This window comes from Pararge aegeria, chromosome 17, assembly GCF_905163445.1.
Source record: "Pararge aegeria chromosome 17, ilParAegt1.1, whole genome shotgun sequence".
NCBI classification, from domain to species: Eukaryota; Metazoa; Arthropoda; class Insecta; order Lepidoptera; family Nymphalidae; genus Pararge; species Pararge aegeria.
Window position 1 is genome coordinate 6,925,514 of NC_053196.1, and position 72,089 is coordinate 6,997,602.

The window sequence follows — 72,089 nt, forward strand, 5'->3', positions numbered from 1 at the left end:
TGTGTAGACAGCCACTCCACAATCCTTTTCTTATAAGGCGTGAAAAGCCTATCCGGCGACCATGTCTCCTGTCCGCGAATAAATAACTTCAATGCCCTCAAGGCATCTTTAAGAAAAGCACTTTATTGCTGCATCAAGAATATTTTTTAACAATAGTAATAAAAACATTGTCAAAAAAAATAACCGACGTCGGTAATGAGTGCAGGTAATAAAAAGAAAGAAATAAATATTTTCTACAACAATTTTAAGTCGGTGACAAGTTAAATGTAATAATAACTAGGATTTTTTTTGCTAGATACTATTTAAAAGCTAACGGTAGGTAAACAACGTAGGTACATACTTTTTGCATTTTTTTACATATTTGAAGAGTTCCCTCAATGAAATCTGATGAAAATGGGCCTATGTGGGAACTATACTGTCTCAAACAAACAAAAATGTTTCCAAATCGGTTACTAAATGACAACGTTCTGTAACAAACGGTGAAAAACAATACAACCGAATTGAGAACCTCCTGTTTTGAAGTCGGTTAAAACGATTGTTTTTAAGCCTTGAGTAGAATTCTTAGATCCAAAAAACTAAGTCGTACTATATTAAGTAAATACAATAGAAACTTGTACATACCTACGCCATGATTCATGAGAGATGTAGTATATAATTAATGTAGAAAAAATATAACAATAGCGAGTAAAGTCAATACAAATGTGAGTAAGTACTCAATACGTAATTCTTGGTACTGTGTTTTTCCAACGATTCATTATTTTTAATTTTCATCATCGCATTCGCAAATTTATTACCACCATCGCATTGCAGCAGCGAGCGATTTTATTTCATACAAAGTTTGCCAGTAAGCAATAAGGCCACCTTTACATCCCTAAATGTTTATTTAGTATGTATATTTTCGTGTTATCTGTATTCTTTTATGTTCTGGCGCAATTAAGTGGTTATTCTTTATTTGCTCCCGTACGAAGAGTAGTACGAATGAAGAAGAAAACTGAATGAGATGGAAAGCTCTACAAAAACCTACGTTAGCAGTCCAGACAGGTTAATCCAACAATTTTGACTCAAACATTCGTCTTCAAAATGTTTGTTGTCTGACTGTCTAAAAAGCGGTAATATTCTTCGATATAGCTTAGGCTTCAGGTTTTCGTGGGATCGAGCTCGATTTTCGGAGTTATGTGCGTTTTTTTAATTCAAGCAATTTAATAGCGCTTGCTTTGACGTTAAAGAAAAACATTGTGATGAGGCCAGCATGCCTAAAGTTCTCCATAATGTTCTCAAGGGCGTGTAAAGTCTTGGCCGGCGTGCCCTTCAACCTTGCATAGATAACAAAGAAAATAACAATTAAACAGACACAATTTGTACGGATGAACGTCTTGAAACTGTCGAAAAATAGACTAAGTTGAATAAATAATCTTCTCCTTAACTTTGATCTACGTCCAGCAAGTCGATGCCACGATAAACACACAAGATGTCTACGTGACTTTGTTATATTCAAGGTCAACGGAAGGTATACAATTCCTAGTGATGTCATTTGTCCTTAATTTTTTGTATACGTACGCATTTTTTGTATAACTACGACCTATATCAATGGAACGTATACCTACTTTGAATTTTCTCATTACTTTTTACGGTTTGTGTCAGATATATATAACCTTTTCTCATTTAAACCTTTTCATAACCAGACTTATGAAAAGTCAAAGTACACCATAAAGATAAGTGACGTAATGCAACCTACTACCGTCTGACTCGAAAAAGCAACGAGGTTCTATGTTCGCTTATACGTTACGTTTATGATGTCCACTCATTACTGGCCCACTACAGGGCGCGGGTCTCCTCCCACGATGAGAAGAGGTTAAGGCCGTAGTCCACCACGCTGGCCCAGTGCGGATCGCTGGACGGTCAATGATTGCCCGATTTTTAAATTATTTATGACTAGTTGTCCGAGTCCTTTAACCGCGTTAGTAATATTTTACCAATCCCATGGGAATTGTTTGTTTTCCTAGCATAAAAGCCTATGTTGCCCAGGTCTTTTCAATTAACTCTATGTCAAAAATCAAATCGATTGGTTGCTTAGTTAGGGCGCAAGGTAGGGACAAACAAACAAACACTTTCGCATTTATAATATTAGTATGAATTTCTGAGGTTTTCCAATTTTTATTAAGTAACCAACTGATAACGGGCCCCAATAGGATGTTTCTTAAATTCCTCAAATAAAATGAAATCGATTAATCATTCATTCTAGGGTCATCACTTCAAGCTGCTGAGCAAGTTTGGCACCAACTGGTTTTCGAGTTCACATAAACAGATTTAGGGGAAGGTGGTCTAAAATTTTGGACCTACCAATGCATAAGTTTAAAGAATATGTTAAAACACATTTATTACAGCGAGGCTACAATACAATTGATGAATTTCTTAATGACAAGGTTGCTTGGAAGCATCCGGCTCCGCTTTCATCTCTCACAAGATTTTGAATGAATGAAAAATGAATGTCAAAATGTAAATAGTTGATGTTGGAAAATAGCAACTGCTGAGTTTCTTGCCGACTTCTTCTCGGTAGAATCTGTTTTCCGAACTCGAGGTAGAGTCACTACAAATAGACAGACTTGACGTTTTAAAAGTGTTTACATCAGGCCTACTTTCTTTTTCGACGGCCGATTGGCGCAGTGGGCAGCGACCCTGCTTTCTAAGTCCAAGGCCGTGGGTTTGATTCCCACAACTGGAAAATGTTTGTGTGATGAACATGAATGTTTTTCACTGTCTGGGTGTTTATATGTATATAATAAGTATTTATGTATACTATTCATAAAAATATTCATCAGTTATCTTAGTACCCATAACACAAGCTACGCTTTCTTGGGACTAGATGGCGGTGTGTGTATTGTCGTAGTATATTTATTATTATTATTTATTATTTATTACTTGAAATAAATACACTTTTTTGAATTTTGAAATACAATCCCTCCAAGGGAAAACAATTGTAAAGCTACTTGTCATTTAGAATTCCGTAATATAAGTTTAATAAGTTTAAAAGGATCGCCTGTACACCCGGGTGTCTAATCCTCATTATATTCAGGCAAATATTTAGGATAAAAGTAATAATTAGGATTTGATTTTCAAGAAAATAATTATTTATTTATTTATACACCACAAATAGGAAAAAGAAGTACTCAAAAATAATAAACTTAAAAAGTAGGATACAAAAGGCGGCCTTATCGCTTAGTAGCGATCTCTTCCAGGCAACCTTAGGATTAGGAAAACCAAGGGAAACCGATTGGGGGTGTAGTATTATTATATACATTCTTACGAACAATTACACACTAATACTTATCAAGATTACACACACAAAATACTAATAATAATAAATATAAAAAATAATAAACTAATATATACTAAAACATATTTAAATATGAGTAAGAGTTAAACACTTATTATGTATTTTTATTGCATTGTTACTAAGTACGAGTACATGTCATTTTCTGGTCTTTCCTTAATCACTGAAGATCGTGGTCTTCGCGAGATATCAACTTCGAGTTGTTAAACTCCATCGGCTTCTGTTGGAGGCCATTTCGGCGATTTGAAAGAAATGGCACGAATTTGATTTATTTAACTGTCTGCCCATCTCGTTGGGGACCGGCCTCTAGGTCTTTTGCCTTCAGTGTTGCCCGTAACTATAACTATAAAAAATTATAACTATGTTATAACTCCCCCGCCGCATTATGTGCCCGAAATAAGAGAGCAAACGTTAGTAACATATAGAGGTAAGTCGAACTAGCTGCGCCAGGATAGACACATTTGTGCGCTTGTCTGTCCAGGTTATTCTGATCATGCGCCTCCAGTATCACACCTCGAACGCGTCTTTCATGGGCCTTTCTCTTGTCTTGATGGTCCAAGTCACCTCCTTACACGAATATAGGGAAAATAAAGGCACGAACCAAGCGACTCGTGGTGTTGAATGGTATACTACTAAGAACGCAATTTAATAAAAATAATGGCCTATCTATCGTTTGACCACGATAATTTAAAACTTTAGCCGATGTATTATTTAAAACAACTTATCCAACGCAGAAAACTGCTGATAATTATTGAAAATATACAAAATGTTATAATAGTACGTATGTAGGAGTATAGAAGATATTCCCATCTATTTAAATTTTATAAACATTTATAGACTACAAACACATTTTATTTTCGCCTTGAATTAATTCAACTGCCACATTTATGTTGGTAATGATGTTATTTTGTTTTCCAAACAATAACTGAACCAAATTGTGTTGAAAATGTACGACAAATATTCGGGTTAGGCTACATATTCAAAAACTTTTCTACGTTGTGGTATTTATTATCGCCAGTGAAGACAAAAAAGTGTTACCACGAGTTAAGAAGGATTCGGAATGACCTAGTTTTGGAAAAAGCTAATCTAGTATCTTCTTATGATAAATAGTTGGCCATCATCTTGTGGTAATATGAAGTCCCATCATTTACAAAAAAAAAATGTCCAATGATCATAACCATACAAAACATTCGCATTCGCACGTTGCTAGAATATACCGATTTGACGGCCGATTGGCGCAGTTTGCAGCGACCTTGCTTTCTGAGCCTAAGGCCGTGGGTTCGATTCCCATAACTGGAAAATGTTTTTGTGATGAGCATGAATGTTTGCCAGTGTCTGGGTGTTTATATGTTTATTCTAATTATTTATGTATATTATTCATAAAGATATTCATCAGTCATCTTAATACCCATAACACAAGCTACGCTTACTTTGGGGCTAGGTGGCGATGTGTGTATTGTCGTAGTATATTTATATTTATACTTTTTTTAATATCGCGATCGTTAAAATGTGCGGTCAAAAGACCCGATCTTTATTCTTACAAACATTGCTAATCACAAAAAACTTTTAATTACCATTAAAAAATGACTGCAAACATTGTGTGGCTTAACTCAGCGCCTAATATTAGTCGATAGTGCTGGGTAAGTAACGTTGACCCTCGTCAGCAAATGGATGGGTGCCGACTGTGGAAGTTTAAAAGAGCAGTTAGTATTCATTTGTCTCACCTCCTATCACTATCAAAGAAATCACTCTATCACTATCAATCGTTAAAGGAATAATTAAAATCTCATTGTTAGTTCGTACTTATGCGTTAACCACGATTTTTTTTTTTACATTTTTATTCAATCCAGTCCTCATAAATGTGGCAACACTTGTTACTTTCAGTATCGTTAAGCCATGAAGTAAGGGATTTGCTGCTGTCCACTGAGGAGTTCTTTCATCTCTCTACAAACGTATTAATAGGCAGAAAGAATTAATCTGAAACTACATCTTATCCATTACAAAAAGAATTATTAAAATCGGTTAATACAACTGAATTTTGGTATAAAAAGTACCCTCTATTCTACCTAGTAGTATGAAGTGAAATGATGCCAAGTTCCATTTGAAATCATTCAGTTGTTTCTGCGTGATGCGCGGCCAAGATAGAAACACAAACAAAAGAAAAATACAATTTTGATTGCACTATCGTTTATAGAACCCCAAAAAAGTTTATCAAAATATCTTCAATGTACAAAATTTTTCATACTTGTTACAGTTTTGTTATAATTATAATAATAATATAAAAACCAATTGTATACTAATATAAATATTGACAAAAAGGCAATTGCTCTTTTCCATCATCAACATTTTACAATAAGGTTTCTACCTTGCGACAGTGCACTGCATAGCACCGCTCTGGTGCTATGCTTCTATCTAGCTATCTATAATAAACACCATCCTAAATGGTCATTGGCAAGGTACCCACAACCCAAGACGCTGGCGCTTTTTCAGCTTACGAATATTTTAGTGGCCAGCCCTTGAATGACTAGACGAAAATGAAATGAAAATTTGTGCTGAAATAAAAAGCAGGATTATCCGGACTTTTCACATAGCTGATTCACCCCACGTTCCGTGTAAATGCGTCCGTCGTCGGCGACGCTGGGTCGGCGAGAGGGTCGGCGTCTCAGTCTCTATTATACACCGTGAGAGTTCGCTCGCATACTTAAGAATCCTGCCGATAGTTGACATGGCCCGAAGTGGAGTGACTGCGTTGAGCTTTGCCGTTCTTCTGGCTCTATTGGAAATAGGTAATATTTCAACTGCATACTCAAAAATTTTTAGTTTTAAAAACTACTACGTCTAAAGTTTCTTCAAAGAAGTATAGACTCTACGCGTTGTAGTTAGAATGTAGCTATTTTAATGTAACTTAAGAATTCTGCCGATAGTTTAGCTCGGCACGTAGTGAGTGACTGTTAATTAAAAATAAGTTAGTAAAAATTTAGATTTAAGAACAACTATATAAATTTCTATGAAGAAGATGTATACTCTACGCAATGTCATTGAGTTTTAGTTCGAATTTAGTTCGGTGTTGAGAACACTGACTATAGTTTACCATGGCCGAAAATAGACTGTTTTGAGCTATGTATTTTTTTAGGTAATGTTTAAAGAACAAAGTTTTAGTTGTAAGAAATGAACGACTTCGACCAGAGTTTCTTCAAAGACCCTGAGGCTTAGTCATCCGCTCCACTGCTGCATACAGGTCTTGTATGTCATAGGAGAGAAGGTTTTTAAGCATAGACCCACCAAGCTGCTCCAATGCGAGTTGGGGGCCGTGTTAACTTACTTCGAGTTAGTTTGAGTTTATGACTTGAGAATGCCGATATAATTTACCGTGACCCATAATGGAGCGACTGCATTGAGCTTTAGCATTCTTCTGATCTATTGGAAAAAGCTATTATTACAATTGTACAAAAAAGTTGTTTGTAAATGATTGGAAGCTCAGTCACAATGCAAAGCGGAATATAGTTTTCTAGCGATGACAATGACTTTGTTCAATTATAGTTTTTTTTAATATTTGCGGTTGCAAGCGACATTTCTGCTTTACCTTATTTTTTTCCGTACTCCCTGTCTCAACTATTTACAAAATACAAAGCTTGTTTTGTAATATATATAATATAAAGCTTAAAGAGATCCTATGTTTTTGTAAAACTATTCATTTCTCGTAGCTTTTCATAGGTCTTTCCAATACAGTTTTGAATTATCAATTTGAAATAATAACTGCCAATTTTATAAATCTTAATTCAAATACCGACATATACGAGTAACTTCTATTTCCAAGATTTTATATGTTACTATGTATCTTCTTTTCATTCCTTCAGATTTAAATAAACCCCTTCCTTAGTGGACAAATCCGTATTCGTCTATACGCACATAATCATATAACTTTGAAAAGAGCCACTTATTTTACAAATCGTGAACAGAAACTATAATTTTAATAATGTATTTGTATAACAAAAAATAATAATCAGAGTTGTGGAGAGATTGAAGCGAAGATCTTACCTTGCCTTGAGGCAAGTCTGTACTGTCCAGGCTTGGGACAGCATGTATCAAGAAAGTTGATAGCAGTAGATATGCTTGGGCTTTCATACAAATCAGTATAATGGGAATGACAAATGTAGTTGGAATCTGCGATATCACATTCTGTGAGGGAGGATTTAGGAGTTTGGAGGGATAGGGATAGGTAGGAATAATTAAAAAGTGACACATTTTTATTTTGCAATAATACTTATTTTTTGTGACTGCGCATTACTAAAGTAAATTTTTTCTCACCTGGCTTATAATGTTGATAAAGATAACATTTGTATAATAACATTCATATACTTTGAGTATAAAGTAGTAGTGCTTAAAGATAAACAAGTTTTTATAGTGTACGTACGTAACTAATTATCGTTTTGTCTTTTTTAAACATATTATGTTCAACCGAAGCGTTATAAAAATATTAATATAGTTAACGAATGCAGTTATCATCATCACCAAAAATTAGTGTTAACATGTTAAATTTACCAACGCTTCATAAGTGCCTGTTATAAGGTCTACATGAACAAATCTTTTTTTTTTTTTTAATTTTTATTGTTTACATTAAAAGACAGGTAACAAACCTACCAATACCTACAAATGTATCAAACGCACGAAGAGCATTGATATTAAAATCATACATCTGTCTAGAAAAATAATAATGTTACGGTCATACCGTCACTTCCATATTTTTTCGTCGAATTATTTATTAGTAGGGTGAACGTGGGTTAAAGACTTGTAGTAGGGGCTATTGAATTGAAGAGCGCTTTAGAATTCAAGGCACCCTAATAGCCTGTGATGGCGCCACCGATGGAACTGTATGGTTTTAGATCGCGCTAGCGTTATGTTCACTCCAAATGGATATAGGCGCGGTAACTTTCTTTGCTATTTACAATATAATGTTTCGATTTGAGTAATAATAATAGCTTAATTTTTTGAAAAAGAGTACCCATTTTTTTCTAGTATTTAATCCGTGCTCTTTTATAAATATACTAAAAGGTTTCAGATCTGTTTGGTTTGGAGAAAAGGATTGAAGAAATTATAAATTACACCATACAGATTCTCCTGCTTTTCGCGGAGTGTAGCAAATTAAGCTTAATTTTTTCTATGGAATTATTATATGGAACTCCGCAAAGTAACAACTGCTTCTTTCCAATATTTAAAAGGTTTCAGTGACTATAATAATGCCCATCGGTTGGTTTTATAAACCATTGAAAGTGAATGCGATTTAACAATTACTGATAACTAAATTTTCCTTTTTCTGAAATTGTTTTGATTGCTTTAAAAAATAATGCTGGGCAATTACGTGTAAAACTATTTATAATTATAAATCGCACATCCCTGAAGTAACGAACTTTATAAATAAACTAGTTTTTTCACAAGCAAAATATTTTATCACCTTAAAAACAGTTATGTCATGGCTAAAAACTTATTCTTTTAGACATTTTTACAATCAACGGCGTAGTATCTGGTTAATGTTTAAATATTACTCGAAGCACTTATTTATAAGAATGCGTGATCGAAAAAGTAGGGGCTATTCATAAAAGAACCCTTTATTATCCAAGCCACCCTAACTACAGTTTTCGTGTTGGCGCGACAGATGGAGCTGTATGGTTTTAGATCGCGCTAGCGTTATGTTCACTCCAAATGGATATAGGCCTGGTGACTGCGTTTGCTCTTTACAATATAATGTTTCGATTTGAGCTATAATAATAGCTTAATTTTTTGAAAAAGAGTACCCATTTTTCTCTAGTATTTAATCCGTGCTCTTTTATAAATAAACTAAAAGGTTTCACGACCGAAAAAAGTGTAGATTTTAAATTCATCGACTAAGAAAATGTTAACTCAATAGTTACTTGCTTATTTAAAACTTTTTAACTTTGTAACTTTTTGTATATTTAATATTAATATCTTATTAACGTTTTTTTTTATTTTGTTTAGTTTTTAATTATTTCGTTATATAATTTTGTAGATCGGTTACCAAATAAAAATAAATAAAATAAATTATGTGAAAATTTTATACAATAAGATTTAATTAAACTAAGCAAAGTCTGGGTTTAAACAAGATACTCGTACTTTATGTGTGTATCATAAGAAACGTATTCATGGTTTAAATTGAGGTTATGACAAACTTATCTTCCAAATTAGGCTTACAATAGAAGATTGAGTATCGGGATGTAGTATGTAAATGTATGTTTATTTTATGCAATTTGACAAATTGAATAAAAGCTGACGTGCCGAGATGGTTTCCAGCTATTATCTATGGTTTTATAAACCTAAGTTCGATACGAGATTGTACCCGTATATCCTATTTTAGATGCATAGCGTTATATCCACGGGAACGCAACAGCTAACTAAATAAAGTCCAAGATACAGAAATTACCCGGGTTCGATTCCCAGCATGGACAATTCGGGAATTTATATTTTCTGAATTTTCTCTGGTCTGGTGAAAGGCTTCGGCTGTGGCTAGTTACAATTCCACCGATACCGACGATATGCTCAGCGTTCCGAAGTCGCATAGAAACCGATTAGAGGTAAATACGGGTTCATTATAACTGCCAAACTCTCTAACGGGTTAGCCCGCTGCTTTCTTAGATTGAATGATTGCCACCAGGTGAGATTGCAGTCAAAAGTTAACTTATAGCCACAAATTACACTATTACAACCCGGGTTCAAAAAATATAAATCAAAATACACTTTATTGTACACCATTCACAAAGCAATAAAAAACACAATTGAAACAGGGTAAAAGCACAATAGGCGGCCTTATCGTTTAAAAGCAATCTCTACCAGGCCAACCACCAAAGGACATAAAGGTAAGGTTCTGGTGTACACAAATCCACAATCCAGGGGTTGTAGGGAAGAGAAGGGTTGAACCCCGAGGCAAAAATGGTTGTTATATGTTTGATTGGTATGTGTGTGTGTGTGTGTGTGTGTGTGTGTTGAACCGATTTTGCTATTTTTTTTGTTTGAAAGGAAGGGGGGGGGGGGGGTTTAGCTAGCTATGTTTGATAAAAAAATCATAACTCCCTCAAAATGGCTATCAAATTAAAGAGCTTGAATAATGTACGCTTTGAATTTTTTTATCTTTTTATGTTGACACATTTTAATGTTTTATACCTATATCAATTTATTGTATTAATTTGATAGGACAATAATTTAGATTAAAGCGCTGATAGCGCATTGGGCTCGACTTCCCTTTCGGGTGGGCCGAGTCCGAACCCTAGCACGCACCTCTAACTTTTCTAAGTTATGTGCGTTTTAAGTAATTATAATATCACTTGCTTCAACGGTGAAGGAAAACATCGTTAGGAAACCTGCACGCCTGAGCGTTCTACATAATGTTTTCAAAGGTGTGTGGAGTTCACTAGGCCAGCGTGGTGGACAACGGCGTGACCCCTTCTCATTGTGGGGGGAGACCCGTGCTCTGTATTGGGCCGGTTATGGGTTGATATGATGATGATGATGATAATTTAGATTTAATTACTAATAAAAATAACTTTGATAACTCAATTGCAATGCCCCGCCGCACCGCGTAGTCATGTAATCTTTTATATATATATATATATATATATGTATCTGCATAAAAGCAACTGATTAATAAATCAAAATCAAAATCTGATTAGGATGATTGAACTGCGTTGCTTAACGTAACTAAGTTAAGTTAACGAACGCAGTTATCACCATCACTAACATTAGTGTAACATGTTAAATGTATGAACGCTTCGTAAGTGCCTGTGATAAGGTCTACATGAATAAAACATTTTTTTAATTTTGAATTTGATGAAGCCGATACAAAATGAGATTGGAAAAACGGAAAAGTGCAAATTAACGTTAAATATAGGAAGTGCACGCATAACTACTAACTCTATTTCGGTTTTTGGCTGCAGTCCAAAGCCCCACTAACCGAACGACTGCATACAAAACGTACGCAGTTTTAGGATTCCGTATCAAGATAGTATTTATTTATTTATACTCTTTATTTGCACACAAATAAAAATACAGAAGAAGAATAAAAGAAAACACAGACAGAAGAAGTATACAAAGGCGGCCTTATCGCTTTGTAGCGATCTCTTCCAGGCATCCTTAGGATAAGGAAAACAAAAGGATAACATACTGCAGGTTGTGCATATTAAAACAAAATAAAAAATACATGCTAATAACTACATGCTAATACTAAACTAGATTACACAAATAAAATAATACATAATATATTAAATATTAAAAAATATATATATTAATAAACTAATATATACTATAACATATCATAAATACATTAACAACAGTGAATACTATTACAAGTCGTCTTCAATGTAAACTATAGTGGTTTTTGACAGCTTTCTTGAAAATACAAAGTGACTTAGACTGCCTTATGTCGATTGGGAGCGCATTCCACAGCGCTATGGCTTGCACTGTAAACGAGTGCAAATAGAACTTAGTTCTATGAAAAGGCCTGGTATGATGAGTAGTAGTAAAGCTTTCTGTGACAGAGCTCGGAAGCAATCCGGGGAAGCAATACCGCCTCTTATTTTCGCCGCTAATGCTCATTAGCTGCAGAAATTATTGTTGTATCCCGGTCTTAAGGGCGTGCGTTTGCGTTGTTGTTTGTGCGTTTTATATACGAGTATATATGGAGGAGGAAAATTCCCATGGATACCAGTAACTGGCATGCCCGACTTCACCTATAATAATGAAGTGACCTGCGGACTAAAAACCTCCTCCATCCTCCACCGTACTTTCCGGTATTACACCAAGTATTCCATCAGGAAGGCAGCTGTTTAATTCAGGTTTTAAGGGCTTAACCTCTACGCCTCAAGTTGATGTGTGCATAGAGCGGCACTTTGCAGGATGTGTTCCTGGGTTTCCCTGCAATTGTTGCTGTTTATTAGTTTAAACCCACGACGCATATATGTTATAAGTTTGACGTGTCTGTGTGTGTCAGCGGATGTATGTGTGTGTGCGGATGTGTGTGTAATTTTTCTTAGCTATGTTTGATGAAAATCAGTCTAAGATATCAAATAAAAGAGCTTGATTAGTAGAACTAAGTGCCCGAGATTGCACTATTTTTTAAATATTTATACATTACTAGCGGACCCCAGCGCCATCTATCGGGCTGATTTGTGAATCTAAAACATCCAGGGTGCCGCCCAAACGCATACCAAAAAATTCATTCAAATCAGTCCAGCCGTTTAGGAGGAGTTCAGTGACATACACACGCACACAAGAAATATATATATATGACGTTAAGAATATGTACAGAAATGGACAGTTACCGTATTACAAGTATATATACTACGTAGTTAATATACAGATAGGAATCACACCACCATGCCAATTGTTTTCATTTGAAACACGTTAATTAGTTACACACCATACCAGTAAATACGTCCAGTGAGTCCTTGAAATGTAACGTTTCTCAATTAGTTTCTATTTTGGACAGCTCTCTGTCAATTTGTTTTCTATTATTAAGTTATGAAAATATAACGGTATATTATATTTTCGGCCGTTATATTTATATATGCACACAAAGGTTTATAATTTCTGTATCTTCTATAGTGGTAGCCTTCGTTCGTGGTAGTTACCACCCTACCAAGACGAACCTCCAAGTGAGTAATTTCTCCTCCATTTGTGTAAAATGTTACATTTGTGTCGTAAGTTTGTTAAAGTATAAAATAAATGGGTGACAAATGAGCTGGCTCAGTATAGCTGACTACTAAAAAGCGCAGCACTGGTTTTCAGCCAGCCCCATTATCTTCGTCGTCACTGAATCCTCGCGACTAAACAATAACAAAATAATCATAAAAAAGGACAATAACATAAAATATAATATACAAACAAACGAATGATATTTTTTACATTAACATAAACTTATGAAGGCTATCATGAAATGAAAATAAAAAAAATTAAAGTAAAAATGAAAGGTAAACAATAAACAAAATCAAAATTATGAAACTAATAAACATGAAAAACTAAAATCTGAAATCAAATGTAAAATCTAATGTGAGTGTCTTTTAAAATTATGTACTCAAAGGTGTGAAAAGTAATCATTTGTATTTTTTTATTTTCTATAACTGCGATGTTTCCAGCAGGTTAGCCCGCTACCATCTTAGACTTCATAACTTACCATAAGGTGTGATCGCGGTCACGAGTTTACCTAATTGCAGTGGATTAAAAAAACTTAGTGATTGTAATTCAATATAAAATACAAATGTTAAAATGTAGGTAAATGAAAAGAGCGACTGCTGAGTTTCTTGCCGGCTTCTTCGGTTAAATCTGCCTTCTGAACCGGTGGTATACTCACAACAAATAGACAGACTGACATTTCAATATGCATATAGAGTAAGCCTACTTGAAATAAATAAATTTTGAATTTTTATATTATTGTACTGTTCTGTTTCGTTCTTGAGCTTCAAGACTCGTTCCTCTTTTTTTTCACTACAAGTTAGCCCTTGACTGCAATGTCACCTGGTGGTAACCGATGACGCTGTCTAAGATGGTAGCGGGCTAACCTGTTAAGGAATATGTTAGTTGTTAAACCTAAAACCCTAGTTGGCTTTACACTAACTCAATTACAAGCGCTAAATCATATGAAGGTACATCTTGGTAGGATGGATGGCATGGTTCCCAACTTGCCTTTGCCGTGCATCGAACCATAGATCTCCAACTCACAAAACACAGTGCTCACGACTTTGCCAGATAGGTTTCCAAAACACAAACATGTTGTCTTCCTACCAACCAGTGGCGTGCATATAGCTTTTCACCAGGGTATGCAAAATGCAGGAAGATGGCATAAAATGGAAAAAAACCTAATACTATACAAGTTATATCAAAAAATTTGGGTAGGCAATGCTTTTCCGCATGTATGAAGAGCACGCCACTGCTGACCACTCATCAAACTTGAATTTAATGATAAATTACGTTATGATTTAATAATGAGTACCTTGTAACACAAGTAACTCTTATATTGAAAAACTAATTTACTCTACCTACCTCACAGAGTTACGCATAGCGTCATACGTTTTATGAGTTGGGTGATTAAATAAAAATTAACAAGGCCCAATTTAGATTTCTTCAATGAGGTGACTATGTGTCAAGAGTCAACAAATAGAACAAAGAAGCTCAATTGTTACTAAGAGGACATTAGCTCTAAGCAATGCTTATTGTCCAATTAGAAAATTGGTGCGAACATACGAGAAGGTAGAGGTCGCGTCATGTAAAAAAAATGGTTGTCTGTAAAGTAGGCTTACTGACGATAGTTGAACGTGACAATGTCGTAAGAAAATACTGATGGAATGGTTGCATTTTTCAAAAGAAAATTTTAATTTTATTTGTTTGATAGATATTATCGTTGCCATAAACAATTGACACCACATTCACTTTTCACTGCATTTCATCCTTGCCAGAAACATGTAAATGTATTATTGTATAGAAGCTGTCCACGCGGACGCATCGCTCACTCAAGTGACTTAAGACAAATGTCGAACGCGGAGGCCGACTGTGCCTCTTTGTCGCTCGTTCCGCGCTTTCGCTTGCACTTCAAGCCTTGGGTGGAACGCCTCAGAGCGAGGTAACGCCGCATACGTCATGTTTTTTCGTGCGTGCAGCCGGCTCCATCGAATTATAAGACGTTGTCACGTCAAAATCCACTGAGGATCAGACTGCGTAGTGGCAAATGCGATTACTTTAGTTAATGAAACCATACTTAATATAATACGAAAATGTGTTTGTTATCTATGACCAGCTCAACCACTGCATAAAGCTCGATTAAAATTGGCATATAATTTATTATGGCTTATGCATAAAAAAAAATTATCAAGGATTAGCAGTAGGTTAGCGTTTCAGGGGGATTTAAAATTCAATAGCTTTTGTTGTCAATTCAAGGCTTTATTCCTAAACAGATCTTGGGCGAAGCAGACAAGGGAATACGTAGAAAGTATTACCAGAAAAACAAATAGTTATAGCGGGATTTAAAAAAAAAAACGAAAACAAACGCGACGTTCATCAGTCAGTTTTATATAAAAACTAGCTGTTGCCCGCGACTTCGTCTGCGTTTGATTTTGTTTTTAAAGCATTCAGTATCGCTTAGCCTTAAATTAGTATAGTAGTATTATATATATATAACATGTGACTGTCAATTAATTATAGAAAAATAATTTGCAATAAAATAAAATTGCGACTATAATTAAAAATCTAAACTATCCTATCTCTTAAGTTGGAACAGACTGCTCACGGTGTGCCATTATAATTTAAAATCGGTTAAGTAGTTTAGGAGTCCATCGCGGACAAACATCGTAACAAGAGATTTATATATATTAGATAACGGATTAACTCACATTAACATCCATACTAACTAAACTAAATTAGTTGCACAAACTGTCGTAGTTTAAACTCTAAAATAAATATAAACATTAAACTTCCGTTGAAATATATTTAATTATTCCTGTTCACAAGAATAATAGGAAAAGCACATTGGTAATTCGTATGTAATTTTAATAAATCAATATAAAGGGTGACTCTTTTTACGTGACACGACCTATACGTCGTTCGTTCGTTTTTAACAACAATTGAGTAACGTCGTCCATGCCTATTGCAAAATTAGTGACCTATTTCTGGTATATTTTCGGCTTAAACATGAAATCGTTTCGATTGAGACACTTTTTTCGAATAAATAGTTAGATAAAAATGGATACCAAAATATTAGAACTATTGTTAAGATTTCTTTTATCGAGGACGACTTCTGGAGCTTATTGGATACGAAGAAAAAAGCAAAAACAACTTTCCTCTTTGTAATATTAGTATGGAAGTAAAAATTAATACTAAAAGCGACATTATATAAAAAACGCAAATAAATTACGCAGAAAAATAAAACTTGTATTACGGGACATTAGAGCAATGATGTTAATGTGCTAAATTTGGGGAGCCGCCAAATAGTGAAGAAAAAAACGTACAAAAGCAGTCTGTTGCCTCATAAGTTAAGCTTAATGTTGCCTTGGGATGAAATGTGGTTGTTATTTAAAGTGTATGCTATTATAATACGAATATAGAGGGGAGAGGTGATATAACAATAATTATAATACAACCAATAATTAATTAATGCTTTAGAACTAAATTTTATTAAACATCCCTATCGCTACTAATATTATAAATGTCAATGTAAGTTTGTTTGTTATGCTTTCACGCAAAAACTACTAAACCGATCCTCATGAAACTTTGTACACATTTTCTTGGACGAGTTAGAAGTAATATAGGATACTTTTTATCCCGACATTAAGCTCGGTTCCTTAAGGATGGAGGATGAAAGTTTTTGACGATTTGAAACCTCCATATATATAATCTATATAACCTCCAATAACTCGGACAAATTATAACCGATTTAAATAATTATTTTTGTACTATAGAGGTTATAACATGTGTTTAATTTTGCCCAAACTTAGTGTAGATCTGAATGTGGTTGGAGATAGAGGACATAATTCCTCAACGGACGGCAGCAAACCCCTCAATTACACACTGAATACTTTAATTTTTTTTAGAACTACAACTAAATTGAACGCCACATCAAAAAACAAAATCAAACGCAGAAGAAGTCGCGGGCAACAGCTAGTCTATTATATATTTTAAGGCTGTAACATAAGCTTTACTTTATTTTAATTATTGATCATTGTAGTTTTTTTTTTTACATTAATGTTTATAAAACAAAAAATTATGACGTTCATAAGTGCTGTAACTATAGCCTAAATTGAATGAAGATTTGATTGATTGATTGATTGATGATGTTGATGGTGGTCCCTAGTTGCTAATTACAAGACAGTATCATCATCATCTTCATCATCATCATAATCATCAGCCCATTACCGGCCCACTACAGGGCACGGTAGGGTGATTACGTATCTCGCGACAAGCGTATATCTTGTAATCACTGCTGTCAAACGTCACTTTTCCATACAATAAATAAACTAAAGTGACGTTTGACAGCAGTGATTGCAAGATTTACGCCTGTCGCTAGCCTGTTGCGAGATACGTAATCACCCTGCGGGTCTCCTCTTAGAACGAGAACGGTTTAGGCCGTAGTCTAGCACGCTGGCCAAGTCGGTAGACTTCACACACCGTTACAACATTCTTTAGAATTCTCATTCATGCAGGTTTCCTAACCATGTTTTCCGTCAGCGTTAAAGCAAGTGATATTTAAATTGCTCTAATTAAAAACGCACATATCTCCGAAAAGTCAGTCCGTGCTGGGGATCGAACCCGGTCTTCACAAAAGGAAAGCATACCGCTTTATAGACAAGACATTAATTATTTCTTCCCCGACGGCCTCAGTACAAAATTTGCTCGCTTAATTCTGATTTTTGTTTTTTTTTGTTTGAAAGATGAATTAGACGGTAGTGTCCTTAGCCATGTTTGAAGAAAATTGGTACCTACAAGATGGCTGCTGCCACAAAATGGCGTAGATATTACATGTTTTTCCACTGGGTATACAATTTGTTGAAGAAAGAGCTGGACAAGTAGAATAATGTTTATATTGAACGAAGGGTGTGGCGTTTGTTTATTTCAAATTGTTTGTTTTATATGTGGTATACAATATAGTCTATTTTTGATTTGATTTGATTTGGAATTCTTTGTAAAACAGGATAGGAGTTCTGTTTTTACTTACAGGGAATGTAGATGACCCTATAAACAGATACAGATTTGATCCTTAACGCAAAAAAAAGTAGTTTGAAACTATTCCATCGGTAATAGCTACAAGTATGTAGCCATGTTTACAAACTTGTCCAAGGTGAGGCGGTTGATCATGAACTAAATATATAAAAGGTCCGCTGATGTCATCGGTGACAGAGCACACCTAACCTCTGCTGTTGGTATGTGTGGCAATAGAAGTTATAAGTAATAGGTGTCACGTAAAAAGTCCGCTCAAGGTCGATCTACGCAGTGACCAATTAGAAAATTAGTGCCTTAGCTGCAATAAAACTGCACAAAAGCTGGGAAATTGCAGTTTTTGCGTGGTTGTTCACTACTGACTACTATCGTTTCTAAAAACTGCTTTACATGCTGGTACTGGTTGGCGAAAATTCTTATTGTTCATGCCTCCAGAAGTTTACGTGTGTTCGCTGTCAGTTAGTCAGGGTTAGAGAAAAGATGATTGATTATCTAACTGATAAATAACAATAAAAAGAAATATACATATATCTTTCAAAACATTTATTGTGTATGACTAATTATAAAACCTTTTCGAATAACACCGAGCCTTTTACTGATTTCTTAAAAAGCTATGCTCGTAAAAATAATTTAGATATTTTCTCTAATGTTTACATAAATATACTATTAAAACAATATTTCTTTCGAGTTGTGTTGTCGGTACCCATGTGATAAATGTTTTTAGTTGTATGTAAAAAAATCTCTATTAGGACTATATCAAATTTAAATAGGCCCAATAGGTATTGGCTTTACCTAGGTTCACAACAAATTTTCAATTATCTATTCTCTCATAATTTTTACTATTATATACTAATCTTTTATAATTGTAACCTTAAGATGTTTATTCGTATTTACAAAAACAGAATCTCCTTGCAGCAACATCAGCGCTCTTTTTGAGTGAAATGACTTACATATTTAAAAGATATAGGACATTCATGAAGGCATATGTAGGGCAAAAGCCTCGCCCTCTGGCAGCGCAATTAGGAATATTTAGCTTAAACTCACCAGAATGCCGGTAGGCGGGCAGTTTCTTTGTACCTATGTATTTTATTTCAAACGTTCGACAATAAAAATCTGTTTAAGGTTAAAACAGACGGACTGGATAGTATTTAAATACATAATAGTTCTTTTAGATATGTAGGTCTGCAAAATAACAAGTATGACATCGTATTTGCAGGTATTTTATACTAGTGTATTTTTTCCTTATTATTATTTATAGTACATAGAATTAAGAGCATACAGAAACCTTTCAACATTATTGCATGCAGTGCATTGTGTCCAAACACAGTGAGAACGCACTACGCTACAGGTTTCCTCAAGTTCTTGACAATCTATTTCTAAAACATATTTTTCCATTAAGATAACCACAAAGTCACTGTTTTTTTAAAACTATAATTTGCCTAAAAGGCCCTTGACTATAATCTCACCGTGGTCGTAAGTAATGATACAGTCTAAGATGGTAGCCGGCTTATCTTTTAAAATAGACCCACAAAATTAAGAAAAAAATACAGAAAATTTAGGCCATTATTTCATGCGGGTGCATTGCGTCCAAAAAAAATTGAAAACACCCTACGCGCGTCTCACTTCCCACCCGCGGAATGTTGTTAGCTCGCAAACGTATCCAAATTCCCATTTCATAATAAAGGTTTAGAACATTACAGGTAAAATAATTACTGTCGACTGCTAAATGGTATGGAGTGACTTACCATCTGTTCGAGAAACACTACTAAAGTGGAGTGGTTTTGATGCTTCAACATTAGTCGTGTGCACGGTTTCTGTATGTTCTTAATTCTGTGTTATAGTACCTGTGGACTTAGGCCTTAACCCCTTCTCATTATGGGAGGGAGACCCATGCCCTGTAGTAGACCAGTAGTAGGCTGATGATGATGATACCTACATATAAAAACAATTTTATGTATGCGATAGCAATGCAATTTCGGGTGATTTACTGTCATCTTATGTAAAGTTCCATTGTTTCTCCGAAACTCGAGATTAAATCTATTTCTATGAAATTTATATGGGACCAATTCGGAATCTACCCCTTTACAACGAAAAAAATTATGTATCTAAATCCATCTATAAATTACGCACGAACATACATCCGAATTGATAACCGCCTCCTATTTGGAGTCGGTTAAAAAGTAACTCATTGATATAAAAGCATTCAGCGCGCCAGAAAGTTCCAGTTACTGTTTAACTTTTACTGCATTAAAATTGGTTTTCCGTTCGCTTACTGAGAGCAATAAAAATTTATTCTATTCCATTAGGTATATTCTATGAAAATCGTTAGGTTAGGTTATACTTGTTTTGAAGACCCAATTCCAAACGGCGATTTATGACACAGAGATTGCGAACTCCCTTTCCCTTTCCTGAACTCATATTTCTACTGAAGCACTTTGTTTGTGTCCCACATATAAATTATGGGATGTGGAAAGGAAAGAGTCTTAAAATAGATGGGCGTTGGCGAGGTCACACAACGCGAAATAATGAATTTCTATATATTTCTATAGAATAATAGCGTTTCATAGAGCACGCGTCGTCCTGTCCTGAAAAGCAGCGCTAAATATGATATTTTAATCAAATTTGGTGATGACGCTACTGTCGGTATTTCTACCGACAGTAGCGTCATCTACCTACCTAATTGTATTTACAAACCACCCTGAAAACCATGGAAATAAACGCAAGAAATTTCATCCAAATCCATAAAGCCTTTTACCACCTTTTACAGCAAAGACATACAGCGAAGTGATTCCGGTACGATGCCGAGTAGAAACCGATAATGTGTGGTTTATTCACTTAATTGAGAATATACAGAAATCGTCTACACGATTAATATTAAAGCATCAAATTTCTCTCCACTTTAGTAGTATATCTCGGACAGGCGGTTAGTCACTCATACCATTTAGCAGTTGACAGTTATTATTTCACCTCTAATGTTCTTAACGTTTAACAAAAAATTGAAAAAAAAATTTTGAGCTAACAACATTTCGCGGGATAGAAGTGAGAAGCGCGTAGGGTGTTTTCACTTTTTTTGGACACAATGCACTGCATGAAATAATGGCCGGAATGAGGGCTTCTTTCTTCTGTATTTTTCTTAATTTTGTGGGTCTATTATAATAGATAAGCTGGCTACTATCTTAGACTGCAACATTAGTAAAAAAAAAGTTTTAGAAATAAATAAATAAATAAATATACTACGACAATACACACATCGCCATCTAGCCCCAAAGTAAGCGTAGCTTGTGTTATGGGTACTAAGATAGCTGATGAATATTTTTTTATGAATATAATACACATAAATACTTATAATATACAGATAAACACCCAGACACTGAAAACAATTCATGTTCATCACACAAACATTTTCCAGTTGTGGGAATCGAACCCACGACTTTGGACTCAGAAAGCAGGGTTGCTGCCCACTGCGCCACTCGGCCGTCAAATAGATCGTCAAGAACTTGAGGAAACCTGTAGCTCTCCGTTATGTTCTCAAAGGCGCGTGGACCAAACTGCATTTGTCTAGCGTGGTAGACTACGGTAGTGGGCCGTTATTGGGTTGATATGGTGATGATGATGACGACACTTAAAATCTTAAGTCTTAAGTAGTAACACAAATACGAAAAATTCGGTCTCTGTGCAAACATATTCTTGCAACGACATTATTTGTAGGGAGCCAGTAACTGACAGACATATGTTATACTAGCTGACCCGTGCAACTTCGTCTGTAGCAAATCGTTTTAATATATTAAAAAAAAACCTAGAAACTTAATTGCAGCGCTACCTACAAAGTCTAGTTTTATTTCCAAACTATATATATTCACGACCCTTCGTTGCCGCGAAACTTCTATGCGATAGGTTCAATTTGAATAATTTTAAAATTAATTTGCAGGTATATAATCAAGCTTAATATTTACATTATTTTATTTCTTCCGCATTTATAATATTAGTAGGATGGTACGCATGCATTCGATCGCTGTCCTATATGCCGTGCAACTTGCTGTTATCTGTGAAGAGTTATGTCCTTTATCTCCGACAATATTAATCAGATCTCCATTAAAATTAAACAGTACATGCTTGGTACCGTCTAATTTTAATGAATGAATAAATTTCACTTTCAAATAAAAAAAGAGTTATTAAAATCGGTTCATATTTAACGAGCTATGAAGTAAAATTGATAAAAATTTTCATCCCATTTCCCGGAGTAAACTTATTATTTATCGGGATAAATAGTATCCTATATGTTGACCCGGAATACCAGCTACCACTATGCCAAATTTTATTTAAATCTCTTCAGTAGTTTTTACGTGATGCCCGGACAGACAGACAGACAGACAGACAGACAGAGAAAAATTAAATAAAAATCAGTTTTGGACTCAGTATCGATTAAGAAGCAGCCCCCGGTTAAAATATTCAAAATATATTAAATGTACAGAAATCTTCCAGTTACAGTTTTATTATAAGTATAGATTAATGTTTCAGTCTTAAAATATTTTTGTAGTTTATTTGCATGCTCAAATAACACGCCGTTCTATAAATAAAACATATTTCGTACAGCATCTGTTCTAGATTCCGCAACGGAATTCAAAACAAAACAAACTCTTTCTAATACTGAACACGCGGAGAATGAAAAATACGTACGAGAAAATAATAGTTTTGATATTCTTGCTAATATACATATTTTTAAGCTATAAGAAACAGTTTGATAAATTATGGCAAACTATGTTATAAAACGTATTAAGAAAACGACTGTCTAGCGTGACCTGTTTGACATGTTCAAGTACCGAATACGGAAAGAACGTAGGAAATTGACTAATAAATCTCACATAACAAAAAATTGTACAGTTGAGAAAAGCCTGGCAGATTAGAAACAGGATAGGATGGTTTCTAATATGGCATTTTTTAAATAGATTTTCGTGCATAAAAAAACCATTCTTAATTCACCTGCAGTGCAAGCGTGGCTTGCAGTCGCCACGCTTACTGCAGGACGCTGTATATCATAGGCTGTTGTGCTTTGGAATACAAATTATTCCAAAGCAGAACAGCCTTAAAAGTGCCTGCTGACATCCGTAAAAGTTAAATCATCATCCCTTCCCATATTTAAGTGTCGTCTTAAAGACTACTATCTGTCTTTGAGTGAAGTAATTTGAACAAATATCGTAATTAATGTGTATTATTTGTATTTTTCTTCTTTCATTATATAATTATATATATAAAGTATTTATATATATTTTTTTTATATCTTTGTTTATGTAAGTCTTTTCCTTCTTCGAGAGGTTGCCTGTAAGAGATTGCTTGCAGCAATAAGGCCGCCTTGCATGCCTACAATTCTTGTTCTTTTGCTTTTTCTTTATTTTATGTATATTTTGATGTTTGTGTGCAATAAAGTATTTCTTCTTCTTCTTCTAACGAGCATTTGCTAAGTGCATCTGGATTGTCAACCTTATTGTTAAGGAGTAAGAAGACTAAAGTTCCCATACTGGAGTGGTTTATACAATATACATGATGACTAATTTTGAAAAACTGCCCTATGCACTGCCCTGTTCAAAAGTTTCCACTATATCAAAAAAATGTCGTACTTTTGCTGAAATTAAAGGCTTCGTTACATAAAAAGAATCGCCTCCCTTTTCTATACTTGTTTAAAGTTGGTTTAGCAGATGTACATGACATGAAAAACGTGTAAATGCTACTGAGATGATGGCGATAATCATATTCGTAAACTTAAAACTAATGCTACGTGAGTTTCAAACGTGCCTGGTCTAAGAAGAACAACAACAACCACAACAAACTAAGTCTGGTGTAATAATAATGCTCGTATTGATTTCAGGATCCTGTATGAGATGCTACCAATGCAACTCGCAGTCGGATCCTAAATGCAAGGACCCCTTCACGCCTAACGAAAGTCTTTTAATGGTAAGTCAATTTTAATCTTCTTTAGGTATTTCCTAACTTCCACGTTCCAATTAGCAGGTTCGACTAAAAATCACGAGATCCGTAAAATTGATATGGCCAAGAACTCTATGGTAATGGGCTATTACTTTTTATGTCCTGGAATTTTCAGTACCAGCCTTGGCCTTGGGAAAGTGGTGGCAATGCTCCTATAGCTATTTTGAAAGTTCTAAAAGCTCTAATAAGTTTAAATTATAACCTAAACATTATTTTAATCTTTCTGGTACCAAAATAACATTAGGTACTTACCTCCCCCATTTCACACCTTATGCATTGTTTGCAATGCAACCGGGAATACGTTGTCTAAGGCCTGTGTTAACATAAAACTAAGTTGAGGTCCCCACGCATCTAAATATCAATACTTTAGAACCTGTTCTAAGCTTGCTGTCCTGTTCTAAGCAATAATACGGACCTTAACAATTATCGGCAGGGTGATAACGTCTCCTATATCTAGGCTTCCGACAGGCGTAATTTTGTGTCTAACGTCACATTTGCATACAAAATAAATCAAAAGTGACGTTAGACAGCAAAGATTGCAAGATTTGAAACAGACGCAAGCCATGAGGTAATCATCCTACAGGTCTGATGGAGAGTGTACGGGAAATATAGTAGACCGTAACAATAGGAAGATCTTTCTCCGAGCGGGTGTTTATGCTTCGGGACCAAGGTACAACCATTCGTCCTTGGAAGTTGTATATATGGCCTTTATTTGTTAGAACTTCGCTAGCGCACTGCAGGATCTTGTTGCACCATCTAGTTTTTGGTAATGTGGAGACGGCCACAGAGAATAATGATATACTCTAGGTTTGAGCATGCTTATCTAAAATGCCTATTCACTGTTGTCTTGAAGGGGTTGATAATGATAATGATGACGATTCATGCCTTTTCATTTTTGATTTCAGGATTGCAAGAGTCAGGATTCTGTGAACTTCAATCGCGGTTTTTTGAGCCAGATCCTGCCAGCTGAGCTTCTGGATTCCGTACCCGGCGCACCAAGACAATGCCACAAAATAATTATGCGTTAGTATTTTTAACATTATTTTCGCCCAATTGTATTTAACGTTGTTTTGTTATACTTTTCTTTATTTTGTACTTTTTGTGGTGTGCAAGAAGTGGCGTGCACTTGGTTTCTTACCAGGGTATGCATACGGCAGGAAAATGGCATAAAACGACAAATACCCTCCCGCTATACGATATATATATTAATTTTAGGGTATGCAGTGTTTTTGTGCATGTATGAAGTGCACGCCGCTGTGTGCAAGCATACGTATTCATTCATTAATGCATAACTTAATTTAAGCAATATAAATATCATTTGTCATAATGATTTTCAATTACTAATCCAACACGCTTTAGACTTTTGTAATTTCGCATTATTCTCTGAGACTTATCTGTGAAACCGGAAAACCTAATCGTTTTTGAGTAAACCACTGCCATAGTTTTCAATTAAAGAAATCAGATATACATAACATGAAAAATTAAAATCATGTGACTCCTGTCATTTTATTAGGTACGCTTCGCGTAGCGTAGGTACTATGGCGTGGCGGTCTTTTATCTTACACGTTGTATAACATAGGAGACATGTGCCCAGCTTTTTCTTTATATCTTTTACAAGTTCGCCCTTGACTACAACTCACTCTCAAACCTCACCTGCTGGTAGGCAAGAGATGATGAAGTCGTAAGTCTAAAACCATGCCCCTAATTGGTTTCTACACGACATCGTACAGTACGTCACATACAAACTGTGAAAAAAGCAGACAATGATGAATGACATGACTTGTTTCAGAATCCGGAACAACGATTCGTACTTGCTTGGACGTGAACCCCAGCAGCCAGCCGGCCACTTGTGAGGCTCTGAAGAAAGCTCAGGACATCAGCAAACAAAGCAAGTACTGCAGCGTGTGCGACAAGGACAAATGCAATGGGGCTGGATCTGTATCTGTTTCCCTCCCACTGGCGTTCGCAGCCGCCATTGCTTCCTACATGTATAGCAAGCAATAATGAAATGTATTAATTAAATAGCTATAAGTACCTATATTGTTTACTAACTGTCTATATGTTTAGCTTAACGTCATGTTACTTATAGCAATGTAAGCTCAGGTAAAGCATATATAGTAAGTGCCAAATAAAAAGGGAGTGAAGTATAAAATGAAGTACGGGCGGGAAAGAGCGTACAGTATAATTTTTATAGCCAATTTGTACTAACTTAATAATTGATTAATTCTTTGCGTGAATATGTTTTTATTGATTTAAAATTAATAAAATATACCTTAATAATAAACTTAATAATAAAGCAATTAATAAGTTTATTAATAGTGCAAATATGAAAAATAAAATATGTTCAAAAAATACTTTACAATAAAAAGTAACGAAAATATTGTTTCCAGCATAAGACAGGTAAGAAAAACTTGATTATACGTTCTTCACTCTACGTTCTTTCTCTGCTGTACTTGATTTTATAGGAGGTATCTTCAGAGTAGTTCATCCTGCTGGGTAGCAATGTTCATCTATATTGCAACTTTAGAATAAGACAGATTACATCTTCCTGCTATTCTTTCGCTAGCGTATGAAAATTCCTTCACAGTTGAAGTTATAAACCTCTGCAATAGATTGCCGTATTGCCTAACGGATACTAAACATGCTAGATAATTAGGCGTCTTCAAGGAGCCATTATAATACTATTACTTATCTAATATGCTTTGAAATATGTATGTACTTTTGTGTATATTTTTCTATTATAACTATTTTTTAATTTGACTAATTAATTCAATGATTCATAATTTTAATTAATACCTAAAATATTTATCAATATTTTTTCAAATAATGAAAAAAGTGCACCCACAACGGGGTTTTCACGTAAAATATTAATATATATTCGTATATAAACCCATTTCTCTACAATTTATATTTTTTTATAATCTTACTAGTACTTATGCATTTATAATATGTATTGTATTTTGCCAACATAATTCTCCCCTTGACAACTGAATATAGTTGTTCCTAGAAACGAAATGTTCGAACGTATTATATTATTTTTATTGACTAAATCTTAGTATTTTTTAAGATTCATATCTCAGTAGGTTCTTGTTGTATGTACTAGTTATAGCCACTCTTGAAGGGGAACCGGCAGCGCTCTTTTTGTGTGGCACCTACACCTACTAAAGCGAACCTATCTGCTATTGCTTTAAAGAATAAAAAAAAAAATCCTTCGTGTGTAACATGTATTTGATGTTAGGTAGAAAATTTTATTCACATGAATAAATGAGGAATTTTTATTCATACTATTAGAATAAATGCGAAAATGTTTATGTTTGTTTGTTACCTTTATTCAAATACACCACGGCACCGATCCGATACACTACTACCACCTCTACTACCTTTGATACTAATAGGTAACTATATAGACAGGATATTTGCTATCCCGAAAAAGTATACAGGAGCTTTTATCGCGGGATTCCCTTTTCAGCACGGGTAAACTGGGTTCCCACGGTATTTTTAACCTTGAAAAAAGCTTTTACCACTTTTGAATTTAAGGGGTTAAAATGTAGCCTAAGTGTAAATTTAGGGTACAAGCTATCTCGATTCTAAAATAAATTAACTCGAGTCGTTAGTGCTGTTACAAATTTTCAAACAAATACAAACTTTCACATTTATAATATGAGTAGGATTTAATTACCTACAGAAGATATTTTGATTTTACGATTGTATTTATGACATTCATATATTCAGCACTTTGTGATAAGAAAAAAGTTAAGTAACAATTAAAGAAGGTTTTAGTTTTTCCTAAAACTTGCCATATGACCACTAACAGTTTTCCGAGTAGCTTAGTGGCATGAGCACTTTAGCAACAGTTTTGCCCACCATCCACGAAAATCATGTGAGTCCAGTCAAATCTTATATTTACATACTGAAAACTCTTGTTTTTGAATTAGTGGCGTGTAACGTGTTGCTAATGTATTACAAGTATGAATTGATTTTAATAACATGGCCTTCAATGTTAAACCCGTCCAATATTATTTTTGTTAAAAAAAGCTTGTTGTAATGATAATATATTATTAAATAAGTTAATTTAAGTGTTAGAAAGCGTCTACGACGTGTTGATAATATTATATAAAATATTGAAAATAGAAATAAAATAAATGTTATGGCGCTGTTCCTCTAGAACGTATCCATTACGTTAAGTGTTTTTATTTTTTAGATTCCTCGCAGCGTCGACGCTGTGTCGTCAGTCGTACTGCTTCGTTTGCAGTATATTAAAAATGGCATTCCACATTAAAGCGTTGTAAAGGCACTAATGAGGCATCGCTCTTACCAGACATTTACTAAACAATTCAATTTTATTTACATTTTCATTAATTGTGCTTGTGTTTCGTTGGTGTGAATATTTAACTACTTAGTTCGGTCCCAACGGTACTTGTCAAACATAAAGCTTATACACTATTTTTTTATTTAATTTAACTAACAAGCAAAAGCTGTATTTCTATGCCGTTAGATGAGCGAGTAAATAGTTTTAATCAAAATCTGTCATACTCTTAGTAAGGTCAATTGTAAATCTACAATTGACCATTTTTTTAACTTGTTAATTTAAAACCTGTTTTAAAAAAATAGCTGTCATATTTACAAATAAGTACTATTTCTAGATTATAGATGATGTACCCAAATCCGTTTCAAATTGCCATTTTGGAAAAAAATAAAACAGTAGGCAAACCAAAATATTCAAAACATTTAACGTGCGAATCTTTCGAACAGTGTCTCAACTGTATTAATCAAAAGTATATCTAATATTAAACGGTACCTGCTCCGCAATTATACAAAATACAATGTTGTAACTAAGTGTAATTAAAAAGTGTTTGATTTTTAGGTATATAAAGACCCTCCGCCTCGCCTTCGCCTTTGGGGTTCGATGCCCCATACGCCTTCCAATGTGCGTTTTTTATTTAGGCAATTAAATATAACTTTCTGTAAAAGCAAAGGAAAATAAAGTGAGAGAACCTCAACGCCTGAAAGTTCTTCATAATGTTTTCAAAGGTGCAAGTCTACCGCAATTCCTCAGTGTAGTGGACAACGGCCTTAGCCCTTATAATTTTGAACCCTGTATAGGCCGGTAATGTCCTTAAAATGATGATGACATACCGAGACTTTACTAAGGCTCATCAGGTCATAACATACTTTCAGACTAAAACGTAAAGTCGAGTTGAAGCCGAATTCTACCGAGAAGTTAGTTTTTTAGTAATTTTCGTTATTGCGGCGCAATAAATACATCATTTGTGAAAATTTCAACTGTCACAGTTCATGAGATATAGCCTGGACACAGACAGGCAGACGGACGGACAGCGGAGTGTTAGTCCTAATAGGGTCCTTCTTGCAGAAAGTACCCCTCCAACAAAATAAACTTAAAGTTGTAAAACCTGAATTTATACCAAGTTCCGTCCAAATCGGTTGTAAAATACGACCAGAGTAATTACAAACTGACGGATGGAAGCAAATGGCAGTCCCAAAGAAGATACACTTCGCTCGCTCGGACAGTTATAATGAGAAAGAATTTTAGTATTTGTACAAGTATCCTTTCACAGCTATGACGTAGGATAACCGTTACATAAGAACCTCAGTCTTATCATACACGGAAATATTTTTCCCTGAAACATTTGGTACCTAATTTTTGAATTGGGCGTAGTTTCACGAAATGGATCCAACAAATCTATAGTTATAATTATAATAAAACTGTAACTGGAATATTTCTGTACATTTAATGTATTTTGAAAATTTTGACCGGGGGATGCTTTATAAATCCAAAACAGATTATTACTTAATTTTTGTCTGTCTGTCTGTATGTCCGGGCATCACGTGAAAACTACTGAACGGATTTAAATAATATTTGGTATAGTGGTAGCTGATAGTCCGCGTCAACATATAGGATACTTTTTATCCCGATAAACAATAAGCTTCCTTGATAAACAATAATCCCGAGAAATGGGACGAATTTTTTTATCAATTTTACTTCATATCTCTGTTAAATTTGCACCGATTTTAATAATTCTTTTTTTATTTCACAGTGTGTACTACCAATCATGTATTGTCTAATTTTTATCAATATCTGATGAATATTGTCGGAGATCAATTTGATTTTTTTTGAACTTTGAATGCATGCGTACCATCCTACTAATATTACAAACGAAAGTTTGTGAGAATAGATGTATGGTTGTGTGGTTGGATAGATGGATGGATGTTTGTTACGTTTTAACGCCACAACGAATGAACCGATTTCGCTGAAATTTGGCAGAGATACTTAAAATATAGTCTGGAATATCCCGGAAAAGCAAACAGCTTCTACAGGATAGCATCGCTATTTTTTCCGCATTTGTCTTTCAAAATCCGCTCAACTTGGTAGTAACAATTATGGCTATATAACATCACGTTACGACAAATGGCACTATCATTGATGAGAAATGTTGCAAAAACTGCAAAAAATATTCTTTTTGAGAGATTCCAATGCGTGCAATGTGTGAACGGTAAACGTTACGCCAAACGACAGAAATATGTACTAAGTATATCGGAATTGTCGGAATTGTTATTGCTTTAAAGTTCTATAAAACAGTCTGCGACAATATATGACTATTTTTTTAAGTCGACTCACACGCGGACGAAGTCGCGCTGGTCCGCTAGTTGTTTAATAAAAAACAAAAGGTTCAACTTGAAATAGAAGTTCATGCCACGTTGAGACTTTAAGGGCCTTACGACCACGGAGGGCAACCGGAACTACACAATAAGAAGTATAATTATGGTATGTAGGCATTTTTCGCTCGTCACAATAATGAGCTGATGGTGAAATGCCGGTAGAACTCTTCAACAGCTAACGTCCTGGACTTGGCTATCATTGGGGAGGATTGCAATAATATATTGTATAATTGCGAACCCACTAAAAAGCTCGAAAAAAAAACGTTACGTGTTTAACGAAAGAAAACCTACTTTGCTAATAATTGTTATACTGTGTAAAAACAAGAAATAAATGTTTTCTACATGTTTAAGTCAGTGCCAATTAAAAAATAAAAAGGACTAGGTATATGCCAATTTTAAGCAAAGTGGTTTTTTTTAATTTTTTTTATGAAATGAAAAGAAAATACCTGCTTGTTTTCAAGTCATAAAAAAGTATTTTTCTTGGATTTTTTTATGAACAATTTTAGTAAAAATTTAAAATTTGTGGGTTGTGTTTGGTGGAGTAATTTTTGTGTAATTACGTCTAATTAAAAGAACAATATGATATTTCGTGGCGTGGTCACAAGAGGAAAACGTGCAATCTAATCAGACGCTTGAAATTGCGCACTGACTCAATGCGTTATATTTAAATTCAGAATAATAATTTTTGATCGCAATAATCCCAAATACGGTAAATTAACAGAATATTTCCAGTAAAGAATCGTTTGGAAATATTAGCTGTGGCCGCGGCTGCGCCACGAATTATGTAGCCGTACTTCATCATCTTCATCATCATAATTTCAACCAATGGATATCCACTGCTGGACATAGGTCTTTTATGGGGAGTTCCAAATACCACGTCCGCCGCGTCGGGAGTCTACCAACGCTGCGTTTACCAGTAAGAGGCCGCCATTCAAGCACCTAGGGACTCCAACGTCCATCAGTTCTACGAGCTATGTGTTCCGCTCGTCGCCACTCTAGCTTCGCGATTCTTTGAGCTATGTCGGTAACTCTTGTTATTTGCAGATCTCCTCATTCCTGATTTGATATCGTAGAGTTACTCCAAGCATAAATGTCTCCAACGCATGTTAATATATAATTTTTGAAATTTTTAGGATTTAATTATTCAATCTATTTTTTATAAAGCATGAAAAAAGTGCTCACTAGCCGCCGCCTAAACATCGCATTACGAAAACGCCTTCTACATTGTTACGTATGGCCAATACTTCTTTACGGATGCGAATCCTGGACCATCAAAGAGGATCTCAGGAAACGTCTAGAAGCATTCGAGATGTGGGCCTCTCGACGCATGCTGAAAATTAGTTGGACTCAAAAGGTTACCAATGAGGAAGTCTTGCGACGAGTTGGTTGTCAGCGCGAACTTTGGAAGACCGTCAAAAAGAAAAAAGTTGCTTATCTAGGGCATGTGCTTCGGCATGATAGATACAGGCTACTGCAACTGATAATGATGGGAAAAGTTGCTGGAAAGAGATGCATCGGTCGCAAGAGGAAGTCTCGGTTGCGCAATATTAGGGAGTGGACTGGGATCGCGAGTGCCGCCCAGCTGTTTAGCCTCGCGAGAGAAAAGGAAAACTATCGAAAACTGACGGCCAACCTTCACTAGTTGGAGAGGCACCTAAAGAAGAAGAAGAAGAATCTATTTTTGACCGTCTCTAAGATCAATCAGCAGATGTTAAGATTGGTACAGCGGTTAAGCTAAACATAGGTAACACTACAAACCAAACGTTAATAAGATTCCCTCAAGGTAAGAATCCCTTTATTTTCCCGGAATAATATGTATAGATATAGATCTACGGGATGCGGGCTATATTTGTGCCAAATTTCATTAGTTGCATAAAGGTAAAAAATAAACAAACAGGTACTCTGCAAAATTCAAAACATTATTATAGATTTCACAATAATAATTTTTAATAGCAATAATTCAAAATTCCCTTTTTAAACTCGAATAACGGAAAGGTTTCAGAAAAAAAGTAATGATATATATAATAAATAAAAATACCATGCTATAACAGAACACTGTCAAGACAAAAACCATACACAGCCGTTTCTATACCTGCCCTTTAAAATATAACGGAACTTTTAAACCGCATTTTATGTAATAAATAATACAGCAGAAATGCAACCAAATTTCACTAACTAACACAGTTTTGTGCAAAAGATGCCTAAATCATTTAATATTATAATGGAATCCCATTATAATAACCAAGTGAGTATGAATGAAGTGCCTTCGAAATGGCTAGGCTAGGCTAAAATTGTTTTGCGAAATAATATAAAAAAAATAGGATTTTAATGTTTATTTGAAATAAAAGTACATATAGCTCGGAAGGGGAACTCTTGGTGCAAACGTCTCCTTGAATGAAAGCCAGAAAAGCGCCCTCAATGACGACCACAAATGCGCATGAAGGACGACGTGAAGAAGGTAGCCGTTTCGAATTGGATCCACACTCAAAGCTCAATGTCGGGAGAAGTGGAAGATGTTGAAGGAGGCCTACACCAATTTGGTCGCAAAAGGCTTTAGAAGAAAAAGGAAAAAAATAATCAGCTTACTGGAAATAGCGAAATGGTTTTTTGTTACGTAAGTGAAAAAACATTTTATTTTAAAAGAGTCATCGAGTTAAAGGTCAATCGAGCCATCATTACGTGGGATTAAGCCTATAATTACTATGACCGGCTTCATAGATAAATCCATCTTGCCGAAATTTTTAGTACAGATTTGGACACAGATAAGCTAAACTGTTCCCGCAGGATGTTTAAAAACTATTATACATATATAGGAGCAAGATAAATTGTTACAATAATAGATTTAAAAATATATAATGCAATTGCAAGTGCAATTAATTTAGCAGACTGTTATGTTACGTCATAAAGATAAATTCACATATTATTAATTATACTATTGGAATTTTGTATTCGTTATTTCCTCTGAGTCAGCAGCATTATTAACTAGTAAAGTACTAAAATCTAGTAGTACTCAGTAAGATTTTAAACGTTCAAGATGGACAATTTGAGGAAAAGGAGACAAAAAAAAACAAAATTGAGTTTCACTATCCTTCAAATCCATTTTTCATGTGCAAATGATGCCAGCATCTCGATCTGTCAAATGTTACCGTGAAATTAAAAAACAATCCGGTAGTGCTTATTACCCGTCGCCAGAAAGCAAGCTATAATTAAAGCTAAAAGCAAATAATCAAACCGCCAAGCTTTTCTGATATGTAACTTTGAAAATTAAGTACGTATTTACGGGGAAGTATTCTACAATATTCGATCAGGGGTGGATATAAAAAAATCCGTGCAACACGTATTCTCAAACCAAAATACCAATTATCGTAGTTACAACTTGAAAAATTGGTTTACACCTCTCTAGCGGTTCGAACGGGCAATAGCGTTTTGGGTCCCTTTACCCATAAGTGAAGACTTAGTTGGACGGCAGCGTTTTGGGACCCTTTACCCATAAGTGAAGACTTAGTTGGACGGCTTATAGTTTTATAAATACTTACTATTTTTAGTAGTAGGTTATTTTTTGTCTGCCGGTACTACATTTTTTTTCTGGAAAGACTCTTTCAGAAGTTTTCGATTCTAATAAACCATAAATACTTAATTGAAAAACATCTTTAAAAATGTAGGACTTTTATCCACATATCTATTAAGGTTTTCGTGTGAAACCCGTGTTGAAATCCGAATACAAAGCATTACGGATATAACGTGCGAAATGACAGTCCCTTTAAAAGTTTTACCCGGAAGTGGGCCGGTTATGGGTTGATATGACGATGACGATATCCTCGTAATAGGTACTAGTCAAGTCCCTTCATTTGATACACAATTTGAGGGAATTGTGAAAAATATGTTATTCGCAATTTTGTGTCGGCGGCTATCTTGGACCGATTTTCAATAAAGAAACTCCCGACTAATTTAACTTTCACATAAAAAAACAACATCAAAATCGGTCCACTATGCCAGCAGCCCTGAATATATTTAATTTTAAGAATTTAGTTAATTTTGTAATTTTTGTTTTTTAAAAATAATTTTCCTACCGATTTATTAATATATTAAAAACATTAACATTAACGATAGAATTACGGAAAATGTAATTTAATTAGGAATACGGATTAAGCTACTCCTAATCAATTATCCTCTGTAAAACCCTAGGTATTACATATAGGGGGAATACTGAATTAGAAATTAGAATTAATTAATATGTTATTTTAGAAGTGTTCGAGCTTATTATAGTGATAGAGCTCTTTGTGTGTGCTCGGCGGTAGTAATAAGCATGCCATGCATGCCAGCATTCCTGTGTTCAGGTCTGAAAAGGTTTCCTATGTAATTACAGGAACATGAGTCTTAATACCTACGCCTCAGGTGTACACGGGGCGACTCTGTGTATGACCTGATTCTTTCATACCCTGCGAAGTGTTGCTATGTTTAAAGAACATGGTTTTCATCAGCTTTGTAGCTCTCACATCTGCTTGGTACGACAATTATAACTATAAAAAAAAATTTATTTAGTACTAAAAGAGGGATATTCCGCGCCCGCCACCCGCGTTTTCTTCCACTATAAATCAGCTACCTAATGTAAAGATTCCTTCAGTCGCACTGGTAGTTCAGAATATAGAAACATACATATAAACTGGCCAGCTTTATGATATTAAGAAGAGAAAGCAAATAGGGCGATCCTTTCAAAATAATGTTTCGACAAACGCCTGAAGTGTGCGCTAATAAATAATATGTTACTGACTGACTGATGAATGTTTATTCACTATTGACTAAAAAAAATGAAAACAAACAAAATATTCAGCAATGCTTTATAATAATTATTTATTTAATCCCAAAATTTTAATAAATAACTATGAAACATGTCCTTCAAAATTTTCATAACAGGTAACCCTGTAATTTTTTCATAACGAGATAGAATTAAGGTTAAGAATATCATATCTTTTTCTCACTGTGAAAAATTGCAAAGATCATTATATTAATCCACAAAATACTTTCGTTGCCGTGTGGTGACGGCAGATCAGAACGGTTAAAACAAAAGCAACGTCCGATGTATTCTTACCATCTACTGCGTTCACAAATCCTACTGCCCAGCGTGGAGATCGTTGACAAACCTTCCCGTTGGGAGGCCTTTGTTCCAGCAGTCGACTTAAGGAAAAACTTCCTATTAAATAATGCATATTAAAACTTAAAACATCCTGTATATAGTGTTATGTTTAGAAGTATATAACACGGTGTCACTCTTAAACAACCTCATAATAATTTATACTCCCATTCAGTGTTGGAGCAGGGAGCATATCAAAACGCAAATATGGCTGACCCAAGAGTGTTATTTATACTACCCCTTGTGCTCATATTAGCGACGGCCACTCAAGGTAATTTAATCTAATTTACATTTATAGTCTGTCTCATTTGTCTGCTGGTTACCATGTTCAACTGTGGATCACGGCGAGGTCCTGGGTTCAAATCAAAATAGGCCCAAAATTTGTTAGTTATTGTGGTTTTTAAAGAATATTCATTATATAAAAAATATATATTTAATATTTATATATATATTCATTAATATGACCAGCCCGGGCTTAGGAAATGACGGTGTTAAGCCGAAGGTCCTTGTTCATTAACTTGTGATAATCGTCGTTAAAGCCCACCATCCCACATTGGAGCTGACCGTACCGTACATTAGAGGTATCTAATATAAGATACAAAATTTAATCCCTCTCCCTAACGTGGTTATCGGAAGAGATAAAAAAATTATTGGACAACAAGATCTCGGCGAAATATATTCATATAAAACAAATAACACTGACGCTAACCGGGAAAAATATCATAAAGCGCGGAATTGCTGTAATACATTGTGTAGGGATGCTCAACGATGCCATATTCATAAGTCTGTTGAAAGTGGTGACACCGCTAAAACTCGGAAGTTTCTTGAATCTCTTGGAGTTGGTAAATCATCTCATTAATCTTCTATTAATGTCGATGTCGAACTCCTAAATAAACATTTTTCTACTTCTGATACAATTAACAGTATCGATAAAGAACGTACTCTTAGTCTTCTACCTTCCCACTCAACTCCAAACTTTTTACCATTTACCTTCGAGTCTTTCCATTGCATCGAATGCTGTTCGTGTATGCATTAGCCGTAATATGATCATTCGAATCCTTGACGTTGTTTCCCCTGTTCTAAGCCACATCTGAAACTCTTCCATCCTCTGTAGCAAATTCCCTGAAGAATGGAAGTTTACTCAGATTATTATTCTACCTAAAAAAAAACAATCCTGCATGTTTTTCTGATTTTCCGCATATCTATCTTACCATTTCTTACAAAAGTCCTTGAAAATCTTGTATCCCAACAACTTAGTCTCTTTCTTAATAAGAATAACCTTCTCAGTTCTTTACAATCCGGCATAGTAAGGCTACTGCACTAGCTTAAGTAACTGATGATATTCGATGGGCAATGGATAACAAGCAGCTAAAAATTCTTATTCTGCTTGACTTCAGCAATGCCTTTAATACAGTTGACTTTGACATCTTGCTTAGTCTTTTACGCTCTATTAACATATCTCCATCAGTAATAGACTGGTTTCGGATTTACCTCAAAGGCCATTGACAGCGCATTCGGATTGACGAGTCCTTTTCGTCTTGGTGTGATGTTACGGCTGGGGTACCTCAGGGCGGCGTGTTATATCCTTTACTTTATTTTTATTTTTAATAACTCTATTACTCAAAACATCTCTTCTCTCTATCATATGTATGCAGATGATATCCAAATATATCGCTCATCTACCCTTTAAAATCTTGGTTCTGCTGTTGCAGCTATAAATAATGACACGGCTGCAATTTCTGTGTGGAGCAGGCAATATGGGCTAAAGATCAATCCTGCAAAATCAAAAGCTATCGTTATTGGTAGCTCAGCAATGATCGCGAGGGTTATTTGGTGGAGCATTCCTCCTGTTATTTAGAATAGCGTCGCTATTCCTTTTTGTGACTCTGTAAAAGATCTTGGAGTATACCTCGACCGGAAATTGTCATGCTCAGTGCCAAAGAGCTGAGTCGGAAAGTGTTTGCGACGATGACCAAAGTTACGCTAGCATATTCTCTCCTTCTATCTATTCTCGATTATGCGGATGTAAGCATTCTTAAACTAACCGAGGATCAGCTGAATAAACTAGAGCGTCTTCAAAATCTTGCTATTCGGTACATATTTGGCCTTCGCAAATAGGAACATATTTCTGAATTTCGACAAAAACTTAAGTGGCATCCTATTCGTCGTCGCCGGGATATGCATGTACTTTCACTTCTGTACTGTATGTTATTTCATCTAAGAACTCCATCGTATTTGAATGAGAAGTTCACATTTCTCGGCGAGCAATCTGATTTAAGATAGTCACGTGCGCTGACGCTGAGTATGCCTTATCATAAGACAAAATTTTATAAGCGTTCGTATAGCGTACGAGCTGTGGAATTGTAGAATGCCCTTCCAATGAACATACGACGATCCCAATCACTGGCGATATTTAAAAAAGCAGTTTAGCCCCATTATTGTCAACGACTATTAATAGCATGTATATACTTACTCATTTATTGTATGTTAAAGTATTTGAATATGTAAGTGTTGTTATTATATATATTTGTTTATTTTTATATTTATTTATTAATCATATTATGTACTTTTGATCTATTTGTGTATACTAGTTTGTATATGTATTTTTAAAATCTTTTCTATTCTCCTGTTCTTTTTTTTTCCTCATTCAAAGGTTGCCTGGCAAGGATCGCTATTAAGCGATAAGGCCGCCTTTTGTATTTTACTTTTTTCTTTATGTTTCTGTTTTAATTTTTATTATATTTTGTATATGTTAATGTTGTAGTATTTAAATAAAGAGTTTTATAATAATACTAATAATAAATATCGGCTATACGTAAGTCTTCAATTCGACTGGATTTTGAATAAATCCACGGATCCGCTATTTTTTATATCTCAACAATTTAGCCCTTGACAATCTATGCTAGTTGTATGTGAAAATGGAATCTAAGATGATAGCGAGCTTACCAGTTAGCGGTATTTCCATCCCATTTCCCGGAGGAAACTTTTTGTTTATCGGGATAAAAAGTAGCGTATATGTTGACCTGGAATATCAGCTACCACTATATCAAATTGTATTTCTATCAAATTGTATATAATCCGTTTAGTAGTTTTCACGTGATTCCCGGACAGACAGACAGACAGACAGCATGAAGCATTCCGCGGTCAAAATTTTCAAAATATATTAAATGTACATAAATCTTCCAGTTACAGTTTTATTATAAGTATAGATATAGATGATAACTATAAACGCTAAAGTGTGTCTTTCTGTCTACTGGAGATAGTAGGCGTAGGCGATCCCGGGATTTCTTCTACTTTCAGGGCAAATCAAAATTTCATCACGGATGAAGCCGCGGGCAACAGTATATTTCTTTTAGCAAAACGTGGTTTAAAAGTTTTAAAAAAGTTCTACTACGATGCAAGTCTGTTACTAAATTCCTTTTTTTATAAAGGTAAAATAGAAAAATAGGTATATTCGGCAAATAATTAATTTTCAAGTAATGTACATTTCATCATCATCATCATCACTACAGAGCAGAATGAGAAGGGTTTAGGCCGTCGTCCACCACGCTGTACAAGTGCGGATTGGTAGACTTCACTCGTCTTTTAGAACGATATAGAGAACTCTCAGGCATGCAGGTTTCCTTTCGATATACTTCGTATCCCAAAATTCAGCACAGTTCCTTTGGAACCGTGGGTGAAAGTGTGCGATGATTTTGCACCATAACCCCGTCAAATGTAAACAGACTTAAATAATAATTTGTACTGTATCTTGTCCTATCAGTTAAGTTTTACACAAATTTAGTATAGATTTGATGAATATGATTGGAAATGGAAGACATAATTCCTCAGTTTGCTACTTTCAGTAGCAAACTCGTCGCTTAAGGTTGGACGATACTGAATACATAAAGTGCTGCCACATTTATGAGGACTTCACTGCTAGGACTGAATATAAGATGTCATAAATTTTCTTGGCTAGCCATGGCGCACTGTTAGTGGATGCATACGCATCCACTAACAGTGCGATTTCGAATCTTCCTTTAAACTATTACTATTCTTTGTTATTGATAGGAACTGAGTATGGTGGATACCAAATTCTCTTTCAAACAAGTCAGGCATCAATCCATTTACTGACTTGGGTCAACGATGATCACAGAGCGCTATTGACTCCTATGTAGTCATTTGTTATAGGAAATTAAAATTATTTTAAGTAAGGCGAAACAGGAGTTCGTCCCCTTGACGGTCATTTACGATTGGCAATGTTTACGTGATTGAATGTTTCAAATCATGGGTGATTAAACTTACTCTCAAAGCAAGAACCGAGTATATCTGTTCTTGGCCTTAGAGCCCACAACTCTGTCGTTTGTTTACATAAATTTGAAAGAAGTTGCATTGCTATCTTTTACATTTGTACTTAATGTCATAGTATAGTGTTTGGCACTACCATTACAGTTAATAATCTTTACCTTAGGTATCTGATTATTGAGGAAGGTTGTAGATTGTTATCTACCTCGTATTACACTGCGTCATATAATATGTGCGGGCGAAGCTGCCGAGCACAACCAGTGATACAGATATATAAATACATCGAGTGCTGATTTATTGACAAAGGTTGTAAACTATATAGCAGTACGCTTTGTCCCGCAGTTTATGCGGGTGAAAGGAAGGGTACAGCTGCAGTAATAGTACTTAAAAAATAAGTCAAATGATAACATGTCACATCATAGGGGTACTGGGTAGACTGATAGTTCCTGATAGTTCCTGACATTCTCCTGGCTTGCACTAAATAATTGGCTCGATCCAGGAATCAGTACATCGATACGTAATGATTGGAACCCAAAGGTTGTCTGGCAGAGATCGCTACTAAGCGGTAAGGCCGCCTTTTGTATTCTACTTCTGTCTTTGTATTTCTATTATTCTTTTATTTTCCTAACTTTATAGTGGTGTACAAATAAAGAGTTCAATAATGATAACCCTGGATCATGTCAGTTTTTTGTAATATTTAGTTTTAAGTTAACGGATGTAGTTATAACATCACATCCCAATAATAGTAATAATATATGTATGAACGCCTATGAAGTCTCTTTGATAGGATAGACGAATAAAATATTTTTCGATTTGAATTTGTTAAAACGGTTTATTTAGTAAAACAATTGTAAGCTTTTATACCTAATATAAATTTCCTGTTTATTTGATTAAGTACATAAACCATAGTCCTAAACTAGATATCCTGATTCAGTTTCCCTTATTATTTTAATCTACGGAGGAAAAATTTATATACTAATTAACCGGTCATTATTTTCGGCAACTATGAAAATAATATCAGCATAATAAATTTTAATTGCTGTGTATGTGTTTTTGTTACACACGATTCACCACGTTTTCCTCAAATAGCTAGTTAATAACCCAACTACCATGTAAGTTAATGTGAGAGTAAAGGATTTAGTATATATTATGTATACTATTATAAAAAAAAGCCGAAGAATTGGATATATGTAAAGTAAATCTACTAATTGACGGCAGATTGGCGCAGTTTGCAGCGACCCTGCTTTCTGAGCTCAAGGCCGTGGGTTCGATTCCCACAGCTGGAAAATGTTTGTGTGATGAGCATGAATGTTTTTCAGTGTCTGGGTGTTTTTATATATATATTCTAAGTATTTATGTATATTATTCATAAAAATATTCATCAGTCATCTTAGTACCCATAACACAAGCTACGCTTACTTTGGGGCTAGGTGGCCCCAATGGTGGAATATATTAATATAAATAAACCAGTGTCAAAAGGCAAAAACTATGAACGTGTTGCCAGTGGTGACTTGTAGCTTAGAAACATGGCCGCTTACTGTGGGAGATGACAATGAAGTGCTTAACGAATACCTAAACTAATTTATCATGATTTTAGCAGCAGAGTTGCAGTGCTACAAATGCCAAGATTGTGAAGCAATTGAGAAATATGAAAAAACTGCACAGGCGTGTACAGTCAAGATACCCTCAACTGTCACCCCAATCCAATCCGCATCTCTTGTCAACGGTTTACCACCTTCAAATAACAACCAACAAGAGTCACCTAGAAAACAATCTCAACGTGACACACTCCCTTCAAATAACAACCGACAAGAGTCATCTAGAGAACAATCTCAACGAGACACACTCCCTTCAAATAACAACCAACAAGAGTCACCTAGAGAACAATCTCAACGTGACACACTCCCTTCAAATAACAACCAACAAGAGTCACCTAGAGAACAATCTCAACGTGACACACTCCCTTCAAACAACAACCAACAAGAGTCACCTAGAGAACAATCTCAACGTGACACACTCCCTTCAAATAACAATCAACAAGAGTCACCTAGAGAACAATCTCAACGTGACACACTCCCTTCAAATAACAACCAACAAGAGTCACCTAGAGAACAATCTCAACGTGACACACCCCCTCCAAATAACAACCAACAAGAGTCACCTAGAGAACAATCTCAACGTGACACACCCCCTCCAAATAACAACCAACAAGAGTCACCTAGAGAACAATCTCAACGTGACACACCCCCTCCAAATAATAATCAAAATCAAGAGTCACCTCTACAACCTTCTAAACCTGACACACCTCCTGTAAACTCATCTGCAAACAATATAGCTTCTCCGACCAATAAGGTAAGATAAATTGAGAAAAAATATAAATATAATTAGCAAACTTTAGAAAAAAACTATAACTTAAATACGCTTTGCGACTAACTGGCAGACAACCTATCCAAAACCCCAACGGCTGCAGTAGACATTTTAAATTTTTGGGATAGTAATAATATTTTTCTAATATTTAACTATTAAAATTTTCAAACAGTGGATGAAAATTTGTAGAAAAATGTTTAATTTTTAAAGTTAAGTATATCTATAAAGAGAAGTGTGTCTATGCTTGAAAACCCACAGAATTAAGAATCCTGTGCAGGGCATTGTGTCCAAAAACAGAGCCCCGAGCACTTCTCACTTCACACACGCGGAATGTTGCTAGCTCACAAAGTTTTTCGAGCATTAGAGGTCAAATAATTACCGTCCAATGAATGAAGAGACTATGCGCCCGTTTGAGAAAGCACTACTAAAGTGGAGTGGTTTTTGATGCTTCAATATAAGTTGTCTACACGGATTCCGTATGTTCTTAATTCTGTGTGAAAATCCTATCTTCTGTGAGATAGACAGACTGTGCTAGAGAGTAGTCTATTTTTGGCGCCACAGCCATGTGTTTAAAACTTAAAGATTCTATGAATCCCTACTGGAGCAGCAACGTGGACCTTAGCTCTTCAACGCACGTTTCTATAAGGGAGGAGTTCTTTGCCCAGAAGTGAGACAGTTAGCTTAATATCATCACGGGAGCTATGAATATTAGCAACTCAGAACGTATAAAAAATGGCACGTAATTATTACTATACCTGCATAATTTGTAATAGTTGTGCATTAGTGGTTAGCATGTTCAGCTAAACATCAGGAGGTACTGGGTTCGATTCCTGGTTCGGGCTAAAAATTGATAGTTATTATGATTCCCTGTTTTAAAATTCTCAGTACTAACCCGGAGTTAGGAAATTGGCGGTGTCAACCGCCGTGCCTTCGAGAGCACGTTAAATATTCGCTGCCAAGTATTATTAATATCTGTGAGATAATAATAACAATCGTTAGAGCGCACCAACCGGCATTAGAGCAGCGTGGTGGGTATATGCTTAATATTATATAATTTTTTTCGTAGCTATCCAATGAGCCACCGAAGTCTTCCGCTATGCTGATCGCTAGATGCGTGCGTGTCGAATATAAAGGTAATGAGACTTCAAACTATCAATGATATCATAAACACATCTAGAGTCTTACAAACAAATATGGTACGCTTCAAATGCCAAAGCGTAATAAAACACTGAATTCCGACGTTATTCCCTGTTTAATTGTAAGCTTTTATAGATTTTTTCGGACAGATTTCTTTTCCTTTTTTTTATACGCATATATAGATACGAGCGCTTGACTGCAATCACACTTGATGGACCGCGCATGCCAAACAGATTCACTCTTGATTTTAACCCCCGACCTACCGACATAGACGCAAACCGATTTACCGTTCCGGTACGATGTCGCGTAGAAACCGATTAGGGTTATGCCTTTAATATGCGCCATAGCCTCGAACAGGTTACCGACTTAGGCTCGTTGCCATCATAGACTGCATTACCACCCATCAGATGAGATTGCAGACATGGACTAACTAACTGTAGGGGATAAAAACGTCCTTTTCCGCAATCTAAATTAAAAAAATTCTAGTGTCATGGTGTTGTCGGTGACACTCCTCAAAACCGGCTTATCCGATTCTTTTGAAAATATTTACTACCTAGACTCGTACCTCTGTACGAGTTCTGTCGCAGAAAGCTGTGCTAGCATAAGCTGCCGGCTCATGCCGAAAGGCGAGCGTCGGCTTCTTTAAAACTCGTCACTTAATGTACACCCGCAGCGTGTATTGTTGCGATAACTTATAAGTATAATATGTATGTATTGCCCAATACACTAAAACTTATACCCATTTTACAGATTGATGTGTTATAATTTAAAAAAGAATTAAAATTTCAGTTGGTGGCGTGACGAAAGTCGACCGAGGTTGTTCCATAGAAGAGACAAGTGCCAAAAATGAAACTATATGCAATACCATTATGAAGGACAAAACATCAAATCAAACCTCTTGCATTATTTGTGATAAAGATAAGTGTAATTCTGCGGGTAATTTAGTTGTTGGATTGTTACCCCTTATAATGAGTTTGCTATTAATTAAGTAATTTATTACGTGTATGTTAGAATACCTTTATTATATAAAGTTATGATAATTCTAACGATTCTCAATTGATTTATGATTTTCTCATACCTCATGTTTGGAAAATTGGCGTTCCATATTTAAACTGTGGGTGGAAGCACCTCATTACTTTAACGCGAGTGGTAGAGTATTCAAAAAGAGAAGTCAGAACAGCCAATCGTCTCACACTTTACTTTTTATTTTTTGTTGTTGTTATTTCATTTGTATCTTTTAGGGCAGGCAATGATAATAGACCATGCAACGTATTCAGTCGTTTAATACTATTTGTTAGTTTTTAGTATGGAGGGTAGAGGTAAGGAGAGTCATCTTATATGGGAGAAAAGTTGAAAAAGTGTCCAGTTGTTGCGCTAAATAACAGTTCAAAAATCCTCCACAATGGCGCTGGTGGATGCACAGGGTATGGTATGAATGTAGCAATCGTAGATGAATTGAAGTATGCCGAGTTAAAAAATTTAATGTCATTATCGACTAAAGTAGTTAATTATTGAGAATTTCAACAACTTACGTTGTACAAAATATTGTGGTAAATATAACCTTACTTCCTTGTTTATTTTTCAAGCCTACTCTAACAATATTTATATTTGGCGCTTCTTTTAAGAGTTACCCTGATGCAAATGTGGCGCCATCCTAATTTAATACATTTTGACGACACTTTTTCATATACACAGATGACTCTCCTTACCTCTACCCTCCATAGTTTTAAGGTACCCATCATAATTTAACGGGTAGCTTTTTTATCTTTGGCAGATACGTGCCATACTATTTTTAGGCTCTGGATTCTTGTTGTAGCTAAAAAAGAGTCTAGAAACAGAGTTTTTTTTAAATTCCTGGCCACATTAGTTGTTCAGTGTATTAGAAGCCTGAAGGAGACAAGCCAAAAAACAGGCCTTATAGTAGGTATATTTTACTACTACTACTACTACATACAATTATAGTCAATTAAACATTACCTTTTTTTTACCCCGCCTTTAAAACGACGGGGCTTCTTAAGTATGACGTGTCTGTATGAGTGTGCGTGTGTGTGTTAGTGTGTGTGGGTGTGTGTGTGTGAGCGACTGCCTGTTGGTCTGTGGTATCGTATTATAGTCCCGAACCGATTTTCATTTTGTTTTGTTGTTCCAAAGGTGAAGGAGTCGGGATTTTTCTTAGCTGTTTGATGAAAATCTGTCCACAAAATGGCAGATTATATATTTTTTCTGCGGTGCTCCTCGAGCCTCTTCAGTTCACATCTCCGATCTGACGGGTGGGCTGAGGTATTTACGCGAAAAAAACGCAAAACTAGCGATTACGCATTAGCGACTTCCGCGACCGGCGCTGGCTGTCGAATAGGGGTCGAATTTGATGAAACTCGCTACCACTTACAAATTCATGATCTTGATTCGTTTAATTATTTATCTGTATGTCTAATAAAACTTCAATAAATATTGTGAGTAAAATTATCTTATCACGTCGATTTTCTGAGAGATCTTCGCTCGTGCCCGCGCTTGCCTGTGGAGCATACCAGCGCGAACTAGAAACTGCGCGATATTTTGTTAGCCCTTCACTGCTAGACTAAACTGGTAGTGGGCTCACCTTTTAGGGAGTAAGGCACTTATAGTAAACCCATAACCCTAATCGTTTTCTACGGGACATCTTACCGGAACTGTGAATTGCTTAGCGGCACGTCATTGTCTGTAAGGTGGTAACTGGCCACAGCCGAAGCCTCCCACCAGACCAGACCAGAGGAAATTCAAAGGTTATAAATTGCCGGTAATCGAAGCCTCCAACTCCATTATGATTACAACATTGATGGGGTGACAATGACAAGAGTTTCAGAGATGAGAGACTTGGGGGTTGGTTTGAACTCTGAGCTTACGTTTCGAAATCACATTATAGCATTGTAAGAATTGGAAAGTAGCTCAGTCATTTGGGCTCCACATGAGGTTAAATATGGCCTTATGTTGGAGCGACTGCAAAATAAATTCGTTAGGTACGCGTACATGAGGCTTTATGGGCTATACCCATAATATCCCCTTATGTACCCAACAATATTTGTTCTGGGTATGGTAGGGTATAACGTGTTAAAAGTTGGGAACCAACATACCATTATATTGTATATATTCAAAATAATTAGGGGGAAGTTGGATAATGCGGACATTTTAGGACAGATGAATCTTTGTGCCCCGGACCGGTTCGCATGGCGCAGGCGCAGGTTGCCCCTACTGGCGGTGCCGCGCGGACCCACCAACATGCTCAACAAGGCGCCGCTGACGCGCGCGATTTGCTCCCTTAACGACATAGCTGAGAGAACGGATCTGTTTTGTACTTTAACTTAACTCACAAAGGTCGCTCTGTCGCATTTGTTACATTGATAATGTTTAGTAGGCAGATTAATAAAAAGTACTTTATAATAAATAAATAAATAAATAAATATACTACGACAATATACATCGGCAAGCTACGCTTACTTTGGGGCTAGAGCCCCAAAGTAATCGTTGCTTGTGTCATGGGTACTAAGGTGACTGAGGAATATTATTATAAATAACATACATAAATACTTATAATATACATATAAACCCAGACACTGAAAAACATTCATGTTCATCACACAAACATTTTCCAGTTGTGGGAATCGCACCCACGGCCTTGGACCCAGAGAGCAGGGTCGCTGCCCACTGCGCCAAACGGCCGTCTAAATGTCTGTAGATAGGTGCATCAGAATCTACGCTAGTGAATTAGGAAAATTCCTGCAATACTAGTCGTAAGTTGAGAAAAATAAATAAATAAATAACTTAAGACCACAGCGCTCGCCGCTGCGACTGGGAGGTCGTCAAGAAATACTGAAAGCACTGCAATGCTAACGGAGGGCAACACCCTCGCCTCTTAACCACTCTCTACTTGTTCTGCCAATTGAGCAACTCGAGCCAATGTAAGCGTGAACGCTTCTGTTAGTCAAAGTCAAAGTCAAAAATATCTTTGTTCAAGTAGACCCATAGGCGGCACTTTTGATGCGTACATTAAATGAGAATTACATGGCAGTGAGATGATGGCGATAACCATATTCGTAAACTCGTTTGAATAGCTTGTAGCGTTCCGGCCTACCAGAGCTCAAGCCAAGAATGAAACGATCCAGCATGTTAGTTTCCAAGGTGTTACCGAGGTCGCATCACGCTGCCCAGTCATCTAAGATTCGCCTGCACGCTGCGTAGAACTTCCCTTTATCAACGAATGAGCACTGCCTTAGCTTGGCTTTCGAGTAATGCAAGTAGCCCAGCGAAACTTAGCGAATCCAAATCGTGAGGATGAGCCAAGTTACGTACTAAACGGTACGTTTATCGCTGAGGTGCGTTAGAAGAGCTCCAATGTTACTTTTTTCGTACAACACTTAGTTAATTTCCAAAACTAATTCACCTTTGAATATTTGCCCATTCCAGATATATTATTAATTACAATATATAAGTTTCAAATTTCAATAACATTAAATATCGTGTACATTATTCTACTAGTCAAGCCCTTTCATTGGATACCCATATTGAGGGAATTGTGAAAAATATGTAAGCCTTCTTTTTGTGGACTAATTTCATCAAACATACCCAATTGGGTATGTGCTCGCTGGGTTGCACTTACCATCAAGTGTAATAACAGTTAATAGCTAGTTTATTGTTCATCATCATCAACCCATTACCGACCCAGTAAAGGGCGAGAGTCGCCTCTCAGAATGAGAAGGGTTTTGGTCGAAGTCTACTACTCTGGCCAAGTGATGTCTATAATTACCGATATTTAAAAAAAAAAAGAGATCGCAGTCAAGCGATAACTTGTCATCCAATAAAAAAGAAGAAGTTAATGAAGGTATGAATGCTGGAAGCGGAAGAAAATGATTACCTACTTAGCCAAGGCCTTCTTAATGTACTTCCTTAGAATTTGTAATCGGGGCCTTAAACATTAAAGACACAATAGAAGTTAGTACAGCTAGCGCGTAGAAAAGCGTTTTCGGTTGCTAAGGTGAAAACATTTATGGTAGGTATAATCCTACACTCCGCTTTACAATTCGATTGCCAATCAAAAAAACAGTCATTTATTTATTTTTCAACTTACGACTAGTATTACAGGAATTTTCCTAATGCACTAGCGTAGATTCTGATGCACCTATCAACATACAGTATAACTATATTTTACTAACCTATATACTAAACATTAGCAATGTAACAAATGCACCATAGATCAACCTTTGTGAGTTCAGTCAGAGTAAAACAAAACAGATCCGGTCTCTCAGCTGTCGTTAAGGGTGTGAATCGCGCGTGTCAGCGGCGGCTTGTTGAGCAAGTTGGTGCGTCCGCGCGGCACCGCCAGCAGGGGCGACCTGCGCCTGCGCCACACGAACCGGTCCCGGGGCACAAAGCTTCATCTGTCCTAAAACATCCGCATTATACAACTTCCCCCTAATTATTTCAATAATGTAATTATCATGTTAATATAATTTTTGCCTCTAGGCAACTAAAGAAACAATCTTGTCTGCTGTATAATAGAATAAATAGAGTTTTGAATATTTATCCACTGAAACTGCATGACTGTAAAAAAACAGTAACAAATTGGATAAAATCATTAACGTACGATGAGGCAGAATCTCTCTTCCTGATTCTAAAGTAAAAGCACACACATAAACACACACAAACACACACTCAAACACTTACACACACACTCACACATTTGCATGCTTGCATGATTGATTTTGAAAAATTCTAAACAAAAAAAAGTATAAAATTATAAAATGTATTAAATTGGTTAAGTCATGTTATTAGTATATGTGTAAACTTTATATCGGAAAGAGCGAGACCTCCAAATACAGGTTTTTTCCAAACTTAAATGGAGGTCTTAGCCTATTGTTTTGTAATGAAATTTAGATAACAAATAAATCATTTTTCATTTGTCATTTTTTCAATATGTAAATTTAATTTTCACTCGCATAAACTATGGGCGATCTATAGTTAACGCGGGTGAAACTGTACTATGTAGCGTAGCGTAATACCTTTCTCAATAAATAAGCAAACCAATGGAAAGCTTTTTTAATCGCACTGGTAGTTTTCAACATATAAACTGTCCTGCTTAATTATAGTAAAGTAAGAATGGTAAAGATATTTCTACAGCCGAAACCTATTCACTAGGTATTCTTACTCTTTGAGCTTCAAGCCTTCCATCATTTTAGTCTTTTCATTGCAAATGACCGTTCCGAGGACCTACTAGAGTTTCTCCTTAGCTGTTCATTATACTTTTCATTCGTTATGACAAATTACTGCTAATTATCTATAATGATTCGGTTCCATCAATATAATATAACTGCCATCCCCCTAAAAGGTTAGCCCGTTACCAACAACATTTCCCAAGGATAAATGTATCATTAAATCCAGGATGCAATAATTATTACCTATCTTCTTCTTTGCAAAATTACACGCGGTCTAGGAACGCATGGAGAACTTTTACCAGCAGCTTTTCCGGGATAAATATTATCCTATGTCAATCCACGGGAAGCAAGCTACATGTGTGCTCAATTTTTATCAAGATCGGTTCAACGGTTGATCAGAAACTGTAGGTAGGAAGCAAACTAACAAACAAAAAGACACGCATTTATACTGCTGGTATGGGTTCTCCCTGTATTTCCTATTCATGCCTGTGTGTAATCAATTCAGTCGTTTCAAAGCCTTGCCTAGATTAAACAGAGATAGAGACAGGCAGACAAAAATTTATACTTACTTATTAAATTATATACTTTCATAAGCATCAAGTAAAAGGCTGTTTGTTATTTTTCATAACAAACTGATACTGTAATTTATATCTATGTTGATTGGTTAATATGATCGTCTGCAGATCACGAGGTTGTTATCTATACCCCAAGGACAATAAATAGGTTATTCTATCAAGTAATTTTTTGACAAGCCCGGAGTTAGGATATCGGCGGTGATGCAAGCTATATAGCTAATATATTTAAAGATCACTTTAGGGTACGCCCAGCATTAGATAGAAACTTGCAGATCGCAGTGGGGTGACCTGCTTCGGATTTTAGTAGTTCAAAATAAAACTGGTGATATCGCGGACAAATGTAACCACAGGCCAATCTCATTAGCTACTATTTTGGGGAAAGTGTTTGATATATGATAGTCTGTTTGAGCGCCAGGTAAAGGCTTTTTTGAATTAAGATGATGCTCAATTTGGTTTTAGAAGAATTTCATCCGCGGAAAGTGCTATTCTGGCGCTCAAGCATACCGTAAAGTACTACAAGGACGGTAAAACTCCTGTGTATTCAGCTTTTCTTGACCTTTCCAAGGCTTTTGACCTTGTATTCCACAAAAAGCTTTGGGAAATGTTAAATGAGCTTCATTTACAATCAGAGCTTATTAAAAATGCCTTAGAGTTTTGGTATAGCTCACAAACAAATAGAGTTAAATGGGATGGCGCATACTCAGCTGTTAGTCACGTTGATGACTTCTACGCAATCATGAGAAAAAGATCTGCATCAATGATGAGCAGAATGCGCGGAAGTTCAAACCATATTTTGGAAATATGGGAAAAAATAAGCAAAACATGGGAAAATCTCTTTATGGAGCTCTGGGTTGGTACACACTCACACACCAAGTACTCAAGAGGGTACTTTTATTATTTATAGGTTTGGGCAATTTTAATTCATAATATAGTAAGTTAGATAATTGTTACTATAAGATAACTTTATTATAATTATTATTATTAGAGCGCACGCCCTCCCACGAGGACTGATCTCTTCGCAATCTTGTCGGAACTGCCGTCCCATCGGACTATAAGAGTCAGGGAAGAGAGTTCACAGTGTGTTTACACACATACTCGAACCTACTTGTGCACTGTAATATCTGCCAAGTAGTTTAAAAATCTCTCAGGGGATTGAGGGAAACTGTGCGTTTTAGATGTCAATTATAATCGATAGATGTTCCAATATACGACGAATGGGTATTTCCCTGTGTCATTGATGACAGAATTTGATAGGTTACAGATGGTATCGACTGAGGAGCAAGTACTTATTTATTAATTACACATTTGTTTCTAAAAATAGTTAATAAGTATTAGATACTAAACTACCCACGTAACTAACTATAAGTATGCAATACAAATTCTACTATAATGTTATCTTTCGAGAGGTGTGCTTTTACATTGGATAGTGATCAAGTGGGAAAGTACCTACATATTCCCAATACAATACAGAGTGTTTTTTTTTCTTAAGTTTGGTTTATTTGTATAATAATTGACGGACCAAGCCGATTACCTCCCACCTGGTAAGTAAAGAGCAATCGCCTATAAAAAGCGCAAGCCTTCGCAGGGTATGCGAGGGACACTTTCTGTAAATTGCCACCCTGTCCATCAATCTGAGTCGTAACTGTTAGGCCAGTGTTAAGTCATATGCCAGTAAATACAGCGGCGATGCTGCTTTGCAGCAGAAATATGTAACATATTTTACAATTGTTTAAAATAATCCTTGTTGGTCCTATGTTTATATTTATTTTTGTAGAATTCGAGCTGAGAGAATAAGGGGATTATTAACAATATTCTTGAATGAGCTTAGTTCGTTCGGTTATAATATAGTTTCAATTGGCGCTTTGAAAGTGACTGCTACGCCGTGCCAACAGGCAGGGGTTGGCTACTGCAAAAAGAAAAAAATTAATAAGCCCCCCACAAACATTCCTCAGTCCTCATTCCCTATTTTGAGAGTTGTGACATAAAAATGGAATCCCTCATTTGGAGGCGGCCATCATCTTAGACTTATTGGACACACACACGCACACACGATTCTCTCAGCTTCATAACTCTTAAATTTCCATATAACTCTGATGTTATAGTTTGACGTTATACTTTAACGTTACTATTATACTCTGGAGTGATATGATTTTACTCTGACGTTGCCATTTCACTCAGAAATGGCCAATTTACTCTGATTTTATCAGTTTAATATGACGTTACCATTTTACGCTGACGTTCCAGTTCCCTTTAGTCTTTTTTTCTTACCTTTGGATTATAAAATAATATTTGTATATTTCATGCTCTTAAAGAGTTTATAAGCTAGGTTAGGTGTACGCGGACTGTTTTTTATTTCTGCTCTTATGCGTAAAAGTGTTAATGAGTACACTAGAGTCTGATTGCAAAAGACAAAAAAGTTAAGTGGAATTTCTATAATGTGTTGTAACATTTACCATGAAAACATAGCAGTTATATACCTATATTTATTCTGTTGTGGTACTTATAGGATGCTGACGCAAACATAAAGCGCCTCTAGAAAGTAAAAAAACTAAAAAGTTATTTGTAAAACTAAACTATAATAATCTATACTTATAATAAAACTGTAACTGGAAGATTTCTGTACATTTAATATATTTTGAAAATCTTGACCGGGGGATGCTTTATAATCGATACTGAGTCCAAAACATATTTTTATTTAATTTTTGTCTGTATGTCCGGGCATCATGTGAAAACTACTGAACGGATTTAAATAAAATTACTTCTACTTTTTATCCCATTAAACAATAAGCTACTCGCGGGAAATGAAATGATTTTTTTTATCAATTTTACTTAATATCTCTGTTAAATTTGAACTTTTAATAATTCTTTTTTATTTGAAAGTGTATACTATAAAGCATGAATTGTGTAATTATAATAAAGATCTGATAAATATTGTCGGAGATAAAGGACATAACTCTTCAGAGATAATAGTGAGTCGTCATCATTCATAAATGCAAAAGTTTGTGAGAATGGATGTACGAGTATGGATGGGTGGATGGATGTTTGTTACGCGTTAACGCCACAACGAATGAACCGATTTGGCGGAAATTTGGCAGAGACATACAATATAGTCTGGAATAGCTCATAGGCTTCTTTTTATCCCGGAAAATCAAACAGCTCCTAAAGGATGGCATAGCAATTTTTTCCGCATTTATATTTCAAAATCCACGCAACGGAGTTTAAGATTGACGTTTATTTTTTGGATAGGCATAGTTGAGGATTTGAAAAGTGAATTCCTATCATGATATAATCCTTATCCAAATAAATAGTTTCATAATTAAAATTGATGAATTACCTGCAAATTCCTCTTTAAATCGTTCAAATTCGACCTATTGTTTAGAAGTTACGACGGTTGTTTAGAAATATTAAAAGCAAGAAAAATGCCGAGGGCCGCCCGGCCGCGTATTATATAGTTTGGACAAAAACTGGACCCGGTAGGTGGTGCTGCAATTAGGTTCTTGGTTTATTTAAGATGTTAAAACCGATAATAACCGATTTGATGCAGGCGAAGTTGCGCCGGTCAGCTAGTATATAATGTAACTAAACTATATTAATAATAAATAAATGAATACATTTTAGCCAGTATCATAGTTACTTTCAGGTGGGATTCCGAGCTTGTTGCGGAATAGAAATTAAAAACTTAAACGTGGAGGGTCTGGGTTCTAATCCTAAGAAAGAGAATAATAAGAGAGATTTTATTCAGCAGAACTATTTTGGTTTTGGTAATTCATTCAAGGGTAAAATATGTATATTAAAACAAATTACCAAATGAAATCTTTCAATAAGTTCAATAAGCCTATAGAAAAATCCAATTATAATATTAAAGATTACATAAACGATAAAAAAGCTTGGGTTCATGCCTAAGTTTTTTATATCGTTTATGTAATTCCTTCTTAATTGCTCTAATTTTATAGCTAAATATTGTTGATGATTAACACAAAAGCAAACGATTCTTGCTCAAATTAGTCCCTAATGAAATTTCATGTTATCAAAGTCGACGCTGGAGTCAAGGTTATATCGAGTAATCAAATTGAGAGATTTACGTTTACCTAAACCGATATGATATGAACAAATGGACACTTAGAGCAATGATAAGTTTTTGTGAATAATTCAATCAAGCTTTGAGGTCAAACCACGAACCATGAAGAAAATTTGAAACCAGCTACCAGTTGTACCGTGGACAGTTCGAGAGGTTATCATCTGTATTAAATAAGTTTAACGTGGAACACGCTGTATAATTAAATAAATTTATATAACAGTATTATTTGTTATCAGAGTACGCCCTCATTACTAGTTTCACTCCCGGATAGTGTTCATGAATGCAGGCTACACGCAAATATGGCTACACTGAGACACTTTGCTCTACCCCTGCTTCTTATCCTGGCCGCGGTAATTCAAGGTAAGAAAATATTTTTATTTGGATCCAACAAAAATAGTAAGAAACAATAAACAAGATAAAAATGTTAACAAGTTAACACAGTATCTATAAAAGATCTCTTCCAGTGAACCCTTGCAGTGAAAGAGACTTATGCAACGTGTAACAGAATTACGAAAAACTGTTGAAGGGTGCATAAGTATATTTCATAGGAAATATACCCTGTAAAAATATTAAATCAAAAGAAGCATATTTATTTTTCCCTACAAACTAATTCAAAACATTTTAAGTGTTTACCTATGACAACCCTATTCAAGATAAAAGACCGACACGTGCATAGTACCTACGATATGCAACGCGTTCCTAATAAAGTGACAGGAGTCACTTGATTTTACTTTGCATGTGATGTTAGGAATGTATCTGTTTTCTTTTTACGTTTGCTGAAAAACGTTTCGGTTCATTATCGTTTCGGTTTTACAGATAAGTCTCAGAGGAGTAAATACCTCTATAGAAAGCCTCTAAAGTATTATTTCGGTTTTCATTTACATGTTGTATTATACGTCGTTGTACTACATATCGCTTATTTGTGAATAATGACGCATCTTAAAATGTAAGCCAAAATATTTTAATTTGGGATCAACAAAAATAGTAACAAACAATAATCGGAAAAGTATGTAAACAAAAGAACACTTATATATTAATCTAGAGATATAAGAGGGACTTATATATCGCTTGTTTCCGAATGATGACACAACTCAAAATTAAAAAAAATATCAAAATCTTTATCTTATCTTCTCAATCTTTTTAAATTTTAAATTCTCCTATAAAATTTTCGCATCACAAAATGTAAAATTGGCAGCCCCGCTATTCCTGGCTCTGGCAGCGGTTCTAGCGGGTAACGGCCAGGCAAATATTATTAAAAATAATACTAATACTTAACCCATATTCCCTTGAACTGGGACTGATGATAAGTCTTAATAAGCTGCACACCTCAATTAACTCTCTTCGGTTCAAGTCGGGTCTAAATATATACTGAGAACCCCGCCAACTTGTAATCTGTTTCGGTCTTAATACTCAATTTATCATTATCAACCTATTACCGAACCACAAGGCACGGATTTCCTCTAAAAGCGAGAAGGGTTACAGCCATAGTTCACCACGCTGAACAAGTGTGGATTGGTAGAATTCACATGTCTTTAAGAATTGAATTACTTGAAAAGATGGAGAGTAGCATGGGCTACTTTTTTTCTCAGGAAAACAAACGGTTCCTCTAATGAACGCGTCATTCTCATTAAGTGAATCTGTTTCTTTTGAGTATAAAAGTCTATATAACTAACGTCTTTCCTTGGTGCGATTTTTTTAACAAATCCCGTGGGAACCGGCTCAGTAAGTGTTTCCTAATTCTTACAACCTGGGTATCTTTAAAACATGAGTGAAAAGGCATCTTCTAGGCAAGCGCGTCCCATCTTATGCCATATCTACACTTTCCATTAGGTCAAGCTATTAACGGTAAAAAAACACTTTCGCATTTGTAATATTAGTAAGGATAAAATTGGTTACAGTTGTTATTTTCCCCAGCTTTGCTTTGAATATAATATAAAATAATTATAAAAATATATAGCGCTTTCACAAAATAAAAAATAAAATGAAATAAATGTACTTCTTTAAAGGTGTGGTCAGACCCAGGGAAAAAAATGGAATTACAAAGTATCTGCAAGTTATTTATAGAAATCGCATTTTACATCTTGAGGAATGAGGGCTTTAGTGAAACAGTAAAACCCTTTCGCCGCCTGCACCCCAAAAGGAATTCTGAATTCGAAATAACTTTAAAAACAGGAGTTTTAAGGAAATATTCTCCTTAGGTGTGAGACTTTTGGATAGTGTTGCCCAAATTCAGTCTTGGTCTTGCAGTCTTGGTCTTGTTCTTGCGTTTTTGCAAGACCAATACCAAGAACAAGACCGCGTATTTTTAGCAAGACCAAGACCAAGACTGACCGTGCAAGACTTGAGCAAGAACAAGACATAGCCTGCAAGACTCTTGCGTCTTGCAGCTAGGACTTAGCGCTATTTCACGGAGTAGTTAGGTGTAACAGTTCGGTGTATAGGTAGGTAGGTACGCTTAGGAATTCTATGAGACGCAAAAAACTATATCAAAGAATATGAAAAACTGGACCTATGCGCATTACGACTAATACCATAAACATAGCGAATAAAAAAATATCTATTAAAATCAAACTGAGTGCATGCATAGTTATGTTTTAACCATCGGCACTTTGATAATGCGGCATCAAAGGTTTTGTACTTAGTTCTTAAAGAAATTTTCCGCTTTTCGGAAGTACATGGTTATGATACACGCGCCGGCGGCTTCTTTTGAAATCTAAAACAATCGTTGCCGCCGCGCCGAAATCATAACATTTGACACTATTCATGCAAAATAATTTCGAATTTTAAGAGTACCTACAGGTGTTCCAAAGAATAAATAAGTTTCAGATTGGTGATTTTAGATTGGTGGAGGACGCATGAGACAGAGTATCCGATTTTATCGAAAATGGCCCGTGATTTTCTCTCAATACCTGCAACTTCAGTACCTGCTGAGAGGTTATTTTCTAAAGCATCAATAGTAATTAGAAAACATAGAAATAGGTTAAGTGATGAGTCAGCCAGATGGTTACTTTGTATTAATTCTTGGTCAAAAGAATTGATATAAAGTATCATAACCTAATGATAAAGCAGTTGATTTGTGTTGTATTTTATTTTTTATTCAAATAAATGATAAATCGTAAAACTCTTTTATAAAATTTCTTATAAGTTGAGGGTTCAATCTCTTTCTAGACAGATAAGTATTGTTCTTTAAAATACAGTCAAGTTATTGTAATTAATTTGTTTTTTTACATGTTTTAGCAAATGTAAGCTTATAAATCATAAATGTTTATTAAGAAACAGTTACTTCCATGGAAAACGACATATAGGTCAGTTGATTTTTCGAATTTCTTATCAAATCTTCAGTTATTTATTAATCTGCTTGATCTTTACTATGGCTATGTTAATTCAAGCTCACAATGTTCCAATTCTAATACGTTTTTCTAAGATTTAAAGTAAACTTTAATAAATAGTAATAGACTAATAGGTAATTGCAAGACTTGCAAGACTCTTGCTGCAAGACCAAGACCAAGACCAAGACTGGGAGCGCAAGACCAAGACCAAGACCAAGACCAGGTGTATTGGCGCAAGACCAAGACCAAGACTGGCTAAGTCTCGTCTTGTTCTTGCATTTGGGCAACACTACTTTTGGACAAAAACCTAGCTGTGAAAGTCTCGAATAAACGGTTAAGCTGTTCCAAAGATTTGACCGGACGAACACTTTTTTGTGCATATACTTATTATTAAGTGCGACTTTAACCATTAAAGATGAGTATTTATCAACTGTTTAAGGCGTGAAGATTTTATTATGTTATAACATTTATAACCTATATTATTTTAGTAACTTCTAGATGGTACATCTAGCCTAGTCTTCTAGTTTAAATATTTTATAAATTCATCATTTGAATATAAGACGTTCGTGTGGAAGGGAGGTAGATAAGTTTGGAATACACGGATTATCTTGCTAAAGGAGCGCCGGTAGGCTATTTCCAATTCCATGGTTCTCTAAATGACACGATCAAAATTTTTCCTGCTCTCATTGAGCCATCCGAAATAAGCCAGGATGATGGGAGACCCTGGGGCAATGGAGTCTAAGTGCAAAAAATTCTTGCGAGTCATTACACCGCGGTTGATTGTCTGGTGACAGAAGGGCTCGATTAGTTTTAACGCAAAAAATCAGCGTTCAAATCAAATCTGTTTAGCGCTGAAATGCAGCGAGCATTCTTGGTAGTACTCCTCGCGGGCATGACCGTTACGGTAATTAGTTTAGTTATGAGTTTTATTGTAACATTATCAATATCTAAAAATGTTAATGTTGTACCAAGACCAACCAATGTTAATTAATTGGCAATTTATACAATGTTTACTTCATATCAATGTTACCAATAACATAATATACATTTGTAACATCATATATGTACGTATAGCAAGTATTTTCCACAATGAAAGGAACATGTTAAATGTTGCAACAGGGACGTGTCCGTACCATGTATACTTAATATGATAAATATGAAAGATTTTTTGTAGGTTTGTTTGTACCCAATAGGCTCTGAAAGTTTTTGACCGATTTTAACCATTTCTTTGCAAAAAAAAAAAGGTCAACTATCACGAAATATCAAAAGCTATAATTTATTTTCAAAAAAATTGGAGATCCTAAAGAAAATTGCAATAATGTAATCTAAAGTTGACAAATGTTGCCTATAAAATTAATTAATTGGCATGCGCCGAGAAAACTATTGATGTTACATAAAAATTATGTACTCCATGATTCGAGACTAATTATTAATTTTTCTTTTAACCTAAAGTTATGCATTACTTTACGTCTAAGAATTAGGTCCATTGTAAAGTGTACATAATATGGAAGACGCTTTGTTCTTGTAATCATTAAATTGCGCTCGCACTACACTTTCACTACAGTATACTAGCTCAAAGGGCTTTTGATTTTTCTGACTATGTCCAAATGAATGCAGTATCGTTTATTATGAGTAACAGTTGAGATATTTATGGTTATGAATCACCCTCTTCTAATTGTTATTTGCTAGTGAAAGCCTCTTTTGTTTATCGATGACGCTTATCAGTAGAGACCTGGGGTATTTCGTAACTTTCAGACTGATTGCCAACCAGTCCTTATTCATACAAAATTAAATTTCAATTAATTAAATAGCCTCAGGCCACTGCTGGCCTGAAGGATAGGCTACTCTCCCAACGGGAGGGTTTTTCCTAAATAACCATGTTTAGTAGACGAGTTATGGCAGTAAACGGTAGCATAAGTAGTAGATGCCGCTGCTACCCGTTCTCCGCTACACCTCATAGGGTAAAACGGGATTACTAAGACTCCGCTGTCCGTCCGTGTGTCTGTCTGTCCATGTGTCTGTATTTCATGAACCGTGATTCTTAGACATAATGTATTTCTGTTACCCCTATAACAAAAATACTAAAAACTAGAATAACATATATATGTAAGGGGGCCTCCCATACAACAGTCATCATATTGTACGACATTTTTACATCACAAATTAAGACATCTTAAACAACTAGTTTGGTTAATTTTTCTGGGTTTTTAGAGATAGCGAGCCGTCTAAATTCGTGTTCGTTTATTTATGTTTTAAAGCATATTTTAAGTTGTGTTTTCTTGTAAAAATAATCGAGTTTTAAAACTAACCTTTTTAATAAGCTTTCATGTTTATTTATTTATTTAAGTAATAATACATATAGATGGAAATAATAATTACAAATTAAAATTAATATTTATAATAAATATAAGCCGTCTAACTGTTCACTTATGGGCATGGTACCCAAAATGCTGGCGCTATTGCCCCTTTGAATAGACTTAGCCGTTGGGCTAAATAAGCGCCAGCTCTTGGGTCACCAGACGTAAGGACCAATTTTTGTGACACTATGTTAATAAAATTTTTCGTGTCCGAAGACCATGGCCCTAGAGTCTCAAACGCAAGCGCCGCAATTTACGCCGCCGAGTATTTACGGCGCTTAAGCATTTGAGCAGATTCGGCAGCTGCTGCCGCTTTTTGGGACGTACTCGGCAAGTGAGAAGCTGCCAACGTATCAACGCAGGTCGCATCCCACACCAGCGCACGCCCCATCGACCACGGTACTATAGTACCGTCTGGTCTCTTGCCATCAATCAGGATCATGGAACAAACCGGGAGGTTCCAATTGTGCAGGAATAGACGCAGAGGCCAGAGCGCGACGGACTATATCATTGATAGCGCCGTGACGATACAAACGCCCAGCACTTCGATTACAACTGAGCCCATGGTGACCCAATTGATCCACACGAATGCCACAAGGGCAGTAATGAGGCTCGCATACCTTAATTCCCAAGCGTAAACATACGGCCACACGAAGCGATGTTTTAATGACAATGACGATTTTAATAAGTGTATTTCTAAAAAGAACTGTTTAGTTAAGGTATAGTCCTAATATTTTTTACTACTACTTCTATTACTTACTAGCGATAACTTCTTCATTAAATGTCCGATTGGAATTAAAAAGTATGTAAGAATACCCCTGATGATAAAATATTTTTTCAAATAATAATTGGAGGGGCGTAGAGGCCGAGGCCGACCTAGGGGTCGGTGGAGTGATGGAGTTGAGAGGGATATGAGGGTTATGACTATAACCTAAAATAAATTATTTAAAAACTAAATAAAATCTAAAACGTCCTCGAAACCACCGCATCGAGGCACAGTTCCTAAGATGCTGGCAGCATTGCCCCTTTGGATGGCCAAACTAATTCGTTGGCCAAGGTAACTGCCCGCTCTAGGATCTAGACTCGATAACCCTTTTCGATAATTCTTTGAAAAGGGCTTTTGCCTCCGGACCCCACGGTCCCAAAGTCTCTACTCCAAAAGGCACAAAAATGAAGCTGCTATCCAGGTTTTCATATTTACGCCTCTTGGCCTGCTCGGCACTGGAAGCAGCCGCACCTACCATTGACGAAGTGGCCTGGATGTGTGATGCAGCTAGATATATTCACATATATTATATTTATATATATTTAATATATTAGATATATTTCACTTATATTACTTACTAGCGGACCCGCGCGATTTCGTCCGCGAATGAGTCGACTTCAATAAATAGTCGTATGTTTTCGCGGACTAATTTATAGCACTTTTAAGAAACAACAATTCCGACATACTTATTACATACTTCCGTCGTTTGGAGAACGTTTACCGTTCACGTTCACACACATCAGAATCTCTCAAAAAGGATATTTTTGCAGTTTTTGCAACACTTCTCATTAATGATAGTAGCCATTGGTCGTAGCGTGATGTTATATAGTATATAATAGCCATAATTGTTACTACCAAACAAAAAAAAAAAAAAAGCATTTTCTGAGATTAGCGCGTTCAACCCAAACAAAATTTACAATTCCGACATACTTATTACATACTTCCGTCGTTTGGAGAACGTTTACCGTTCACGTTCACACACATCAGAATCTCTCAAAAAGGATATTTTTGCAGTTTTTGCAACACTTCTCATTAATGATAGTAGCCATTGGTCGTAGCGTGATGTTATATAGTATATAATAGCCATAATTGTTACTACCAAACAAAAAAAAAAAAAAGCATTTTCTGAGATTAGCGCGTTCAACCCAAACAAAATTTACAAGCTTTATAATATTTCAACTATGCCTATCCAAAAAACCACGTCAATAAAAAAAAATAGTGATACTATCCTGTAGAAGCGGTTTGCTTTTCCGTTATAAAAAAAACCCATGAGCTATTCCAGACTTGGAAAAAAATGGTTATTATCGGTCCAGTATGGTCCACATTACACAGCATGATACTATGTAATGTTGTAATCGGGCTAACCTGTTTAAAGCTATGGAGGTACCGTACCGGAACGCTAAATCACTTGTCGGTAGGATTGAACCTATTTGTCCTACTATATATAACTCACGTAAACCTACTCTTGATAACATGTTCGAAGAGTATGTTAGGAATCTGCTTATTGTTTCGCCAACGTAGATTACAATTGTTAACTTATCGCTTAATCACAAGTGGATACTTTAAATACATTGTACTAGTGGATGCCACTTTGACTGCGTAGAATTTCTGATATCCCGTGAGAGATATTTTTCCGCTTTGACTATGGCCGTTATATACCGTTACTGGCAAAGCTAAAATATATACATACATTCGTCTATTTGTCCTATTAGTCAAAATACCAAATTATAAACTTTGATCCCCATTGGAGATGGAGTTTATAATGAAAACTGTTTTTTTTTTATACTGAAAGACAAAATACCAATTTTCTTGGATATATATATAAAACTTGGAAATATCTTGGAAGATGAAGGCCAGCTTAATCTTAAATACTAATTTTTATTCCCTATTTCACACGTTTGGAACAAGTTTTTTTAAAAACTGATAAACAGGTGATTCCTAAATTTTAACCGTAAGCTCAAATTCCAAGTTTTAATAAATACAAAAAAATACTTCAGCTTTTCATACAAGCTTACTACCCATTTTTAACACCCATAGGGGGGTAGAATAAAATAATAATCCCTTCACAGTACAACATTGTTCCCTCAAAGGTACAAATAGGTTGCCTGTTAGTCAAAGCCTTTTATACACATTTCATGTTACATATTTTCTACCTTTTCTAAGTATGGAACCATTCCCTTACAGGTACTTACTGTATCCCTGCGTACTAATTAAATAATAATTTGATAATAATTGCGGGAAAAAAATATATGCCTTAAACTTTTGATTTAATAAAAGGTAAAAACCTTATTTATACTCTTTATTGCACAACAAAAAAAACGATTTGCAAAAGGCGGATTTAATGCTAAAGTATTTTCTACCAGCCAACCTTCGGACGTGCGAGAAAAACGAGTGTGTGTGGCAATAAAAAAACAAAAGTATTACATGGCATATATAGATATTGTTTTAATTACTTAAAAACGCAGGTAACTCGGTTCCTAATACATATAAATATAATAAATTATATACTTACCATAAAACTGGTAACTGAGAGTAATATGGAGAAAAGTTTTTACATAGCTGGGAATGATCCTTGACCTGTCTTTTAAACGACGCTCTATTGATTGGCTCCGGCAACTCGTTCTATATCTGAATCCGACATAAAACCATTCTTGTAGGCATGTACAGTAGAAGACTATTAAAAGAGTGCAGGCCGAGCCTGGGATGACAAACTGGGATGCCTTTGACTAAAATCTGCTCTAGGTACAGGGGTGGTCATTCAGAACCGCGATCGAGATACACAGGATTCTTTGTTGCCTGCGGCCTCGTATCGGAAGCCACTTTACCCTCCAATACCTTAATACAAGCGTTGAAAGCCTAGTGGTTAGAGCTTCGACTTCCTTTTCGGGGTAAAAGAGCTCGATCACGCAACTCTAACTTTTCGGACTGATCCATTCCTGTTTGTAGACTTAGTAACAAAAAAACACTAGAAACTTTTATCCCCTATTTTACCAACCTTATAGGAAGATTTCCCAAAATAGTTTACATTTTTTAAAAATTATTTAAAGCCGATTCACGTATCTAACTTCAAAAACATAAGGCTTACAAACAAACCTCCAACCCCTATTTCAGCCCCTTAGGGGGATTATTTCTTAAAACCGTTTCTTAGTTGATACCTACATTCTAGAAGGTACCTACCTTTTAAATTTCAAATTTGGAGGCTTTATAGAGAAGAGTGGCGAAGTATTGCCAAGCGAACCACAAAACCCAGATGACGACCACGACCAGTCTGTCAAGACTGAAACGACTAAGAAGAAAAAGGTTTTATAGTTCCTGGGATTTCGTTATAAACCAGCCAGTGAATCAGTCAGTGACCCTTCGTTTTTATTTAAATAGAAGAAAAAAACTGCACTGCTGGACAACGCTGGTGGATGAGCAAAGTTAATCTAAAGTACGTGTTTACGTTTATATTGCGATGTAATTTCTAGAACATTATCGATCTCTTTTTATCTGCTCATAAGCTTTGCTTGTTGGAAATATTGATTAAAATGTTTCAGCGCGCGGTATCTCTCATGGCGGAAAATATAATTACTTTTTGATATGCTGCAATGTGTGGTGGTGAAATACAAGGTTAGACAACCTATACAAGGTATTACTGTTTTTTTTTTAACTGTAATAGACTAGCGCTTGACCACAATCTTACCTGATGGAAAGTGTAGATGTGGCCTAAGATGGGACGCGCTTGCCTAGAAGATGCCTATTAACTCTTGTTTTAAAAATACCCAGGTTGTAAGAATTAGGAAACACAGAACTCAGAAGGGTTCTCCAAAACCGAGCCATGCTTATAAGAAAAGAAGATGCAAATCCCTTGGTTTTTGGGTTTTTGGGATATTAACAACATAGGGGTGAAAACCCGCCCAGTGTCTTGCAGTGCGATGGTAGAACTATATGTATTTACTGGGGCCAAGTTCAAAGCCTGGCACCCACCTCTTAATTCTCTAATTACATGTTTTAAGCAATTAAATATCACATTCTGATGTGATCGAAAACACCGTGAAGAAACCTGTATGCGTAATAGTTCTCAATAATGTTTTCTAAGTCGTGTGAAGTTAACCACATCCGCACTTGGCCAGCACAGCGTGGTAGACTGTATGGCCTAAGCACTTCTCAGTCTGAGAGGAGAACCAGTGCCCGAGGCTGATTATGGTAATGATAACTGTTTTTTGATGAGTTCTACAACATTTTCCTACTACACATAACATTCGGTGTCCAGTAACACGGAGATCGTCTACAAAGAGTTTCGAATGTTAATACTTAACAAATAATGGCTGGCATATTTTGAGAGGGGCTTTAGACTGAATTTTGTGTAACGTTATATATTTTTTTTTTTTATTAATTACAGTTGAATAGACCACTTGTTTCTCTATTGATTAACATGTATTAAGGATTCCAAGTTTATGAAAACGAAAGTTGTAAGATATTGGATTTTACTGTAAATAAATACGCAGAAACCATATCCACCGCGTACCTCAGTAAGTAAGCTAAGCTGTCGGTCTCGGTCATTAATAATAATAATTATAATAATAATCTCTTTGTTTCAGGCAAAGACCATATTGATACATTTAAAATGACAAAATTAGAGAGAAGTTAAAGAAATAATTAACAATATTCAATATCAATTCAAAATTAAAAAGACAAAATAAGAAATTACAATGAATAATCATAGTCATGAAATAAAATAACATGCCATAATAATCGTTCAAGGTTAAAGTCAAATAGGCATTTCTATATTCATATAGGCACTTTTAATATAATATGTACTAAGGTAGTAGTGAGATGATAGCGATAAGTAGGCTACTTTTGTTTTAAGTGTACGAACTACATCCGTAAACTGAAGGCGTACCAAAACCCTCTTTCCTATGCCCTTATCAATGCCCCTCCGTTGGGCAAAGGTAGGACACCTTTGCCCAACGGGGGGCATTGATTGGTTGATGATGATGGTTGAAATTCCGTTATTGTTTATCTCCTGTTTTTTATTTTTTAATATACCACTATTTTATGCAATCTTTCGTTATTCTTACACTCAGCGGTTGCCTGGAAGAGATTAATGATAAGTCTGCCATTACACCTTAAGTTAGTTTTAAAGTCGTTTATTATGTTTCTGGTGCTTAATCAAGAACTTTATTATTAAGTCCCTACTTGAAGACCACTAGTAACAGATCATGAAAGAACAAATTTGTATTGTAATTTTTTGTTTTTGTTATATAGCCCAAAGCTTGCAATGTTACGTATGTGACAACTGTGAAAATGGTTATGAAAATACTGCAACAACATGCCAAGCCCCTGATGCTGGAGGAAACAGTACTGAATCCACTACTAATAGCACAGAAGAAGTTACCGAACCTGGTGAAACGACTACAAGTAGCACAGGAGAAGTTACCGAACCTGGTGAAACAACTACAAGTAGCACAGGAGAAGTTACCGAACCTGGTGAAACAACTACAAGTAGCACAGGAGAAGTTACCGAACCTGGCGAAACGACGACAAATAGCATAGAAGAAGTAACTGAAGGTGGGGAAACGACGACTAGTGGCACTGGAGAAGAAACTGAAGGTGATGAAACGACGACTAGTGGCGCAGGAGAGGAACCCGAAGGTGATGGAACGAATACAAATAGCACAGAAGAAGTAACCGAAGGTGGTGGAACGACGACTAGTGGCACAGGAGAAGAATCCGAAGGTGGTGAAACGACTACAAATAGCACAGGAGAAGAAACTGAAGGTGGGGAAACGACGACTAGTGGCACTGGAGAAGAAACTGAAGGTGATGGAACGACGACTAGTGCCGCAGGAGAGGAAACCGAAGGTGGTGAAACGAATACAAGTAACACAGGAGAAGTAACTCAAGGTGGTGGATCGACGACTAGTGACACAGGAGAAGAACCCGAAGGTGGTGAAACGAATACAAGTAACACAGGAGAAGAAACTGTAGCCGATGAAACTGCAGCCGCCCCAGTCGTAAATTTGGTAAATTTAAATTTTATTTCTATTTGAACTTTATTATTTAATATTTATCACTGTTGGTATCTCCGGTGCTTCTAAAAATCTCTTTCGAGAGAGAGGTCTGAGTAGTTCAGATAGAGAGATATTCTATATTCTAATCTTAGTTATCTCCATCGGCTGCTGAGTCACTAATTACGAGTACTTTTATTTATAAAATAATTACATATATATTTGTATTCGTGGCCTTATTGGTTTGCAATCCATGTAAGAGGAGGTAAATTTCAAAATTAAACTAAAATGAACCCACATTCTAAATATGTATGTCCTAAACTGAAAATCATGAGACTCTCATAGCCTTCCATCAGTTTCAACCCCCATTTAACTTCTTCGTCTTTTAATAAAGAGAAGCACGTATGTATAAGCAACGTTTTTTTTTTTAAATTAATGAACTAAGACGACTTTAGTGGCACAACGGTAAGCGCTGTTGTCTAACAAGTTTTTTTTTTTTTTAATTAATGAACTAAGACGACTTTAGTGGCACAACGGTAAGCGCTGTTGTCTAACAAGTTTTTTTTTTTTTTAAATTAATGAACTAAGACGACTTTAGTGGCACAAGGGTAAGCGCTGTTGTCTAACAAGTGTAGGTCCCGGGTTCGATCCCGGCAGGTGCAATTTAGTAATTTATTAGTCCTAAACTTTTTTTTGGTCTGTTCTGGTGGTTTGGTCGGTTTTAGTCACGTAGAAACCGATGAGGGGTATGGATTTAATTTAATTGCTATACATCTAACAAGTTAGCCAGTTACGATCTTAGACTGCAGTCAGTGCTGACTGTGCGCGTACCTACTTGTAGTGGAATAAAAAAACTATTTTTCGGGTGCTTTTCGATGCGATAAATGCATTCTTTTTTCGTCTCTGTAATTTTTTGCCAAATTTTAGTGCAATAGTTAACTCAAACAGATAACAAAAAAGCAGACATACTTATCCATACTAATATTATATTAATTGTGTTTGTTTGTTTGTTTGTCCTTTCTTTCCGCGGCAACTAACCAACCAAATCGACTTTCAATTAAAAATACGGAAAGTAATATAGGCTATTTGCAGGAAGAGAAACGATGCCTACAGGATTTGTAAAAAGCCAGTTTTTTTAATACTGTTATTTCCATATATAGGTAAGAGGACGGAGAAATGCAAGGCAGTTCAGGGCCAACACGACCCAGGCACGGTGTGTGGTCACCTCATACGAAGGTAATAATTATGTTTTAAGATTCGCTGGTCTCTTTCGTAAGGATGGTTATAGTGCGTCACGCTGCTCCAAAGCAGGTTTGCATCGACAATTTTTATCTCATATTAGCTGTGTTACCAGGTCCAAAAGTTTAACATGCTCCCCAAAGCACGGGAGAGGGTACCTCTGATTACGATAAAGACGCGTGGAGTGGTTGAATAGCGGATAGAAGTTAATTTAAGTGTGTATAAGGACTACTAATACTTTTTTTTTTATCTTTTTTTTATGGGGACTTTATTCTAGAGGTCATGCCAGCCCCAAAACTTATACGGACGAACTTGCAGGAAATATTTTATCGCGGGTATCAAGTAAAAGGATTGAGTATTTCAAATCCATATAGCACATAATGGCAAACACACACATTATACATTTTTTTCACAACTCCCTAAGTATGTGCATCAAATGAAAGGCCTAGACTAATAGAAAAATATACACAACATTGAAAGTCAGTCAGTTTCTTAAATAGTTTTAGTTAGCAGTTAGGAACTCTGAAAAAGACACTGCTAAGGCATAAAGTAATGCTTTTAATAACTTTCTTTTTCAGCCAATGGCGTAACGAGAGTCAATCGAGGCTGTTCACTTGGCGAAGGTATCGAAGACTCAACCAGGTGTAGAAACTTGATCGGGGGTAACTATAATGGAACGCTTGGCCGTTGCTACGTTTGCGATGGGGACAGATGTAACAATGCAGCAAAATCGGCCATAGCATTCATACCAACTTTATTCGCCGTAATCGTTAATTATTTGTAAATAACAACATTACCCAAAAAGGCTTTATGCACCTTAAGTTGTATGGAGTACATTTTTTCTTAATTATCCTACTATGTAAACAATCTTTTCACTATGTAAAGTATGATGTAAATTATTAGAACACTATTGCGTTTATCGCCCGCGTTTGTTACTGTTTTTACACATCCCATTTTTTTATATAGAACTAAATACAGGACAAAATAAACATTATTAAGAATCGAAAGGCGATATTTGCATATACAATTTGTAAATATACAGCGTCACGAGCATGTCTAGGTTATCGGTGACGCGGACCCATAAGTTTTGCCCTCACCGAAAAAAGCTCAACGCGGCTAATAAAGATACACATAATAACAAACACTCGTCATTCGCAAAGACAATTACTGTTTGTCACAACCGGCGTATTTTTTTCTCTCCTTTCAAAACATATCTTACAATAAAAATTAATAAAGAGATTGTGTACTTACACAAAGTTAGAAAAACTGGAGTAAATATTTATGTGCAGTTTTTTTTGGAAAAAAAATGGGGATTTTTATGATTGTTCTACAGGCCTGGTCATCCTTTTCCATAATTAGGTCATCAAACAGCTCTGTAAACATTTATGAATTTCTATATGACGATATACAAGAGTTACACGAGTATTTTATTGTTTAGTTTACCAATAGTTTTATTAATTAAGATAGATTGAGTTTGAGAGACCAAATAAAATGTTAGGCAACGACTAAATAAGCACTTAAAGATTATTTTTAACCTAATACAGAAACAGTTAAGGTTTCTCTCAGTCTCAGTCTAAAATATTAAAAGATATGTGTTTGGACTTTGGATTAAGCAATTGTAATAATAATCTAGAACTAATAAAAGGCCGTTATTTCGAAATCACAGGCCACTTAACGCAGATTTATTTTGTACTCGGTTATATCGCTCCTTAGCGATAAGACTCTTTGTCACCTATTTAATTTCATGTTTACTACTTATCTATTCGTGTACATGTTTTAAATATATATGTTGTATATATATATTTATTCTAGGCGTGTTGTAAGCAAACACATAATAATAATTACAAACTAACATTTGAATTTGAATTTGAATTTGTACTTTTGCATATTCATACGCCATTTAAATTACTATAAAAGTATTAGACTCGAACTTTACCCCGACTTATCAGTCAAAGAAACCAAAAGTTTGCGGAACAATTGGACGACGAGAGTAAGTGGAGAAGTATTTTCCATACACAAAATAATAAATAGAAAAACAATATTGTAATCACACTTGCTCATGCTTATTTCATCTATATAAGGCTCATAATCCATCTGGGTAATACAGATTAATTTTTAACAACAAATAGGTTTTGATGCGGCAAAAATGATGGGCAAAAATTGTAAACGAACAAATATTGTTACCTGATCGATTATGATAGATTAACGTTTAATTTAATTCACAATAAATAATGATTTATTTTTCAAATACTTATATATTCCCTTTATTATGTTTTTAAAATAGTCTGTATGTAGCGAACGATGCTGGCTGTTTGGCGGTTTACCTTTGCGCGTGATAAATACCGTCGCGCCATTTTCCGTTTCCGTCAAAACACATTTTTTTTTTATTAACATTAAAGACTGTTGTATCATGCAATATTTGACTTGCATGTATGGAGGGTAGAGGTAAGGAGGATCATCTGTGTATATGAAAAAGTGTCGTCAAAATGTATTAAATTAGGATGGCGCCACATTTGCATCAAGGTAACTCTTAAAAGAAGCGCCAAATATAAATATTGTTAGAGTAGGCTTGAAAAATAAACAAGGAAGTAAGGTTATATTTACCACAATATTTTGTACAACGTAAGTTGTTGAAATTCTAGTCTTACATTAACTACTTTAGTCGATAATGACATTAAATTTTTTAACTCGGCATACTTCAATTCATCTACGATTGCTACATTCATACCATACCCTGTGCTGGATGCACAGGGTATGGTATGAATGTAGCAGCGCCATTGTGGAGGATTTTTGAACTGTTATTTAGCGCATACAACTGGACACTTTTTCAACTTTTCTCCCATATAAGATGACTCTCCTTACCTCTACCCTCCATACTTGCATGGTATTCCCAGCTAAGCAACGGTATGCGAAATATGTGGATGGCACAGAAGTGTGAAGTTTTGAAGTCCCTACAAAAGCACTATGCCACATATTATGCATCTATGGATATGATAGTGCTGGCTAGAAGTTACTAATAAATACTGACTAAAATGCTATTTTTACTAACCAACTATACTGGTAGGTACTTGCAGTATTTTATTTATACGTAAAAATAAGATCCCCATTCCATTTTCAGTATAATTGTATTGCGGTTTTTTATTCTATGTTATATATTTTAATTTTTAACTTAATAAGAGTGTAAATAATATCAGCTTTATTTAGTTATCCTATAATAAAGTGTAATTTCTTGCTTATTTATATTAAATGCCTCAAATTACAACCAAGTGGTATTATTTTTTAGTTAGTATTTTAGCTCTAACGTCGATCATGATTAAATAACTGTTTTGTTGTGTTTATTTACCGAGCTCTTCGTCAATTGTAGACCGATTGAAATAAAAATTACATATAATTAAAGGGCTCACTGTTCGAGTCAGTATCTGATGAGAGGATCCCATCGATAACGAGGGAAATGGATGTGTTGGTTGTATTCTTTTAAATCAAATGAAATCTACACCTATATTGAGTCAGGTGTTTGATATTTTTTTTAAATTACAGTTTACCCCAATACAAGCGACGATACAGTCTACGATTGAAGCAGGCTAGAAAGACTTTTTTTTATCAAATTGTCAAGTGATCGACTTCGCACAAAACATAATTTGCCAGCAGTTGTATGGAGATAACAGGTCGCAATCCATTAAAGCATTTGATAGAAAAGTTGCTGAAAGTTTAGGTGGTAAACCATTGCTCTAACCAGTTATTGGACTTAACAGATGTAAATGATATGGTTAAACTATTTTATGAGATTATACAAAATGCTATCACAAAATATGTTCCCTTGAAAAAAATTAAGAGTAATAGGTTCCCTTCTTGGATAAATCACGATATCTCAAAAAGGATAAAAGAGAAACACAAAATGCTAAAACGATTTAAAAAGTATAATGATCCAATGGATGAGATAGAGCTAAGAATACT

The 72,089-nt window shown here is 35.5% G+C and overlaps 3 protein-coding genes across 5 annotated transcripts; all 3 read left to right on the forward strand.

Moving 5' to 3' along the window:
- The first annotated feature begins 6,016 nt into the window (after positions 1–6,016).
- Positions 6,017–26,067, forward strand: LOC120631183. The gene is made up of 4 exons (XM_039900654.1): positions 6,017–6,117; positions 23,901–23,986; positions 24,925–25,042; positions 25,809–26,067. Exons 1-4 carry the CDS (start codon positions 6,057–6,059, stop codon positions 26,021–26,023), a joined length of 480 nt encoding a protein of 159 aa, XP_039756588.1. The 5' UTR covers positions 6,017–6,056; the 3' UTR covers positions 26,024–26,067.
- Positions 26,068–35,998: 9,931 nt separating this feature from the next.
- LOC120631181 (probable serine/threonine-protein kinase irlF) lies at positions 35,999–44,667 on the forward strand. Of its 3 annotated transcripts, XM_039900651.1 has the most exons (5): positions 35,999–36,099; positions 41,710–41,853; positions 41,968–42,464; positions 43,546–43,612; positions 44,406–44,667. In XM_039900651.1, the coding sequence occupies exons 1-5, from the start codon at positions 36,036–36,038 to the stop codon at positions 44,606–44,608; spliced, it is 975 nt and encodes a 324-aa protein (XP_039756585.1). In that variant the 5' UTR covers positions 35,999–36,035; the 3' UTR covers positions 44,609–44,667. The 3 variants fall into 3 exon arrangements, with proteins under 3 accessions (XP_039756585.1, XP_039756583.1, XP_039756584.1); XM_039900649.1 differs by having other exon boundaries at positions 41,710–42,464; XM_039900650.1 differs by having other exon boundaries at positions 41,713–42,464.
- A 10,024-nt stretch (positions 44,668–54,691) lies between these two features.
- Positions 54,692–70,385, forward strand: LOC120631180 (uncharacterized protein DDB_G0290685-like). The gene is made up of 4 exons (XM_039900648.1): positions 54,692–54,814; positions 66,154–66,911; positions 68,057–68,132; positions 68,714–70,385. The coding sequence occupies exons 1-4, from the start codon at positions 54,754–54,756 to the stop codon at positions 68,917–68,919; spliced, it is 1,101 nt and encodes a 366-aa protein (XP_039756582.1). The 5' UTR covers positions 54,692–54,753; the 3' UTR covers positions 68,920–70,385.
- Positions 70,386–72,089: the final 1,704 nt, after the last annotated feature.

What these genes read in the sequence shown, in the direction of transcription:
- LOC120631183 (XM_039900654.1), top strand. Translation starts at nt 6,057, where the DNA reads ATGGCCCGAAGTGGAGTGACTGCGTTGAGCTTTGCCGTTCTTCTGGCT. An exon ending in TCTGGCTCTATTGGAAATAG is followed by an intron (nt 6,118 to 23,900) that starts GTAATATTTCAA and finishes TATTGATTTCAG; the next exon opens with GATCCTGTATGAGATGCTAC. An exon ending in ATGCCACAAAATAATTATGC is followed by an intron (nt 25,043 to 25,808) that starts GTTAGTATTTTT and finishes GACTTGTTTCAG; the next exon opens with AATCCGGAACAACGATTCGT.
- LOC120631181 (XM_039900649.1), top strand. Translation starts at nt 36,036, where the DNA reads ATGGCTGACCCAAGAGTGTTATTTATACTACCCCTTGTGCTCATATTA. An exon ending in ATTAGCGACGGCCACTCAAG is followed by an intron (nt 36,100 to 41,709) that starts GTAATTTAATCT and finishes TCATGATTTTAG; the next exon opens with CAGCAGAGTTGCAGTGCTAC. An exon ending in TAGCTTCTCCGACCAATAAG is followed by an intron (nt 42,465 to 43,545) that starts GTAAGATAAATT and finishes TTTTTTTCGTAG; the next exon opens with CTATCCAATGAGCCACCGAA.
- LOC120631180 (XM_039900648.1), top strand. Translation starts at nt 54,754, where the DNA reads ATGGCTACACTGAGACACTTTGCTCTACCCCTGCTTCTTATCCTGGCC. An exon ending in CCTGGCCGCGGTAATTCAAG is followed by an intron (nt 54,815 to 66,153) that starts GTAAGAAAATAT and finishes TTTGTTATATAG; the next exon opens with CCCAAAGCTTGCAATGTTAC. An exon ending in TGTGGTCACCTCATACGAAG is followed by an intron (nt 68,133 to 68,713) that starts GTAATAATTATG and finishes TTTCTTTTTCAG; the next exon opens with CCAATGGCGTAACGAGAGTC.